A 72089-nucleotide genomic window follows, 5' to 3' on the forward strand; every position below is an offset into this window, starting at 1 on the left:
AAACAATTTTGCAGCCTCTAATCTAAAGTGTACACTACATATACTTTATAAACGTTTATAAATGACTTGTTACTCCCCAAAAGCTGGCCACATTTGTAATCAATACCTGACGTTCCAACAATGGCAAAAAAAAAAAAACATGCAATGGTAAAAGAAAAAGTACACAGAAGAAGGAAGTCTAATAAAACATTTGTTCAATTAAAAAGAGAGCATCTCCAGAATAAATTGTATCACATAAACTTCTTGATTGTGAGAATGCTGTACATCAACTACAGCTCAGCGTTCAACACCATAGTGCCCACGAAGCTCATCACTAAGCTAAGGACCCTGGGACTAAACCCCTCCCTCTGCAACTAGATCCTGGACTTCCTGACGGGCCGCCCCCAGGTGGTAAGGGTAGGCAACAACACGTCTGCCACGCTGATCCTCAACACTGGGGCCCCTCAGGGGTGTGTACTTAGTCCCCTCCTGTATTCCCTGTTCACCTACAACTACGTGGCCAAACACGACTCCAACACCATCATTAAGTTTGCTGATGGCACAACAGTGGTAGGCCTGATCACCGACAACGATGAGACAGCCTATAAGGAAGAGGTCAGAGAACTGGCAGTGTGGTGCCAGGACAACAACCTCTCCCTCAACGTGAGCAAGACAAAGGAGCTGATCGTGGACTACAGGAAAAGGCGGCCCGAACAGGCTATCGCACGGCAAGCAGTACCGGAGCGTCAAGTCTAGGACCAAAAGACTCCTTCTACCTCCAAGCCATAAGACTGCTGAACAATTAATCAAATGGCCACCGGACTATTTACATTGACACCCACCCTCCATTTGTTTTGTACACTGCTGCTACTCGCTGTTTAATATCTGTGCATAGTCACCTCACCCCTACCTACATGTACAAATTACCTCAACTAACCTGTACCCCCGCACACTGACTCGGTACCAGTACTCCTTGTATGTAGCCTCATTATTGTTATTTTATTGTGCTACTTTTTATGATTTTTTTACTTCAGTTTATTTGGGAAACATTTTCTTAACTCTTCTTGAACTGCGCTGTTGTTTAAGGACTTGTAAGTAAGCATTTCACGGTAATGTAACGGCTGTCTGAAGAGAGAGTAGACCAAGGTGCAGCGGAGTTAGTGTTCATCTTCAGGAATTTATTAAACAACGTGAACACTATACAAAAACAAGAAAACCGACAGCCAAACAGTACTGTCAGGTGAAAACACGAAACAGAAACAATCCCACACAAAACCCAAAGAAAAAACAGGCTCCTTATGTGTGACTCCCAATCAGCAACAACGAACTACAGCTGTGCCTGATTGGGAGCCACACACGGCCCAAAAGAAAGAAATACAAAAACATAGAAAAATGAACATAGAACGCCCACCCAATATAACACCCTGGCCTAACCAAAATAAAGAACAAAAACCCCTCTCTATGGCCAGGGCGTTACAGGTAAGGTCTACACTTGTTGTATTCCGTGCATGTGACAAATAAAGTTTGATTTGATTTGAACAATTTCAGTTACATATTTTATAAGCAGCCATTAACAAAAGCCTGAGAAATCACAAGTGATCATCAACTTCGGTAACTTGCACTTGAACCAAAAGTATATGTGCAGTGCTAAACTATATACAGTACCAGTTAAACGTTTGGACACACCTACTTATTCCAGGGTTTTTCTTTAGTTTTAGTACATTTTTACTATTTTATACATTGTAGAATAATAGTTAAGACATCAAAACTATGAAATATAGCATATGGAATCATGTAGTAATCAAAAAAGTGTTAAACAAATTCAAATATATTTTATATTTGAGATTCTTCAAAGTAGCCACCCTTTGCCTTGATGACAGCTTTGCACACTCTCGGCATTCTCAAATCAAATCAAATCAAATTGTATTGGTCACATACACATGGTTAGCAGATGTTAATGCGAGTGTAGCGAAATGCTTGTGCTTCTAGTTCCGACAGTGCAGTAATATCTAACAAGTAATCTAACAATTCCCCAACAGCTACCTAATACACACAAATCTAAAGGGAAGGAATACGAATATGTACATATAAATATATGGATGAGTGAGGGCCAAGCGGCATAGGCAAGATGCAATAGATGGTATAAGATACAGTATACTGTACACATATGAGATGAAATGTAAGATATGTAAACATTATTAAAGTGGCATTGTTTAAAGTGACTAGTGAGTCTCTATGTAGACAGCAGCCCCTCTGAGTTAGTGATTGCTGTTTAGCAGTCTGATGGCCTTGAGATAGAAGCTGTTTTTCAGTCTCTCGGTCCCAGCTTTGATGCACCTGTACTGACCTCGCCTTCTGGATGGTAATGGGGTGAACAGGCAGTGGCTCAGATGGTTGTTGTCCTTGATGATCTTTTTGGCATTCCTGTGACATTGGGTGCTGTAGGTGTCCTGGAGGGCAGGTAGTTTGCCCCCTGTGATGCGTTGTGCAGACTGCACCACTCTCTGGATAGCCTTGCGGGTGAGTACCAGGCGGTGATACAGCCTGACAATTGTGCAACTGTAAAGGTTTGTCAGGGTTTTAGGTGACAAGCCAAATTTCTTCAGCCTCCTGAGGTTGAAGAGGCGCTGTGGTGCCTTCTTCACCACACTTTCTGTGTGGGTGGACCACTTCAGTTTGTCTTATGATATGTACGCCGAGGAACTTAAAACTTTCCACCTTCTGTCCCTTCGATGTGGATAGGGTGGTGCTCCCTCTGATGTTCCCTGAAGTCTACGATCATCGATTTGTTTTGTTGACGTTGAGTGAGAGGTTATTTTCCTGACACCACACTCTGAGTGCCCTCACCTCCTCCCTGTAGGCTGTCTCATTGTTGTTGGTAATCAAGCCCACTACTGTTGTGTCGTCTGCAAACTTGATGATTGAGTTGGAGGAGTGCATGGCCACACAGTCGTGGGTGAACAGTTAGTACAGGAGGGGGCTGAGCACACACCCTTGTGGGGCCCCAGTGTTGAGGATCAGCGAAATGGAGATGTTGTTTGCTACCTTCACCAGGTGGGGGCGGCCCGTCAGAAAGTCCAGGACCCAATTGCACAGGGCAGGGTTGAAACCCAGGGCCTCCAGCTTAATGGTGAGCTTGGATGGAATCCCTAGTGAACTCACAGTTAAAAATCTTCTTAACTGAAAAGAACATACTGTGCGGGGTTCAGTCTGGCTTTAGATCGGGGCACAGCACCACAACTGCAGCTATGGCAGTGGCAAATTACATCATTAATGCACTTGATAAAAAGCAACTTTGTGCTGCTCTGTTTGTGGATTTATCAAAGGCCTTTGATTCTGTTGACCATGAATTGTTGCTAGCTAGACTCAGAAACATTGGTCTCAGTAAAGGGACAGTAAATTGGTTTAGGAATTATCTTTCTGACAGAACACAATGTGTATATACTAACAATCACAAGTCTAGCTTTCTTGAGATTAATATAGGTGTGCCCCAGGGTTCCATTTTAGCTCCAGTGTTTTTCTCAATTTGTATTAATGATTTTGGAAATGGGATGCAACCAGCAAAGTTACATCTATATGCTAATGATGCAGTCATATATTCATGTGCTCCTTCTCTGGTTCAGGCTGTTGAAGAGCTCCAGACTGCTTTTCAGTCACTGCGGGCCTCCCTTTATGCTCTCAAACTGGTCTTGAATGTACAAAATCTAAATTCATGACCTTTACCAGAGCTAGAACTCTAACAGAGAAGGTTAGTATTGTTACATCTGGTGGCTTATCCATTGAAAAAGTGTCGTCCTACAAATATCTAGGTATTTGGTTGGATGACAAGTTGTCCTTTAAAGTTCATGTGGATAATCTTGTGACAAAGCTTACATTGAAATTGGGTTTTTATTTTTGTAATAAGGTTTGCTTCCTGCTTATGGCTAGAAAGAAGCTTGTTCAGGCCACTTTTCTCTCTGTAATTGATTATGGTGACTTGTTGTATATGCATGCAGCCTCCTCTGTCTTACAGAGACTGGACTCTGTTTATCATGCATCCTTGCGCTTTATTACAAATGCCAAGTCACACACCCACCATTGCACCTTGTACCAAATGGTAGGTTGGACCTCACTTTATATGTGCAGAAAGATACATTTTAATGTGTTCATCTACAAAGCCCTTATGGGTAAACTCCCTCTTTACCTCTGTAGTCTGGTCTCCTTCACCACCAGCAGTTACCATACCCGGTCTGCTAGGTGGTTGCTACTTAAAGTCCCCAGGACATTCACAGTATTAGGCAAGACTGCCTTCTCTTCTTGTGCACCAGAGACATGGAATAGTCTACAATCCATGTTTCATCTATATATGTCAGTGCCACTGAATGAATTTAAAATATTGATTGGAGACTGATACGGAGGAGTGTAAATACTTTTTTTAGGCTGGATCATGTTGTGCTGTATTGTTGTATATTTTAATGATGTAATGTATTGATTGTTGCTGCCTTCTTGGCAAGGTCTCCCTTGAAAAAGAGTCTCTGGGTCTCAATGGGCTTTGGGGATCGAGGGTAACCTAATCCCACTGGCGGGATTGCTAGCAAGGCGGGAAATTCAAAACATCAAAAATCTAATAATTTCAATTTCTCAAACAATCAACTATTTTACACCATTTAAAAGATAAACATCTCCTTAATCGAACCACATTGTCCGATTTTCAAAGAGGCTTTACAGCGAAAGCATAAAGTTAGATTATGTTAGGAGAGTACATAGCCAAAAAAGTACACACATCCATTTTCAATTCAAGGACAGGCGTCACCAAAAGCAGAAAACAAGCTAAAATTATGCACTAACCTTTGACAATCTTCATCAGATGACACTCCTAGGACATTATGTTAGACAATACATGCATTTTTGTTCTATCAAGTTCATATTTATATCCAAAAACAGCATTTTACATCGGCGCGTGTCATTGAGAAAATGTGTCTCCCCCAAAAATGTCAGTGAATTTACAAAAAAATACTCATTATAAAACGTGATTAACCTGTTTAGGATAGGGGGCAGTATTGACACGGCTGGATAAAAAACATACCCGATTTAATCTGGTTACCACTCCTACCCAGTAACTAGAATATGCATATACTTATTACATATGGATAGAAAACACCCTAAATTTTCTAAAACTGTTTGAATGGTGTCTGTGAGTATAACAGAACTCAAATGGCAGGTCAAAACCTGAGAGATTCCTTTACAGGAAGTGGCCTGTCTGACCATTTCTTGAACTTCTTTTCCATCTCTATAATTTACTAAGGATCTCTGCTCTAACGTGACACTTCCCACGTCGTCCATAGGCGCTCAGAGCCCGGGAAAAACAGAATGTCGTCATTCCAGCCCCAGGCTGAAACACATTATCGCCTTTCTCAAGTGGCCGATCAAGGGACACTGGGCTTATGCTCGTGACCCCGACCGCCCCCGCCTTTGGGATTTTTTCCTCTGTTTGCCGAAAAGGAGATTCCCTGTCGGAATATTATCGCTTTTCTACGAGAAAAATGTCGTAAAAATTGATTTTAAACAGCGGTTGACATGCTTCGAAGTACGGTAATGGAATACTTAGAATTTTATTGTCACGAATTGCGCCATGCGCGTGACACTTCTTTACTATTTCGGATAGTGTCTGGAACGCATACGAACAAAACGCCGCTATTCGGATATAACGATGGATTATTTTGGACCAAACCAACATTTGTTATTGAAGTAGCAGTTCTGGGTGTGCATTCTGACGAAGACAACAAAAGGTAATCAAACTTTTATAATAGTAAATATGATTATGGTGAGTGCTAAACTTGCCGGGTGTCTAAATAAGCGAGCCCGTGATGCCTGGGCTATGTACTTAGAATATTGCAAAATGTGCTTTCACCAAAAAGCTATTTTAAAATCGGACATATCGAGTGCATAGAGGAGGTCTGTATCTATAATTCTTAAAATAATTGTTATGCTTTTTGTGAACGTTTATCGTGAGTAATTTAGTAAAATGTTAGCGAATTCCCCGGAAGTTTGCGGGTGGTATGCTAGTTCTGAACGTCACATGCTAATGTAAAAAGCTGGTTTTTGATATAAATATGAACTTGATTGAACAAAACATGCATGTATTGTATAACATAATGTCCTAGGGTTGTCATCTGATGAAGATCATCAAAGGTGAGTGCTGCATTTAGCTGTCTTCTGGGTTTTGGTGACATTATATGCTGGCTTGAAAAATGGGTGTCTGATTATTTCTGGCTTGGTACTCTGCTGACATAATCTAATGTTTTGCTTTCGTTGTAAAGCCTTTTTGAAATCGGACAGTGTGGTTAGATTAACGAGAGTCTTGTCTTTAAATGGCTGTAAAATAGTCATATGTTTGAGAAATTGAAGTAATAGGATTTTTAACGTTTTGAAAATCGCGCCACAGGCTTGCAGTGGCTGTTACGTAGGTGGGACGAATTCGTCCCGCCTAGCCTAGAGAGGTTAAAGTATTAAACTGTTATTCAAAGAATAACGGTTGCATTCTGAATGCAACCGCATTTACAGATTTCAAAATAACTTTACTGGGAAAGTATACTTTGCAATAATCTGAGTACTCTGGTCAGAAAAATACACTAGGCTATACAGCTAGCCGCTATGTTGGAATCATCTAAAACCATCAATAACATTAGCAATATTCCCTTACCTTTAATAATCTTCATCAGAAGGCACTTCCAGGAATCTCAGGTCCACAACAAATGTTGTTTTTTTCGATGAAGTTCATAATTTATGTCCAAATAACTCCATGCTGTTCCGTGTTGTTAGCGCATTCGGTAGGCTACTCAAAATGGGAGGGAAAAGACACTACGAAAAGTCAAAAAAATAATCTATTTACGTTCGTTCAAACATGTCAAACGTTGTTTAGCATCAATCTTTTGGTCCATTTTTAACGTGAACCATCAGTAATATTTCAACCCGACCTCTCCTGTGTCTTGAAACAAGTTTTGAAAAATGTCTCGCCTCACATGAACGCGCATGTGCGCGCAATAATGAAGTGACGACCTCCCAGGGACGTCAACTTCCCTTCCTTCTCATTCGCTCTCTGTTCATCATAGACGCTTCAAACAACTTTATAAACATCGTTGACATCTAGTGGAAGCCATAGGAAGTGCAAAATGAATCCTTTGTCACTGTGTGTTTTATTACCAATGACTTGAAAATAGTACAGCCTGGATAATACTTGCCAGCCTGCCAGTCTGCATATCGGACTGTTTTACTCCTCTACAGCACTGGATTCCTGCCGTAAGCCCTGGACCATTACTCCAGATCATCGCAGTTAGCTGGCTGCCACCGAGTGGCCCAGCCCCGAAGCTAGCCTTGAGCCAGGCCCATCTCCCGGCCTGCTCAGTGGCCCCTATGATCACTCGGCTACACAGCTGATGCGTCCCAGATTCTTCACTAACATGACTAGAATCCACTACACCACCAGATTCCTGCCATAAGCTCTGGACCTTTGCATCGGATCATCGCTGCTAGCTAGCTGCTACCGAGTGCCTATAGTGGATAACGGCCTTGTCCCGAAGCACCAGTTAGCCACGAGCCAGGCGCATCTCCCGGCTAGCAAACTAAATTACTCCAGCTACAATACCTCTTTTGCCAACTGGCCTGGACCCTTTGTCGACACGGAGCCCCGCCGTTCCATCACAACTGGTCTGCTGACGTAATTCCGTCCGTTGTGCCCTCAATCGGCCTTTGCCGGACATCGGAGCAGACGCTTCTACTAGCCCCGGCCTGCTAACTTTTTTTTTGAACGCCATGTCTCCCGCTTGCTAGCGTAGTAATGAGTACCTAGCGGCTTCCCTGTTTCATCTATTGCTGTTCACTGGACCCTATGATCACTTGGCTACATAGCTGTTGCCTGCTGGACTGTTCATTAATCACGGTACACTGTTTTGTTTATTTTGTTTACCTGTCGGCCCCAGCCTCGAACTCAGGCCCTGTGTGTAGTTAACTGATCCTCTCTGCCCATTCATCACCATTTTACCTGTTGTTGTCTTAGCTGATTAGCTGTTGTTGTCTTACCCATTGTTGTCTTAGCTAGCTCTCCCAATCAACACCTGTGATTGCTTTATGCCTCGCTTTATGTCTCTCTAATGTCAATATTCCTTGTATACTGTTGTTTAGGATAGTTATCATTGTTTTAGTTCACTGCAGAGCCCATAGTCCCGCTCAACATGTCTCAGATACCTCTTTTGTCCCACCTCCCACACATGTGGTGACCTCAACCAGCATATCGAGTGCGTCCAGAGATGCAACCTCTCTTAAACAGCGTTTGATATGCTTCGAAGTACGGTAATGGAATATTTTGAATTTTTTGTCACGATACGCACCGGCGCGTCACCCTTCGTTACCCTTCGGATTGTCTTGAACGCACGAACAAAACGCCGCTATTTGGATATAACTATGGATTTTTTGGAACCAAACCAACATTTGTTGTTGAAGTAGCAGTCCTGGGAGTGCATTCTGACGAAGAACAGCAAAGGTAATCCAATTTTTCTTATAGTAAATCTGAGTTTGGTGAGTACCAAACTTGGTGGGTGTCAAAATAGCTAGCCTGTGACGGCCGGGCTATCTACTCAGAATATTGCAAAATGTGCTTTCACCAAAAAGCTATTTTAAAATCGGACACCGCGATTGCATAAAGGAGTTCTGTATCTATAATTCTTAAAATAATTGTTATGTTTTTTGTGAACGTTTATCGTGAGTAATTTAGTAAATTCACCGGGAGTGTTCGGTGGGAATGCTAGTTCTGAACGTCACATGCTAATGTAAAAAGCTGGTTTTTGATATAAATATGAACTTGATTGAACAAAACATGCATGTATTGTATAACATAATGTCCTAGGAGTGTCATCTGATGAAGATCATCAAAGGTTAGTGCTGCATTTAGCTGTGGTTTTGGTTTTTGTGACATTATATGCTAGCTTGAGAAATGGGTGTCTGATTATTTCTGGCTGGGTACTCTGCTGACATAATCTAATGTTTTGCTTTCGTTGTAAAGCCTTTTTGAAATCGGACAGTGTGGTTAGATAAAGGAGAGTCTTGTCTTTAAAATGGTGTAAAATAGTCATATGTTTGAGAAATTGAAGTAATAGCATTTCTAAGGTATTTGAATATCGCGCCACGGGATTCCACTGGCTGTTGAGTAGGTGGGACGATTTCGTCCCACATACCCTAGAGAGGATAACTACAGGCAGATGTGAGATGCAGGAGGATGGCACTCTTCTCGTACTGAGTAGCCTACATTGTAGAATAATGCAACTGTTCTGCCTGCGGCTAGGGAACCCTGACCTGTTCACTGGACGTGCTACCTTGTCCCGGACCTGCTGTTTTCCTCTCTCTCTCTCTCTCTCTCTCTCTCTCTCTCTCTCTCTCTCTCTCTCTCTCTCTCTCTCTCTCTCTCTCTCTCTCTCTCTCTCTCTCTCTCTCTCTCTCTCTCTCTCTACCTCACTTGCTGGTACAACCTCTGAATGCTCGGCTATGAAAAGCCAACGGACATTTACTCCTGAACTACTGACCTGTTGCACCCTCTATAACCACTGTGATCATTATTGACCCTGCTGGTCATCTGTGAACGTTTGAAGATCTTGAAGAACAATCTGGCCTTAAATGGCCATGTACTCCTATAATCTCCACCCGGCACAGCCAGAAGAGGACTGGCCACCCCTCAGAGCCTGGTTCCTCTCTAGGTTTCTTCCTAGGTTCTAGGAAGAAACCTTCTACATCTCCATTGCTTCTACATCTGCATTGCTTGCTGTTTGGGGTTTTAGGCTGTGTTTCTGTATAGCACTTTGTGACATCTGCTGATGTAAAAATGGCTTTATAAATACATTTTATTGATTGAATTTGATTAAATTGCTGAACTTATGTAGATATTCTAAACTAAGTGTTTTGACAACTTTTAAGTGTAACAGTTCTATGTAGAATGAACCATCCTTCACATAATACTGTAGAAACAGTGTTCTGCTACTATAACAATGTGCAAATATTACACTTGTTTTTCATCTTTTATTGTCATTCACGGCCACAACAGATACTGTACCTATCAACATTTTGTCTGGTGGTGCCGGGGCTACCTTGTCAAACATGTCCGTCCTCATATCGTCCTGTATACCTTCCTGCGGTCATAGTGCCCAAGAACGCCAAGGTAACCTGTCTAAATGACTATCGTCCCGTAACACACACATCTGTAGCCATGAAATGCTTTGAAAGACATGGGTCACATCAACACCATCACCCCAGACACTCTGGACCCACTACAATTCGCATACTGCACCAACAGATCCACAGATGCCGCAATCTCAATTGCACTCAAGACTGCCCTTTCCCACCTGGACAAAATAAACACCTATATGAGAATGCTGTTCATTGACTACAGATCACCATTCAACACCATAGTGCACTCCAAGCTCATCACTAAGCTAAGGACCTTGGTATTAAACACTCCCCTTTGCAACTGGAAATTGGACTTCCTGACCGGCTGCGCCCAGGTGGCGAGGGTAGGCAACAACAGATCCGCCACGCTGACCCGCAACACGGGGGCCCCTCAGGGGTGCATGCTTAGTCCCCTCCTGTATTCCCTGTTCACCCATGACAAAAGACTCCTGAACAGCTTCTACCCAACAGCCATAAGACTGCTGAACGTTAATCAAATGGCTACCCGGACTATTTGCATTCACCCCCTTTTTATGCACTGAGATTCTTGCCCTGGCTCTATGCACACTCACTGGACTCTACCCACACACTCACACACACTACATATGCTCACACACACAAAACACACACACATGCATACTGACGCCACACACACACACTCTACTTTGTTGATTATTTATCCTGATTGCCTAGTCACTTTTACCCCTACCTACATGTATATATAGTGTTACCTCAATTACCTCAACTACCTCATACCCCTGCACATTGACTCGGTACTGGTACTCCTTGTACATAGCCTCATTATTGTTATTTTATTGTGTTACTTTTTCCTTTTTCCCCTTCTTATTTGCTAATGTCTTACTTTTTAACTCTGCATTGTTGGGAAAGGGATCTTGAGGAAGCATTTCACGGTAAAATCTAAACCTGTTGAATTTCGCACATTTGACAAATAAAATTGTATTTTATTTTATTTTATGGTGTGTGTCGTCCCACCCCCAATTGATAGTACCATTCAATTCAATAATAACAAAAGACACTAAAAAGTAATAGATCTGTCTTGTATAATTGTATTGCTGAGTACAAGGTCTCTCTCCATACAGAGACAGCATCAAGCACATTTCACCGGACGTGCTACCTGTCCCAGACCTGCTGTTTTTAACTCTCTAGAGACAGCAGGAGTGGTAGAGATACTCTGAATGATCGGCTATGAAAAGCCAACTGACATTTACTCCTGAGGTGCTGACCTGTTGCACCCTCGACAACCACTGTGATTATTATTATTTGACCCTGCTGGTCATCTGTGAACATTTGAACATCTTGGCCATGTACTCTTATAATCTCCACCTGGCACAGCCAGAAGAGGACTGGCCACCCCTCATAGCCTGGTGCCTCTCTAGGTTTCTTCCTAGGTTCTGGCCTTTCTAGGGAGTTTTTCCTAGCCACCGTGCTTCTACACCTGCATTGCTTGCTGTTTGGGGTTTTAGGCTGGGTTTCTGTGCAGCACTTTGTGACATCAGCTGATGTAAGAAGGGCTTTATAAATAAATTGGTTTGATTTGATCAGTCTGGAATCTATCACATCATCTTGCAAGTCTCCCAAGTACTGGCTCCATACAGGTATATGTGAACACATACACACATAGTCATTGGTCTATTACCAATGGCAGTTAGAATAGGTTATATCTGACACACACACAGATAATATGTTGAAGGTCAGACTAAACCTACCTTATTTTGTTCTCCCTGTCGACGACCGTTGGTGAGCAGGTAAGAGGTGAGTCTGGAGGTGAGGTCTTTGCCAGAGCCTACCCCGGCCAAATCCGGACGACGCTGGGCCAATTGTGCACCGCCCTATGGGACTGCCAATCACGGCCGGATGTGATACAGCCTGGATTGATTCAGATGATGTGCCTTAGACCGCTGCGCACTTCGCATATGCATCTACGAAGTAGAAAATAAGCAACAAAAAATGTCTCTTTACATAAATTATGTTTCCCAATTGGGTTTCAAATGTATCAAAGTAATGAAGTGGGTTACCTTCTGTATTTGTACAAATGATGAGCCTTTGAAAACTGTTGCCATTGAGAGGTGAAGGTTGCTGGCTAATTGCCAACATGTGGCTATCTGTTCCATTCATAGGAATGCTCACAGTGTGGGCATGTCTGCATGATGCTGATGAGGACCCCCTTGTTAGTCTTCTCTATGCTGCATGTTTGGCTGCAAACTGGACCATCTCTCGAACAATTGAGGCAGGAAATCTTATGAGGTGGTGTTGACTGATAAACTACCTCTCACAGTCTCACGTCAGAATTTGATGTTCATCTATTTTTCTCAAATGTGAAATGTCAAAGTTTTAGCAAATGTTAAATTTCGAAGTGTTTAAGGTTACGTTTAGACATTAACTCCACATTTCTAAGGTTAGGGTTAAGTTTAGACATTAACTCCTACATTTTAAGATGAAGCATTAACTCCAAATAGTTAAGGTTAGGGTTAAGGTTTGGGATATGTTTAAAACAGAAATCTCAAAAACAGCTTTCTCTTGCTGGTGTTAAACTTGCTTACGCCCATCTGCCATCCGCTGCCATCCACAACTCCCTATAGCAAAACCAAAACCTACTTCAAGGTAACAGCGCTCAAAGTTGCCCCTAGTGGCCGGTTTCCACGTCATCTCCCGACGTCCTCAGATATGCATGGACGTCGAATACTGACTTGTATCATGGGTGACCTGGCTGGACTGGGAGGGCCTGTGACAGGGTGATATAATAGACAGTTAAGTGGTGAATTGCATTTTGTTCTAAAGAAAGAATAAAGCGTTTTGATAATACACTTCACAACCAAAAGGACTCTACTAATTGTATTTGCTTGGCTGGGGAATTAGCCTACTAGTTTATCAAGCTTTTCACATTTCACATAACACACATTACCTGTCGTTGTTGACGAAGCCATCTGTGTCAACAGGGCAGTAACTCTGGTCACTATGATGGCTTGTCCTTTTCATAGGAGTCGAAGGAGACTCAGGCTACAACAAAGGAGGTGTCACAAGGGTACTTGTGTCGCATGATACACTTTTATTCTGAGGTCTTGACTGACAAGTCGTGAAAATAGCAAGTGAACAGCGAACCAAATTATTTTTGGAGGTCGCTAAACCATTGCAATCACATTGACACATTGACATGTCATGATACCCACCTTTGCTCCTTCTGGTAGGTCCCGGCATCCGTTCATGAGTCTGGCGCCCAACTGTGCACTTTGTCGAACAGAAAAACATGGTCATCGAAGGTCATCATCCCTCAGTTATAAACATTGCTCAAGAAATGACGAAATCTCATTTGGAAGCTTATTCAATGATTTACAGATGTAAATTGACTGTGCTTCAGATTGGATTCATGCCGGTGATGCAGTTACACTATGTAATCAACTGAGACATGTTTTGCTATGGATCTGGGTTGGTTTGGATTTGTTGGTGCTATTTAGTACACTGTTGTAGTTAGACAGGAGTTAGCTAGTACCACCATAATGTAGCTGCATCCAATATGTATTTGTGCTCCAGACATGAGTTGCAGCTTGTTGGCTAATGTGACTGTTTTGTCTAAATTACAATCATTTATAGTGGCAGCATGGAATTACAATGACATTGTTAAAGTAGGCAAATAATTAATAGGAAACAACTTTGCCATATTATGATATTGTCAAATTTACTTTAGAGAGATGGCAATGTTGCCATTACTATTACTAGCAAAGGGCTCAGCGGTCTAAGGTGCTGCATCTCAGTGCTAGAGGCTTCACTACAGACCCTGGTTCGATCCTGGGCTGTATCACAACTGGCCATGATTGGGAGTCCCATAGGGGAGCGCACAATTGGACCAGCATCGTCCGGGTTAGGGTTTGGCCGGTGTAGACCGTCATTGTAAATAAGAGTTAGTTCTTAACTGACTTGCCTAGTTAAATAAATACAATTAAAATAAATACATTTTTTGTGAAAAATAGCTAGCAATGCTTACGTTAGCTAGCTAAAATATGGTGGTCCCCTTAATCTTAGTTAGCTGGCTAAAGTCAATCTGGTGACATCACAACCATGGCAAAAGGTGATAATGATTATGAAAATATACATAACCAGATACATAACCAGCAGTCTATGGTCTAGATACAGGTATACTCACCACCATTGGGGATCAATGAACTCAAACCACCTATTCCGCAAGGTGGGGTCCTTCAGCAGGGCATGCAAACCATAGTTGGCTGTGCATCCTGTTGGAAGCATGTATTGTCAAACCGGAGCCGGATACATGATCAATCCCTACAGGGCTTTTCAGTCGCAAACGGAGACCCATTCAGTGAAGGGAAGTGGATGGAGGGGCGATTTGCACGTGGAGCTTGGCAAAAGGAGGCATGAATTGTTGACATAATTGTATCCAAAGCCAATCTTAATTTACTCCCTGTGATGCACTCAGATTCCAAATTCAATTTTGACACTGGAATAAATGTTTCTGACTCATATCGATCATAACGATAACCATCATCTCCACTCCCAGGAGGCCACAGCAGCAAACAGGGACAGAGATCACACACACACAATTGTTAATTTGATAATTTGTGTAAAAACTCAACAGCCTAATTGGACATACTATAATGAATAATAATTAATTTCTTAACACAACTTGGTTTTCCATGTCAACAGAGCTAAACTCTTGAAAGCAGGAAGCAAACTTATCCTAATTGTAGGTATAGTATGAAGCTCTCAAAAACATCTGGACTGGTTCTGGTTTTAATGTCATTACATATATGTAAAGAGCTGCATGTACATGGAGTGTTCCACTATCTTTACCTTCTCAACCGTTGAGAAAGAGCTGTGTATAAGTGTGTATATGTGTGTGTGAGTCGAGGCCATCTCCTCCCCAGACCGCTGTCTACCCAGCAGCTTCTCACTGTCACCTCATCACCTCCCTCCCTTTCTCTCCCTCTCCCAGACATAAACAGACTTGCTTTCACTTACAAACAAGAAGAAACAAACACAGAGGCCACTGTACACACACACACACACACATAAACATGCAAGTGCACACATACACACACACACACCTTACACACACTCCTCATACATGCACACATCTCACACACACCTCACACACCAAACACACATACGCATACACACACGTACACACACATACACACAGACACAAACACACACAAACAAACACACACACACTCTGCCACGACTGTAAACATCTCAATGCTGTGAACACATGGGGAAAGGGACAATGAGTGGAGCCAAGTTGAAGCACCATTCATTACGTTCTACCTTTCAGCCTACACAAAGCCACTCGGCGTGTCTCCATTCCCATACTCTCACCACACACAGCACCTCCCTCCTCTCCCTTCTATCCCTCTCTCTGTTCTCTTGTCTGCCTCCACTCTCCGTCTCTGTTTCCATTTCTCTCCTTCCTCTCTCGTTTCCTCTCCCTCTTTAGCCTATCCTTCCCATCTCATCTCCCTATTTTGCCTCAACAACTTTCTCTCTCTCCCCTCTCTCTTTTCCCACTCCTTCCTCTTCTCTCGCTTCTCTCTCTACTCTCTCCTCTCCTGTGGTGTAGAGAAAATGACCGTCTCCATGGAGTGACTCCTCATATGCTTTATCATGCAGGTGAAAAAGAGACTGGCTATTCATCATCGCTCTCAGGCAGCTCCAACAGACCAAGGCAAAAATAATAATGATGATGATATTGTTATTTTTTTGACAAAATACCAGAGAACCCATTCAGTATGAATCTGTTTTTAGCTTTGCAGACAAGCATAGGCTGGCGGTGGGTACATGCAGAGCCATGTGAGTTGAATATGGGAAGAATGTGTGGAGTTGAAAGGCTGGTCATGAATAAATATGACAGTACATTTTTCCTGCTCCTTATCGAGGTGGGTCAGGGAGAGGTAGAAAGGAAACCGACTGGCTGACAGCAGATGTCTTGTTGATGAGAACGCAGCCACATGAAACCAACATACAAATCACAGTGCGGAGAGCTAAAGCACATAACATTACAGCAAACTCACCATAAACCACCCATTTGCGCTCATAATGTACTCTCCTAGTCATCCCCAAGGGCTCATTGCAACCCAATATGTTTATCAAGAATTAACAGGTTTCCATCCAACCATTTCATGCGGATGAATTACCTGACGCATGAAAAAAGTCACGACCGGGCTGATGGAAACATGAAAAGCCAGTACAATTTTATAAATGCAGACAGACAATTTGTTCGTTCAACACGGTGGGATCTTTTTGTGTCGGTAAAATTAATTATGTGAGAAATGGCATTGGATACACCTTTAGGCGCCAATATTGATATAATAACCATAATATCAAAGTACATTTGGAGTCATGCGATGATATGTTGTGTGGTCCTCCCACTACGACTCGGGAAAGCATGCAGGTTATTAGGCTACAGATTAAAATAGTGATGATGTATTTAACAGGGTGGTAAATGTGCAAGGTGATGAGCGTGATGCGCCTTTCCAATAAATATCCAGGTTCATGGTGACATGATGATCGATGCTTGGCTGCCGTTTGACAAATACAAATAATAACGCTCTCATCCTTAAATAATCTCATAATGTAGGTAGCCTACACAAATTGTATTGTATGTTGGTTAAAGTGCAGGTGCCAAGACCAGAGTGGGCACATTTGCTATTTAACGCAAAATGTTTTGTGACAAATCATCAGTAGTTGAAAATGCGATTCAAACACATTTAACTACAGGAGGAATTTAAGAGAAAAAGTTATTTTGATGTGCACTATGTCACCACACACAACCTTTTATCTGCATGATGGAAACACGTCTCTGGTGGAAAATGCGCATATTGTTTGATGCAGATTGTTGAATGTTTGCATGACAATCTGTCGCAGATTCGATGGAAACCTAGCTATTGCTGTGGATTGCTGGATGACATATTTTCAGAGGTTTGTCCAAATAACTTGTATTCTAGGCTAGATGTTCATATACCTGTATGGTTACAGAAGCTGTTAATGGAGCTGCAAGTACTCATATGGTTAGAATAATTCATGGAATATAGCAGGATATACTCTCAATCCAATAGATCTTTATTGTTCCCAAAGGCCAATCCATTTGCAACAGTCACCATTGGCACAGCCCCCCCTCCCTCTTTTATTCTCCTGCTCGCTTTGTTTTTGTTGTAGATGACTTGTTCCCTCCCCGTTCTCTCCCAGGTAATTAAACAAAAGCTTACAAATCACTGTCTTTAGCCAGGAGCAGCGCAGGGAGGGATACACAGCAGTCACTATAGTGGGTGGGAGGGGAAGAGAGAGGGAGTAGGGAGGGGAGTGAAGGTTGTTGATGTGTTGTATGCAGTGATTTTGATCCAAGAGTGGGAAGGAATGAGTAATAGTAGAGAGTGAGCATGGGGGCAGAGACTTGATGGAAACATGCAAAGCGTTCAGAGACAAAAGTGTGGGCAATCCTGTGAGGATGATCTTTAAAGATGTGGAAGCCAGATACAGAGTCTGCTTTTGACTGTGGTCCCTAATGCAATGTGGTTAAGGGATGTGGGGAGGTAGTGTTTTTCTGTAACAGACAGACTTGAAGATGGGATCTGCAGTAGGGGGAAACAGCTCCACTGTCCACCCCACCACTGTTGTTATTGTTTTGTTGACGAGCTGAGGAGCTTTGCGCAGCATGGTAAAAAGTAATTTGAGTATATATTGTGATCTTCTGTCGCACATGCCATGATGTCCGAGGGGAAAAAAACAATGTTCGTTGTTATATCCCAGATGGACGTGGCAGTTTCAGTATTAAGGATTCCAACTTTAAGCATTTCAATTTCCCTTACAATCAAGCATTTGAATACCTTTGGGAGGTGAGGGCAGAATGAATGAGACATTATTATCATAATCATAAGTAAACAAAATCCCTGAGTTTTAAATAATTCAGAATTTACTAAGAACACATGGCCCAAGAGAACATGGCAGTGCAGGGAAAATGGTTTGTAACCATGAAGCCAAGATAGGGGTGTCGATCAGAGGGGTTACACAGGGGCCAACTAAGGCAACACAGAGAGGTGAAAGATCAAAGGGAAGGGTATTGTGTGAGGTTAGTCTATGAACCAATCAATTACTCAATTACACAGGCAATCAAATAAGATACTGGCTTTTCTAAGGCCAACCAACACCCCAGAGGACAGAGCAAAGGGAAGTGAAATATCAGGGAAGATGCACATATTTTCACATCAATTTCCAATAAGGAAACTGACCTATCACTACCCAATTGAATCATTCAAGCAAAGTATCATCTTTGACTGATGCTTTGAGAAGTCATATCATGAGAGGCATAAGAGCCAGAGCCCCACAAGCTTCTATGTATAAGTTAATACATTAAAATCAGTATTCATTTTCCTTATGCTAAATAACCTCTCTGGTGCCAGTCAGCAAGGACTAAAAGGTAAGCCCTTATCATTACAGCGCAGCTTAAATGGATAGTAATGTAGTGTATTACCGCGCCAAAACTCAAATGGGTAGTGAGAGGGCGCTTCCTGTAATGAAGCGATCGTCTAAGTGCACCTGTTATATCTGTTTTATCCGTTTTATCTGCGCTGAGGAGGAGAGATATTCTCCCTGCCTCCCTACTGTGAATATGTGAGGTGAGATTCATCGGGTATGCATCTGTCTCTGCCTCGTTAATGGCCTCACTCGCAATTAGAGAGCAGACAAGCTGGATCAGACTGGACAGATAGATAAGAGCTCCTATCTATCTTCCTCTCTTTCACTCTTTTGCTGTCTCTCTCTCACTGAAAGAGAGAAACTCAAGAATGAGAATCAGTATCAACATGCCCAGATACACTGTGTTCCTGCCTGGCCTAGGAGCTGTACTGGAGTAGGAGTGTACAAGTTTAAAGGTGTAAAGAAGAGACTGGCACACAACAGTGAAAGTAGAAAATGACAATGTTTATACTCCTAAATTCCATGTTGTGGTTTGAAGTGCAATCTCTTGGTCTAATCTAGAGGGTTTGAGCAGCAGTGGATGTATGTTATCAAGTGTGTGGTGCACACGAAGAGAACTGCCACTGTGTGGTCTTCCCTTCCCCGCTGGACTGCAGGAACACCCTTTCTATTCACAGTGACAGTCATGTCTCACACTGTAGCCCACAGGACAGAATACAATCAAAACCCCCTCTCTTCCCCATTCTCTCATCTGCAGCTCCCCAGACTCGCAGTCAGTTTGCTGATCAATCACCACCGGTGCATGGATCCATTTATGGATCCCACACCATTTGGCAGCCACTCCATAGCCCATGTCACCAAGGGAAACTGAGAGTACAGAGTAGATGTAACGGAAGCAAAGTCGCAGGGAACGCTGTCACCATCCCAGCAGTGTCTCCTATGACAGGCTCATCTCACCACAGGCGTGAAAGGCCAAGGAAGAGAGAGAGAGAGAGAGAGAGAGAGAGAGAGAGAGAGAGAGAGTCCTCTGACAGTGTCCCAAAAACTTCAGATAAGTCCAATGCAGCTGTTTTTATCTGGATTGCACATCATTTTTTGGGTAACAATTAAAAACCTTAGTGTGATTGCTTTCAAGTAAAATGTTACAAAATAAACAAAAACAGCTTCTTAGCAGAGAGAAATTTCTCATGCCATAATTTTGCTAGGGTACATGCTATGCGAGATCCTTGGGACATCCCTACCCCAATGAAGTTGATATTTAAAATGGTTAAGGTTAGGGTAAGAGTAGGATATTTTACTAGGACTGTCTGGGAGTGGTCTGAGTGGGGAGGGGAAAACTGAACACTAGCTGTTATTGGCAGAGAGGTTTAGACTATTAACTAACTTACCATCTGGTGATGTCACAACTCCATCCCACCAAAACAGGTTGACATTTCAGGCAGTCCTTTCAAACAGCTCATACAATAAAATGGCATTGTTATCATTTTTATAATTTCACAGTATTATTCCAACCTCATAGTGTGGAAATATATATAAAACACAGGTAAATCTTGTTTTTGACTGTACTGGGTCTTCAATCATTCATACACTTTTCCCCCCTCTATTTTTTGTTTTGCAGCAGTTCTCTTCAGTCTCGTCTCAGTGGAGCAGAAGTGGAGAGATGGAACGCGATGGAATGAGATATCCGTCGTCTCAGGGAGGATGGACTTTATTTGAACATAACAGAAGCGCTTGGCGTAGTCAGGGGAGGTGGATCAGATTACGCTGAGCTGTGTGACTTATAAAACTCTTGTCCAAAGGCTTCTTCAGACTGCTTTGTGTTGCTGTACAGGCCACCAGGGAGAAAAGGCAGAAGACCTTCACATTCTGTTATTTGTACAGAAGTACACTGTGCTGCTACCCACTGTGGTGCACTGAACTGCACACATATGAACAAAGAACTGAGAGGAAACTAGAGAGAGAAGCTTGAGTACAGTAGTGTCAGAGTAGAGGGTTACTAAACCAAAACTTTGGCTTTGTGAGCAAAATATAAAAGTTGGTCACTGAAAGGCTTACTTACAGTACAAGATGTCTTTCTGCCAGCAACTTTACTGCACTTAATCCAGTCATTTAATTTTTTGGTTTTTTGTTGCCATTCACAGTAAATCCAGGTCAGCTTTGTATATTGTACAAAAAAAAGGTGAAGCAGAAATAATGTTTAAAAGTTAAGGTTGAAGGCTAAAGTGAGATTCTGAACTTTTTGTGTCCAGGGCCATATGAAGCGACACCAAGCTTTTAATGAGGACAGGAGCATTGTGGCTGCACTTCCCTTTCATCGACATCCATACTGAGCTGTGTTCGGGGATCAATTGGATGAGACAGAATGTCTTTCTCCATCCCCACAATCACCTATAGCATCCAACTACAGAGGAAAGTCACTGACCAGTCATTGGTCTGCCTCTCTACAGAGCACACGGGATCACTCTAAATCAATTCCCATTGTAGCTGATGGGGAGGGTGTGTGTGTGTGTGTGTGTGTGTGTGTGTGTGTGTGTGTGTGTGTGTGTGTGTGTGTGTGTGTGTGTGTGTGTGTGTGTGTGTGTGTGTGTGTGTGTGTGTGTGTGTGTGTGTGTGTGTGTGTGTGTGTGTGTGTGTGTGTGCAGGTGCAGATGTGTTTGTGCACGTCTATCTCATACTTTGCAGAGGGATGTGGAAAACAGAGCTTGATAAAGGAACACCGAACAGTTGGATGAAATTGCACAAGAGAGATCTGAGAAAGATTGACAGAGAGAGAACAACAGAAAAACATTGAGTACTAACAGCTAACCTCAAACACTTCATCAAATCCTTTCACGAAGACATCCATCCGACACATTCTGGAGGAAAGGCATTGCCTTCATTGCCCAACATGATATCTTATATGTGAAACTGGCTAATTTCCAGCAGCAGCCAAAGAGGGGTCTTATCATGCCCTCATTCAGAGGGCTTATCAATATCCAGGCTTCAAAAGAGAGGGGGAACACAGCGGGCCAGAGAAATCTCCTCAAATCCCTGTGAGCCCACAGAGAAACCACTGTCTTAATGAGACTGCTTATCACAGGAGAGAGACATAATCAGGAAGTAGAATGAAACTCGCTTCAACAAATTTTTTCAACCAACAGAAGAAGTTCTCAACTGCGACCTGGCCAAGATAAAGCAAAGCAGTGCGACAAAAACAACAACACAGAGTTACACATGGGTTAAACAAACGTACAGTCAATAACACAATAGAAAAATCTATATTCAGTGTGTGCAAATGTAGTAAGATCAGGGAGGTAAGGCAATAAATAGGCCATAGTGGCGAAATAATTACAATTTAGCATTAACACTGGAGCGATAGATGTGCAGATGATGATATGCAAGTAGAGACACTGGGGTGCAAAATAGCAAAAATAAATAACAATATGGGGATGAGGTAGTTGGGTGGGCTATTTACAGATAGGCTGTGTACAGGTGCAGTGATCGGTAAGCTGCTCTGACAGCTGATGCTTAAACTGTGCTCTCGCTAAAATATGCTCTCCCTAGGAAAGTCTGCAATTGATAGGGGGGGACCCAAAATACCTTTCTCCCCTTACCTTTCCCCCTTCAAACTCACACACAGAAGTGTAACTATTATCAATGCTTTAGTATGCCCAACAGCACATAAATATAGAGAAATAGTTAACAAACACACTGTTTCTGACAATCAGGGAGAGATCTGAGTATGGCTTAATTGAGAGAATCATGTAACATTTAGGAATCACGAAAAAAGCAAGCGCACGTGAACCAACCATCAATGCATTCACTTCATTGTTCTGTCAGTTCCAATTGCTATTGAGTCTTCCTCATTGTCCCCTACAATTATACAGCAGAACTTTGATTTGTCTTCAATGAAGCATGGATTAATATTCATATGTAACTACCACATGAGCACTTTTTAGCCAGACTCTGTATCCAGAAGGCTGGTACGTAGTAATCATTTTTATTTCTCATTTGAGTGTAGTTCTTGAGATGAAAGGTAAAGTATCTGTTCTTTAGCAGGAATTTCAAGCAGGAGTCTGTCTAACAATCTGCCTAATTGTGATCAGGTGTTTCTGCTGGATTTGATTCATAACAGGAAACTATTAGCATTTACTGTACTTATATGTACAGTATACCAATACTGGATATATTAAACATATAACTTAAGGAGGACAAGGTTGTCTTTTATGATTGCAGTATGCCCCGAGGACAAAGTATTTTATAAGCAAAATATATTGGTATAAGTGGACAATTCATTTGTATTATTATGATTACAACTGATGGTGAAAAATCGAAGCTTTAAATTTGTAAAAGAGGGAGAGGCACTTATAAATCTTGAAAGGTATTACAAAAGGCACCTTAGTCCTCATGCTCCTTGTTGAGACTATTCTTTATCAGTAATGACTCTCCTTGAAAAACGTACACTACTCGTGAGACCCATCAGAAGTCATTTTTTGGAACACAAGTCCTAAGACCATCAGGGAGAGAGGCGTGTGAGGTCACAATGCACACAAAGAAACAGCTGTCTGATTGGATACTTATCACCGTGACATCAGGACATTCCGCTAAACAATGGCACTGTCACGTTGATTCCATCCGTTACGATGAAAAAGCTTCTGGAAATGAGACATTAGAGAGCAGGAACCCAATGTAATACCACTACTTAAAGTTGTTATTAATGATCAAATCATGGACCATCATGGGTCTCTTCAGATATTCCCTTAACACTTATTTATTTATGGCTTGTGGCAAACCAACTAACAGAGATGTTCCATCAGCCTGCCTCCTGGATCCGCCTGTCACATCTAGATATTTTTAATAGCTCATAACTCACGCGGTCTTCACTTGTCAACTCCCATCAAAAAGATGCAACGCTGCCTCTGACATTTATCAAGTTTCCCTTCAAACTCCATGGATTTGTGTCCCCGTAACCTTGTCCTCTTTTTCTTTAACTCATCCCCCTCTTTCAGACTGATGGACAGTGTCCCAAATGTCCTGATATCATCAACGGGTACCATACTATTTGAAGTGCTTCATAACCTCGAGTTAATTAAAAAAAAATATATTTTATAAAGATCATTCCTTGCAATAAAACAGACATCAAACAGAACAAGCCGCAGAAGAAGCACAGAGAAGAAGTAGAGATGAAGCAGAGATGAGGTAGAGATGAGGCACATAGATTAGGTAGAGATGAGGTAGAGATGAGGCACATAGATTAGGTAGAGATGAGATAGAGATAAGGTAGAAATGACGCATAGAGATGAGGTAGCGATGAGGTAGAGATGAGGTGGATATGAGGTAGAGATGAGGTGGATATGAGGTAGAGATGAGGAAACAGCTTGACAATAATATCTGTGAATGTCAGGTGTGTAAGTGTGTATGATATGATCCTCCCCCTCACAACAGACATATTCAAAGCTGTTTTCAATGTGCCATGTACTGTAATGGCAGAGAAATTACATCCCCCACCAAAATTATAACAACAATGACAACAACAAGAACAGGTTATTTGTTTCTAATGAAGCATTCCACTGGGTACTTCAATGCAAGGGGACAGAGGAAGGAAGAAATGTACATAGTTGAGGCAGAGAAATGGAGAGGAGAAATAAGGATGACAATAAATTGAGTGCGAGAGGGAGGAAGCATGAGTAAAAGAGACAAAATACAAAATGAAAACCTCAGTTGAGAATAAATTGTGTTGAGTTGCGGAGTGAGCATTGAGCCGTGAGTGATGGCTTATGTATGATATAATGTAGTCACTCTCTCTGTCTCCCTATCTCTCCATCCCTCTTGCTCTCTCTCAATACACCTTTGACTAATGTGTTCAGACTTTGAGATCAGAATGGAAACCTGTTGCCATGGAGAGACCTGGTAGACTGACTGTATGTGATGAATTGGTCCATGTTGGCGCACTATAAAAGCATTCAACATTCTTCTTAATAACCCCCAGTCACACAGCCCAGTTAAAACAACTATACTTTACATAGTCACTGACTGTCTGTGGGCGTATACTGTGTTTACCTGTTAGACTTGTCAAGCCACGTGGGAGGCAGGCTGTGTCCTGTCCATGCTAAAGTCTGTGTGATGGATGACACTCTATTCCTGCTACACTGTGATGATTAAACCACATATTAAGACCGGTGTCCTCTTCAGTGGACGCTATTCATTATTCTGATGAAGACACACACCCACACACACACACACACACACACACACACACACACACACACACACACACACACACACACACACACACACACACACACACACACACACACACATGCACACACACACAAACACACACCTCCCCATTTTCACCACACCCTATGTATAGGAGGTACCAGCAGATCGAAGCCCTAATGTGTGTGGAGTATGCAGACCTGCCTCACTCTCTCTCTGTCAGCCACCTTGGCTGACCTGTTGCCATTTATCCCCCACCTCCCCTCCAGCCCAGAGGCTAAAACACACTTTTAACAGCCAGATGAATCAGGGAGGGAATGGCTTCCTGCCAGTTTTGATGTCCGGTCAATATTTACGTCCTCCGACTGAGGCAAGAAAGAACGCCAGCTACTACAGCAAGGCTGCAGCATTATTAAAGGTACACTACAGGCTGCCTCTGAAACATTAGGGAAACAGAGAGCAGCTGAATATGCAGAAAGTCAACCTTTAAGTGTTGATTCATTAATTATGTAAGTCATCCTGTAAGTGTTCATTAATTACAAATGATATAAGTTAAACAGAGAAGTCCTTCAGGTCCTTTTCTCTTCACTTTATCACGAGCCACACGGGTGTTCCCTCGTTCCGAGTGTAGCTGTGTGTGTGTGTGTGTGTGTGTGTGTGTGTGTGTGTGTGTGTGTCTTCATCAGAATAATGAATAGCGTCCACTGAAGAGGACAACGGTCTTAATATGTGGTTTAATCATCACAGTGTAGCAGGAATAGAGTGTCATCCATCACACAGACTTTCGCATGGACAGGACACAGCCTGCCTCCCACGTGGCTTGACAAGTCTAACAGGTAAACACAGTATAAAGTTAGTGACCTTGTAGTTGCTACGATAACTTTGTGTAGTCATCAAGGCACTAACAATGCTTTCAGTTTTATATTGTTTATAAAGAAGTTTGAGTCGCTAGCATTCTCAAGGACATGAAATCAATAGTCCTGGAAAGGCAACAGAGTTTTACTCTGAAAAAGGGTTCATAGGCATCCAAACATGAAAGCACACTTTTGGGTTTATACTGCTTTATATGAGTGTTTTGTCGCCACTTAAAGCCTTTGATGTGGTATTTAACAACAAAATGTCCATAAAAAGCTATTTATGTGATGTAAAAACCAGTCACCCTGCAGGCAGTCAAAGATTCGAACAGCCAGAGACGCTCTGTGTGAATATCAAACCATCCCTTCACTCCAATCCTCTCTCAGCCAACGACTGCCTCCTTTATATTTTAATTCCAACAAAGACAGAACAAATAAGAGATTATATTCTCTTCAATGTGTTACAGCACCTCTGTCCACCAGCCGGGGATATAAATACCCAGACGCTATCTCTCGCCCTCCTTCCTTCCCTATGTGGCACCTTGCATTGTGCATTGATGGGAGATAGTGTAATCGCTCTATCTCTGCGGTGTGCTAGCTCCGCTCACTGAACCACCCTATTTGAGGCTTGACAGGAGTGAGTTATGAGATGCTTACCGTGGCTTTAATATATCAGAACCACACAAACATTGCTTGACCTTAATTTCTGCGGTTACAAAGCGTAATGCAGGGTATTTGTCAGGTAAGCTTTCTCTCTCTCTACCTCTCTCCCCCCTTTTCTCTCTTGCTCTCTCTCTCTGACGTTCTCAGGCTGACAGGCTCAGGTTGCCACAGTGCAGGGATGGTTGCCACAGTAACTGCCTGCTTGCTGTGGGCCATGGCCTGCGGTTGGTCTAGTAAAGAGCACTCGTTTATGGGTTAGACATGTAGTAGCTGGAGAAAAGACAGCAATTTGGTGTGTGTGTGTGTGTGTGATGTGTATGTGTGTGTGTGTGTGTGTGTGTGTGTGTGTGTGTGTGTGTGTGTGTGTGTGTGTGTGTGTGTGTGTGTGTGTGTGTGTGTGTGTGTGTGTGTGTGTGTGTGTGTGTGTGTGTGTGTGTGTGTCAGTTAAGCTTTCATATAGCTATGTTGAAAAGGAACTAAGCCTATGTTGAAAGGGATTTTACATCCTTAGCGTGCAGCGTAATAACTGTTTCAATATCATTCCTTTACTCAATGACATGGCACAACCAATGGCCTCCACATATGATGTGCAGATCTTTTGATTAAAATGCAATGGAAGAGATTAGTCTGAAATAAAACCTGGGATCCTTTGAAACTGCTTTTGATCTACACTATGAAAGGTATGTGAAACAAATAACAGATACCGCATTTCATCGGAATATGTCAATTCCTCTACAGTACCTACTGGTAGGATATTTCTCAAACGGCTCTATAATGTCTTGATAGACCTCAGCAAGATTACTGTCTAGACAGGAGAGGAAGGGAGAGTAAATTGACGGCAAACTACAGAAATAACGGGGATTTGAAACTAAAGCCTATTTGAGGGTGAAATTGCAGTAGGTAAATTGCAGTTACTCCAAAACCCAATAAACAGTCACACACCTGGTCTTTTACATGAAAGCTGTGCAATAAGGTGCGGTCAATGTCCCCCTCTATACACAAAAACCTCAAAGGACATTGTTTGGATCCCTGTTGTGCACCAACATGGAAAAAGTAGAAGGTTAATGGTTTTGATAATTGAGGAATATGTTGGTAGGAAATTGCCTACCAGGACAATCTGCCCCCACTGGTTATGTTGTTCTATTTTGAGAAAAACGCACAATTCTCTATGAAGCTAAGAATAAAGAAAACCAAAACTAAGGAAAAAGGAGAAGAAAAAATTGGAATGAACAGAGAGAGACCTTGCTGCGAAACAAAAGCAATTAAAATGTGCCACACAGTAAAACTAGCAAGCATGACCTGATGCTGATAAGGAAATAAACTAAAGCATAAACATGTCATACCAGATAAAACGGGATATACTTAGGGTGCATTGGAGGCTGTTGCTCCATAGTAAATATACTTGACTTTCACAATACACTATTTACTCCCGTTTAATTTGTCGCAGACGTCAGAAAGCGCTATTCCTGGCAGCTGATTACATCCTTTTTTCCCTCCTCCCTCTCTTTCTCCACCTCTACCTTGAACGCTAATAATTAGTGTATAGCCAGGACAGGCTTCAATACAGAAACATTAAACCCCCCTAGAGTCTAAGCCTGGGGGGGGGGTTCTACTAGCATTGAAGTCAACATGGCCCATCATCGCTGTGGAACGTTTCGACACCTTGTAGAGTCCATGGTCTGACAAATTGAGGCTGTTCTGAGGGCAAAAGGGGGTGGTGCAACTTAATATTAGGAAGGTGTTCCTAATGTTTGGTATACTCAATGTATACTTCCATTCATTTTGAAAACTGGTACTGGGCTACCTTCAAATGAGTCTTGGGAGGCGTGTGGGCAACAAAAACAACAGCATGTACGTGTTCGTGAGTCTCACCTTCCATAGAGGGGTCATATTAGTGTGAATGAGTTTCATTCTCTATTTCTTAGAGTCCCAATAGTTACGTTGTTTTTCACCACAATACCGACCTGTTTCAATACGCAGAGGCAATATCCCTGATCTATGGACGGTACCAAAACAAATGATCTAATGTTTCTGTCTCTTCGCAGCAAAATCTGCAGAGCTGGGATGGTTGTATCCCCCATATATATAACATTCTATTGGTTGCAAGAATTTTATATAATTTAAATTGAAAACTCGGTTTTGAATCCAGCGTTGCTTTATGTATCAGTTTTTAAACCATGTGCTATAGAATCGGTACATCAAAAATCTCATCCAAACTATTTTGCAATCTATATGGTACATCTGTACATTTTTGGGTCCTTAAATGAAACAGGTATACTTTTTTTATCACAATTTTCTTTAGCCAATTGTGGTCAATAATGCAGGGCCGACAGACAAGTTCCTAACTTTCTCCCACTTCCACTTGCCTCTTCCATTTTATCGGTAATACTGCAATTAGTTGGTTGTAATTTTGATTAGATCAGACATTTCCATCATGTGTGACATAACTCCACCAGTCCTATTTATGATATCAACTACAAAGATTAGACTTTTTTTATACATTATTTTCCAAAAATATAGTTTTTGTTAGTTTAACCATAATATTTGTTGTAATATATATATATTTTTTTCCTGGTGGATTTAACTGAAATTGCAACCAACTTTCTATGGTTCGTTTTTTAAAAATATATATTTTTGAGAGGATTTTTAAATAACCGAAAGTGCGAGGTTCTAATCTGAATAAAGGTAAAAAGGGGGTGAGACGTTCTTACTAATCTGCTAGAGAACCAGTTCGGATTTAAGTATAACTTTTGTATGACTGAAGCCTTTAGTGAGAGGTCCAATGCTTTAATATTTAATAATGTCTGCCCTCCGAATTTATATTCATTATATAAATAGGCCCGTTTAATTTTGTGTGGCTTGCCGTTCCAAATAAAATTTAATATTTTTTGCTCATATAATTAAAAAAAAACTAGTCCATAAGCAAATAGGTAAACTGGGAAATGACTAAAGAGTTCATCAGGGTGATTTTTCCACAAATAGACAGGTATTTTCCTTTCCACGCTAGCAAGATCTTATCTGTTTTCGCTAACTTTCTACTAAAATGTATTGTAATGAGATCATGTCGTTCTTTCGGGACGTCCAGTTGACCATCAGACCATTTAATTGGTAAACTGCACGGTAATGTAAAAGTTATATATTTTTTGTGATCCAATACGTAATGTGGTAGACTTGGTTGTAATCCAGAGAGGTTAGAAAATATATCTAGATCCTCTATGAGGCTGTGGAGGGATCCAAATTGTGGATTTAAAAGCCATAATAAATAGATATGCTGATTACAGTGACGCTTGTTTGTAGGCCAAACCATTCGAACACTACAGACATTTTTGTGAATATACCAATTTTCAGGATGTCTCCTGATCTGAAAAACTGCTGTAACTCTGCTACCTTTCAGCGAGAGGCGGAACGTTAATATGGGCGGATGCAGTGGATTGAGACGCAGCCCATGAAAAAAAACGGGATTTATGGGGATTTTTTTATTATGAAACCAGCTTTCTGCGCTGAGGTGGCGTACCGAGTGGCTGTCTTGGCATAATCAAGCCCGGACTTAACCCCTGGGCACAAACGTCAATTCAACGTCTATTCCACATTGGTGCAATATACTTTCATTGAAATGACGTAGAAACAACCTTAATTCAACCTATGTGTGCCAAGTGGGAAGTGAACAAAAATCAGCTTCCTCCATTCGTCAGGTCACCAGGATGTGGGCATTATTAGATTAGTCTCACTCAAGCATATTTTCTGCAGAGTCTTTATAAACCGATGGCCAGGTATGTCAAACACTGAGCCCCTGTCTGACTGTACCCTGTAACTGCGGAACTTCTCTACATGTACAATATCATCGAGATAAGCCACCAAACCAAAGTCCCTGTTGTACCTTTCCCTTATTGCTATCCAGTTCTGCTGTCTTTTCTCTTGAATGCGTTATATTTTGTTATTGTCTCCATAACTTTTTTCTTTCTGGTTAATGAAATGGATTGATTCACTCATTCACTCTCTCAGTCGCTCAGTCAGTCACTCACTCACTCTCTCCAGTACAAGCTATTGAGGCATATGGTTTGGCAACACTCTTATGCTCTCAGTCTTACCCCAAAAGTATTATAGCCTAGCTACTATGTGAGGGCAGCTTAGGCTGTTATTGATGGACTTTCCTCCATGGTTCATAATAAAGACAAATTTACGACATCTTGTCTTCATCCATCCATTCACAATCACCCCAATCTGCCTGAGATCTACTACTGTACCATGTGATAACTTTTACTATACATCAAATACAACAGCCCCTTACAGGCTAACTTCAAAGATATGGGCTCACCCTGCCCACTCACCCTCTCCAGAGGGTACATCATGAATAATCCCAACCCTCACTTCTTTGATTTTAGATCCAGTTGCCTGCCAGCTTATCGGCATCAATCAGGCAAACATTAACGGTGAGGAGCGAAGTTTGCGACCCACATGATCTATTGTGATTCCCTTGTTTCTACTCTCGTTCAGTGGAAGGGCCAACAACTCATTCTGTTCCTAGAGAAAGGAACAGTGACACAATGTTAATCATCGGAAGCCATTAATTCTCCTGACAAACCAGGAACCGAGAGACTGGAGGAATAATCGAGCACTGCTAGACCATTTCCGCAGCCTCATAATCGGAGTATTAATTGTCCGGCGATGTCCCTTTGATATCAATCTCTCCAGATCGCACTTTATTAAATAAAGACACAATTACCTCCTGGCAGTGGGCCTGCAATGGTCTCCATCATGATGTAACTGTATTGGTCTCCTCAGGGGACAGCTCTGCATAGCCTGCTGGATACACTGAGAAGAGGAGAGGCAGTGTAGATGTTATTATTGGAAGACACAAAGTAATTGATGGGTCTTTGAATATTCAGTGATATCCAACATTATTCTGTTTGATTGATGTGTTTCTAATTTTAAGTTTAGGCTTTCATGGGTTTGTTTTGGACAAAACATTTAGAGATGGCTGTGTATGTGTGTATATGTGGCTGTGTGTGTATATGTGGCTGTGTGTGTGGGGGGAGGGGGGGGGTGCATGTGTGTGAGTGTGTAAGCGTGATTTCAGTATGATTAAGAAAGCTGTAGCTACCTGTTACAGAGAAGAGACCAGACGAGGAATCAGAGGTTAAGGATTAACATACAGTGTCTTGCAAAAGTATTCATCCCCCTTGGCGTTTTTCCTATTTTGTTGCATTACAACCTGTAATTTAAATGTATTTTTATTTGGATTTTATTTTATTTGGATTTCATGTAATGGACAAAATAGTCCAAATTGGTGAAATGAAATGAAAATAAAATAAAATAAAAGAAAGTTAGGTGCATATGTATTCCCCTTTGCTATGAAGCCCCTAAATAAGATCTGTTGCAACCAATTACCTTCAGAAGTCACACAATTAGTTAAATAAAGTCCACCTGTGTGCAATCTAAGTGTCACATGATCTCAGAATATATACACCTTTTTTGAAAGGCCCCAGAGTCTGCAACACCACTTAGCAAGCGGCACCATGACGACCAAGGAGCTCTCCAAACAGGTCAGGGACAAAGTTGTGGACAGGTCAGGGACAAAGTTGTGGAGAAGTACAGATCAGGGTTGGGTTATAAAAAATATCAAAAGCTTTGAATATCCCACGGAGTACCATTCAATTTATCATAAAAAATGAAAAGAATATGGCACCACAACAAACCTGCCAAGACTGGGCCACCCATCAATATTCATGGACCATGCAAGGAGGGCATTAATCAGAGAGGCAACAAAGAGACAAAAGATAACCCTGAAGGAGCTGCACAGCTCAACAGCGGAGATTGGAGTATCTGTCCATAAGACCACTTTAAGCCATATACTCCACAGAGCTGGGCTTTACGGAAGAGTGGCCAGAAAAAGCCATTGCTTAAAGAAAAGACATGTGGGAGACTCCCCAAACATATGCAATAAGGTACTCTGGTCAGATGAGACTAAAATGTAGCTTTTTGGCCATCAAGGAAAACGCTAGGTCTGGTGCAAACCCAACACCTCACATCACCCTGAGAACACCATCCCCATAGTGAAGCATGGTGGTAGCAGCATCATGCTGTGGGGATGTTCTTCATCGGCAAGGACTGGAAAACTGGTCATAATTGAAGGAATAATGGATGGTGCTAAATGCAGGGAAATTCTTGAGGGAAACCTGTTTCAGTCTTACAGAGATTTGAGACTGGAAGACCAGCGGAACCCATCCAACTTGAAGGATCTGGAGCAGTTTTGCCTTGAAGAATGAGCAAAAATCCCAGTGGCTAGATGTGCCAAGCTTAAAGAGACATACCCCAAGAGACTTGCAGCTATAATTGGTGCAAAAGGTGGCTCTACAAAGTATTGACTTTGGGGGGTAAATAGTTATGCACGCTCAAGTTTTCAGTTTTTGTTGTCTTATTTCTTGTTTGTTTCACAATAAAAAAATATTTTGCATCTTCAAAGTGGTAGGCATGTTGTGTAAATCAAATGATACAAACCCCCAAACAATCTAATTTAATTCCAGGTTGTAATACTTTCGCAAGCCACTGTAAATACTTTACTGATAAACAGTAGCCGCAGGATAACAGTACACTGGAAAAAACAACAATCACTAAGTCTCGAAAACTCACTCGGGAAACAAACGCACACAGTAAACAATTCAAGCTTCTGCAAAGGAAACCAGAAAACACACTTCTTTGGACAAATCATAATGAGAAATAGGACACCTGAGTGTCATTAATGTCTCTAGGAAGGTCTCTGCCGCCCTCTGGTGACAAGTGGAACCATACTTTTAGGAGCAGCTCCAGCCGCAGAACCTGGGAGACCACCCCATAGTTGATTGAAGTCCCAAACATGTCCCGGATCCAGGATGTCCCAGGCAGGCACCCACGCCCGCTCCTCAGGACCGTAGCCCTCCCCTACGGACAGTGTAGGTTGGGGGGCCATCCACAAGTTGAGGGGGCGGAGGGGCAGGTGTGGGGGAGAGAGAAGGGACTGGACCTAACCTAACCGATGGGAGACATGGAAGGATGGACAGACCCTCATAGACCTGGGAACCTGGAGACAATAGGTGACCGGGTTGATGCGACTCAGGATCTTGAATGGTCCTATGTAGCATGGAGCGAGCTTCCGCAAGTCCACCTTTATTAAGGGAAGATCACGGGTGGAGAGCCACACCCGTTGACCCGGTCGGAGGAGCCGAAGAGGCCTTTGGTGCCTGTTTGCCTGGTGTTTGTGTCGGGCAGAGGAGCGGAGCAAGGATGATTGCTCTCTGATCCAGTTGAGGTGACATTATCGAATGAATGCCTCGGCTGATGGCACCCTCTCTTCGGCCTATTGTTCAGGAAACAGGGGAGGCGGACCCGAACTGACACTCGAACAGAGACAGTTCAGTGGACAGTTCAGTGGACGAGTTCGGCAGTGTGTTATGAGCATATTCCGCACAGACGAGAAACTTGCTCCAGTTGCTGGCCTGAATGGAGATGAACAGCGGAGAAACTTCTCCTGCTCCTGGTTGGCCCGCTCAGTCTTCCCATTTCGACTGTGGGTGGAACCCTGAGGAGAGACTCACCGATGCCCCCAACAGGGAGCAGAAAGCCTTCCAATACCATGCAACTAACTGGGGCCCACAATCTGAGACAATGTCCTGGGAAAGTCCGTGTATCTGAAAGACATGGGTAATCATGAGATCAGCGGTCTCCTTTGCTGAGGGCAACTTGGTAAGGTGATGAAATGGGCTGCCATGGAGAACCGATCGACGACCACCAGGATAATGGTAAGCCCATGGGATGGAGGTAACCCTGTGATAAAGTCTTCAGATAGGTGGGAACAGGGCAGGCTGGGGATGGGCAGAGGTTGGAGCAACCCAGCCAGTCGCTGTTGTGAGGACTTGCTTTGGGCACAGGTGGAACAGGCCGCAACAAAGGATCTCACATCCTCAATCATGTTGGGCCACCAGAATTTCCGCCTCAGGAACTCCAGTGTCCGATTAACCCCTGGATGCCAAGTTTAATTTAGAGGAGTGTCCCCATTGTACTACTCAGGATCAGGCTGATCTCGGGAGCATAAAGTCTGTTAGTGGTCTCGGAACATAAAGTATTTTAGTGGGACCTCCGCCGGGGTCAGGTTCTCGGGTCTGGGTTCGTCGTACCGTGGTCTCAATACTCCATTTCACAGGGGCCACAATGAGGGAGCTGGGGATGATGTGCTCGGAGTCCCTCTCCTCATTAGAGACATTGTGTTGGCAGGACAGGGCGTCTGCTTTCTGATTCTTGGATCCCGGGCGATAGGCTAGCGTGAAATCAAACCTGTTACAAAACAGATCCCGCCTAGCCTGGCAAGCGTTCAACCTTTTGGCTTCTTGAATGGAGACCAAGTTCTTATGGTCCGCCCAGATCACAAAAGGATGAGGTGCCCCCTCCAACCAGTATCTCCACCCCTCAAAGGCCCACTTAACTGCCAAGAGCTCCCGGTTGCCTACATCATAGTTGCGTTCCGCTGGTGAGAACCGCTTGGAGAGAAAAATGCATGGGTGCAGTTTCTTGTCCTCCTCGTTCCACTGTGAAAGGACCGCCTCTGCCCCTCTACCACAAAGGAATGAGTAGGATCAAGATGAACGAGGATGGGTCTGGAGGTGAAACGTCCCTTGAGCTCCATGAATGCCCTGGCAGCCTCGGGAGTCCAGCTAAAATGAGTCTGGGACTTGCAGGTTAGGACCATGAGAGGCGCTGCCATCGCAACAAAGTGCCGTATAAAACGCCTGTAGAAATTGGCAAACCCGAGGAACCGCTGGACCTGCTTGAGTGATGTGGGACGGGGCCAGTTGGCGACCACCTCAACCTTTATGGGGTCCATTTGGGTATGGTAGAGATAATGTGACCCAGGAAAGAAATTTGGCATACCTGGAACTCACACTTCTCTATCTTGACATATAGTTGACTCTGCAGGAGGCGTATCAGGACTTGGTGGATGTGCAGTATGTGTTCTGGAAGGGCTTTGAAGAAGATCAAGATATCGTCGAGGTAAACAAAGACGAATCGATTCGGGTGTCATTGGCCAATGCTTGAAAGACCTTTGGTGAGTTCGATAATCTGAAGGGCATGACTAAATACTTATAGTGACCACTAGGGGTGTTAACCTCTAGTAGGTGGCACTATTTTTCACCTCCGGATGAAAAGCGTGCCCAAAATAAACTGCCTGTTACTCAAGCCCAGAAGCTAGGATATGCATTTAATTGGTAGATTTGGATAGAGAACACTCTAAAGTTTCCAAAACTGTTAAAATAATGTCTGTGAGTATAACAGAACAGATATGGCAGGCGAAAACCTGAGAAAAATCCATCCAGGAAGTGGGATTTTTTTGTTTGTAGTTTTCCATTGACTGCCTATACAGATTCCATTGACTTAGGACTCAAATTGCACTTCCCATGGCTTCCACTAGATGTCAACAGTCTTTAGAAATTGTTTCAGGCTTGTATTCTGAAAAATGAGGGAGTAAGACCACTCTGAATGAGTGGACACTGCAGTGTCCCAGAGGTTTTTCATGCGCCTTTCTTGTTTTCCTTTTCTATTGACGAAGCTGTTGCCCGGTTGAAATATTATTGATTATTATGACTAAAAATAACCTGAGGGTTGATTATAAACATCGTTTGACATGTTTCTACGAACTTTACTGATACTTTTTGGATTTTTGTCTGCCTGTTGTGACTGCCTTTGAGCCTGTGGATTACTGAACAAAACACGCGAACAAAACTGAGGTTTTTGGATATAAAGAGGGACTTTATCGAACAAAACAAACATTTATTGAGTAAATGAGAGTCTTGTGAGTGCAACCATATGAAGATCATCAAAGGTAAATGATTCATTTTATTGCTATTTCTGACTTGTGTAACTCCTCTACTTGGCTGGTAACGGTTTGTAATGATTTGTCTGCTGGGCGCTGTTCTCAGATAATCACATAGTATGGTTTCGCCATAAAGCCTTTTTGAAATCTGACTCTGTGGTTGGATTAACAAGAAGTTCATCTTTAAACCGATGTACACTGCTCAAAAAAATAAAGGGAACACTTAAACAACACATCCTAGATCTGAATTAAAGAAATAATCTTATTAAATACTTTTTTCTTTACATAGTTGAATGTGCTGACAACAAAATCACACAAAAATAATCAATGGAAATCCAATTTATCAACCAATGGAGGTCTGGATTTGGAGTCACACTCAAAATGAAAGTGGAAAACCACACTACAGGCTGATCCAACTTTGATGTAATGTCCTTAAAACAAGACAACATGAGGCTCAGTAGTGTGTGTGGCCTCCACGTGCCTGTATGACCTCCCTACAATGCCTGGGCATGCTCCTGATGAGGTGGCGGATGGTCTCCTGAGGGATCTCCTCCCAGACCTGGACTAAAGCATCCGCCAACTCCTGGACGGTCTGTGGTGCAACGTGACGTTGGTGGATGGAGCGAGACATGATGTCCCAGATGTGCTCAATTGGATTCAGGTCTGGGGAACAGGCGGGCCAGTCCATAGCATCAATGCCTTCCTCTTGCAGGAACAGCTGACACACTCCAGCCACATGAGGTCTAGCATTGTCTTGCATTAGGAGGAACCCAGGGCCAACCGCACCAGCATATGGTCTCGCAAGGGGTCTGAGGATCTCATCTCGGTACCTAATGGCAGTCAGGTTACCTCTGGCGCGCACATGGAGGGCTGTGCGGCCCCCCAAAGAAATGCCACCCCACAACATGACTGACCCACCGCCAAACCGGTCATGCTGGAGGATGTTGCAGGCAGCTGAACGTTCTCCACGGCGTCTCCAGACACGTGCTCAGTGTGAACCTGCTTTCATCTGTGAAGAGCACAGGGCGCCAGTGGCGAATTTGCCAATCTTGGTGTTCTCTGGCAAATGCCAAACGTCCTGCACGGTGTTGCACTGTAAGCACAACCCCCACCTGTGGACGTCGGGACCTCATTCCACCCTCATGGAGTCTGTTTCTGACCGTTTGAGCAGACACATGCACAATTGTGGCCTGCTGGAGGTCATTTTGCAGGGCTCTGGCAGTGCTCCTCCTGCTCCTCCTTGCACAAAGGCGGAGGTAGCGGTCCTGCTGCTGGGTTGTTGCCCTCCTACGGCCTCCTCCACATCTCCCGATGTACTGGCCTGTCTCCTGGTAGCGCCTCCATGCTTTGGACACTACGCTGACAGACACAGCAAACCTTCTTGCCGCAGCTCGCATTGATGTGCCATCCTGGATGAGCTGCACTACCTGAGCCACTTGGGTGGGTTGTAGACTCCGTCTCATGCTACTACTAGAGTGAAAGCACCGCCAGCATTCAAAAGTGACCAAAACATCAGCCAGGAAGCATAGGAACTGAGAAGTGGTCTGTGGTCTCCACCTGCAGAACCACTCCTTTATTGGGGGTGTCTTGCTTATTGCCTACCTGTTGTCTGTTCCATTTCCACAACAGCATGTGAAATTTATTGTCAATCAGTGTTGCTTCCTAAGTGGACAATTTGATTTCACAGAAGTGTGATTGACTTGGAGTTACATTGTGTTGTTTAAGTGTTCCCTTTATTTTTTTGAGCAGTATATAACACTTGTATGTTTTATGAATTTTTATAATGAGTATTTCTGTTTTTGAATTTGGCGCTCTGCAATTTCACTGGATGTTGGCCAGGTGGGACACTACCGTCCCACACCCCCTAGAGAGGTTAAAGGCAGTTTTCCACTCATCTTCCTCCCTGATTCTCACCAGATTGCATTTACATTTACATTTACTTTTAAGTCATTTAGCAGACGCTCTTATCCAGAGCGACTTACAAATTGGTGCATTCACCTTATGATATCCAGTGGAACAACCACTTTACAATAGTGCATCTAAATCTTTTAAGGGGGGGGGTTAGAAGGATTACTTTATCATATCCCAGGTATTCCTCACGACGCCAGGACAGCGGAGTCAATCACCACCTTCCGGAGACACCTGAAACCCCAGTTTCAGGTGTCTCCGGAAGGTGGTGATTGACTCCGCTGTCCTGGCGTCGTGAGGGAGCTTGTTCCACCATTGGGGTGCCAGAGCAGCGAACAGTTTTGACTGGGCTGAGCGGGAACTGTGCTTCCTCAGAGGTAGGGAGGCGAGCAGGCCAGAGGTGGATGAACACAGTGCCCTTGTTTGGGTGTAGGGCCTGATCAGAGCCTGAAGGTACGGAGGTGCCGTTCCCCTCACAGCTCCGTAGGCAAGCACCATGGTCTTGTAGCGGATGCGAGCTTCAACTGGAAGCCAGTGGAGAGAGCGGAGGAGCGGGGTGACATGAGAGAACTTGGGAAGGTTGAACACCAGACGGGCTGCGGCGTTCTGGATGAGTTGTAGGGGTTTAATGGCACAGGTAGGGAGCCCAGCCAACAGCGAGTTGCAGTAATCCAGACGGGAGATGACAAGTGCCTGGATTAGGACCTGCGCCGCTTCCTGTGTGAGGCAGGGTCGTACTCTGCGAATGTTGTAGAGCATGAACCTACAGGATCGGGTCACCGCCTTGATGTTAGTGGAGAACGACAGGGTGTTGTCCAGGGTCACGCCAAGGTTCTTAGCACTCTGGGAGGAGGACACAAGGGAGTTGTCAACCGTGATGGCGAGATCATGGAACGGGCAGTCCTTTCCCGGGAGGAAGAGCAGCTCCGTCTTGCCGAGGTTCAGCTTGAGGTGGTGATCCGTCATCCACACTGATATGTCTGCCAGACATGCAGAGATGCGATTCGCCACCTGGTTATCAGAAGGGGGAAAGGAGAAGATAATTGTGTGTCGTCTGCATAGCAATGATAGGATAGACCATGTGAGGATATGACAGAGCCAAGTGACTTGGTGTATAGCGAGAATAGGAGAGGGCCTAGAACAGAGCCCTGTGGGACACCAGTGGTGAGAGCACGTGGTGCGGAGACAGATTCTCGCCACGCCACCTGGTAGGAGAGACCTGTCAGGTAGGACGCAATCCAAGCGTGGGCCGCGCCGGAGATGCCCAACTCGGAGAGGGTGGAGAGGAGGATCTGATGGTTCACAGTATCAAAGGCAGCAGATAGGTCTAGGAGGATGAGAGCAGAGGAGAGAGAGTTAGCTTTATCAGTGCGGAGAGCCTCCGTGACACAGAGAAGAGCAGTCTCAGTTGAATGACCAGTCTTGATAACCTGACTGATTTGGATCAAGAAGGTCATTCTGAGAGAGATAGCAGGAGAGCTGGCCAAGGACGGCACGTTCAAGAGTTTTGGAGAGAAAAGAAAGAAGGGATACGGGTCTGTAGTTGTTGACATCGGAGGGATCGAGTGTAGGTTTTTTCAGAAGGGGTGCAACTCTCGCTCTCTTGAAGACGGAAGGAACGTAGCCAGCGGTCAAGGATGAGTTGATGAGCGAGGTGAGGTAAGGGAGAAGGTCTCCGGAAATGGTCTGGAGAAGAGAGGAGGGGATAGGGTCAAGCGGGCAGGTTGTTGGGCGTCACAAGACGCGAGATTTCATCTGGAGAGAGAGGGGAGAAAGAGGTCAAAGCACAGGGTAGGGCAGTGTGAGCAGGACCAGCGGTGTCGTTTGACTTAGCAAACGAGGATCGGATGTCGTCGACCTTCTTTTCAAAATGGTTGACAAAGTCATCCGCAGAGAGGGAGGAGGGGGGGAGGGGGAGGAGGATTCAGGAGGGAGGAGAAGGTGGCAAAGAGCTTCCTAGGGTTAGAGGCAGATGCTTGGAATTTAGAGTGGTAGAAAGTGGCTTTAGCAACAGAGACAGAAGAGGAAAATGTAGAGAGGAGGGAGTGAAAGGATGCCAGGTCCGCAGTGAGGCGAGTTTTCCTCCATTTCCGCTCGGCTGCCCGGAGCCCTGTTCTGTGAGCTCGCAATGAGTCGTCGAGCCACGGAGCAGGAGGGGAGGACCGAGCCGGCCTGGAGGATAGGCGACATAGAGAATCAAAGGATGCAGAAAGGGAGGAGAGGAGGGTTGAGGAGGCAGAATCAGGGGATACATTGGAGAAGGTTTGAGTAGAGGGAAGAGATGATAGGATGGAAGAGGAGAGAGTAGCGGGAGAGAGAGAGTGAAGGTTGGGACGGCGCAATACCATCCGAGTAGGGGCAGAGTGAGAAGTGTAGGATGAGAGCGAGAGGGAAAAGGATACAAGGTAGTCGTCAGAGACTTGGAGGGGAGTTGCAATGAGATTAGTGGAAGAACAGCATCTAGTAAAGATGAGGTCAAGCGTATTGCCTGCCTTGTGAGTAGGGGGGGGGAAGGTGAGAGGGTGAGGTCAAAAGAGGAGAGGAGTGGAAAGAAGGAGGCAGAGAGGAATGAGTCAAAGGTAGACGTGGGGAGGTTAAAGTCACCCAGAACTGTGAGAGGTGAGCCATCCTCAGGAAAGGAACTTTTCAAGACGTCAAGCTCATTGATGAACTCTCCAAGGGAACCTGGAGGGCGATAAATGATAAGGATGTTAAGCTTGAAAGGGCTGGTAACTGTGACAGCATGGAATTCAAATGAGGAGATAGACAGATGGGTAAGGGGAGAAAGAGAGAATGTCCACTTGGGAGAGATGAGGATTCCAGTGCCACCACCCCGCTGGCCAGATGCTCTCGGGGTATGCGAGAACACGTGGGCAGACGAGGACAGAGCAGTAGGAGTAGCAGTGTTATCTGTGGTAATCCATGTTTCCGTCAGCGCCAAGAAGTCGAGGGACTGGAGGGCAGCATAGGCTGAGATGAACTCTGCCTTGTTGGCCGCAGACCGGCAGTTCCAGAGGCTGCCGGAGACCTGGAACTCCACGTGGGTTGTGCGCGCTGGGACCACCAGGTTAGATTGGCAGCGGCCACGTGGTGTGAAGCGTTTGTGTGGTCTGTGCAGAGGGGAGAGAACAGGGATAGACAGACACATAGTTGACAGGCTACAGAAGAGGCTACACTAATGCAAAGGAGGTTGGAATGACAAGTGGACTACACATCTCGAATGTTCAGAAAGTTAAGTTTACGTTGCAAAAATCTTATTGACTAAAATGACAAATGATACAGTACTGTTGGCTGGTGAAGTAGGCTAGCTAGCAGTGGCTGCGTTGTTGACTTTGTTTGAACGTGTAGCTGGCTAGGTAACCTCGATAGTTTCAGTACTACACCTTATCATGATACAAAAGCATCTATGTAGCTAGCTAACATAGCACTAATCAAGACGTTCCTTTGCAAGCGTTGCAGTCCAGTTTGGTGAAGAATTGGGCACCTTAGGCCAACTCCAAGGTGTCAGACATCAGGGGTGGGGGTAACAATTCTTCATCGTAATCCGGTTCAGCCCTCTGTAATCGATCAAGGACGCAGGCTTCCATCCTTCTTACCCACGAAGAAGAAGCCTGCACCAATTGGGGATGTAGAGGGGCGAATGAAACCTGCCTCCAACAACTCCCGGATGTAATTGTCCATGACTTCTGTTTCAGGGGTTGAGAGAGAGTACAGTCGGCCCTGGGGAGGTGTGGAGCCGGGTAGGAGTTCTATGGCACAGTCGTATGGACAATGGGGCGGAAGGGTGGCGGCTTGCCTCTTACCGAAAGCCTCTCGGAGGTCGAAGTATTTGGGAGGGAGAGTGGAGAAGTCTTGGTCTTCAATGGATGCAGGAGGACACCGCGAGGCTCTTGGTGGGGGTCTTAGACATTTAGTCTGGCAGTCCTTACCACAGTCTACTAGGTATCTCATGGACCAGGAGAATAGTGGGGTATGTAGCGCTAGCCAGGGGTACCCTAGGGTAAGTGGGTTCGTGTGAGCCGTGATCAAAAGAAAACTAAGAGTCTCTGAGAGATTCACCACAAACTGCAGTAGAATGGGCTTGGTCTGATATTCCACCTGGCCAGAACCAATGGGGCCTACATCGAGGGCTTGAATCTGCAGAGAGATGGGACATTTCACTCAAGGGATTTGTAATTCTCTGGCGAAGTCTTGATCAATGAAATTCTCTGCAGCCCCAGATTCCAAGAAGGCTTGAATCTGGTGCTGACCGTTCTCCCAGTGGAGGGTTGCAGCTGGGAGCAGACGGTGACTGGGTAGCCGGGGGGTAACTGCATAGCTCATCAGGGTCTCCCCTTGTCCTGGCGTTTCCCGTCAGCTCTGGGCATGTAGCTCGGAGATGGCCCGAGACTTCCAGAGTAGAGGCAGCAGCCTTCGCACATGTGCCTGTCACGCTCCTGTGGGCTCAGACATGTGCGTCCCAGCTGCATGGGCTCCTCAATGCTGGGTTCGGGGGGCTTGAGGTGCTCAGGAAACTAGGATACTGGGGTGATGTCAAAAAGGTGCTGTCTCACACGTTCTCTGAGGCAGTTGTCGATCCTGATTGCCAGCGTTATCAGGGACTCGAGGCCAGTTCATCCTTGATGGAGTTAGAGAAACCCTGGTGGAAAGTGATGACTAGGGCCTCAGTATTCCACCAACGCTCAGCGGCGAGGGTTCGGAACTCAATGGCGAAGTCAGCCACTGGTCTGGCCCCTTGGCGGATGTTGAACAGTTGGCTGGCCGCTTTTCGTCCGCCGACCGGGTGGTCGAAGACTCGTTGCAGCTCGGCAGTGAAGGATAATATGGAGCTGCAGGATGGTGGCTGCTGTTCCCATACCGCTGTTGCCCACGCCAGTGTCTTGCCAGAGAGTAGAGAGATGATGTAGGCGATCATGGCCCAATCAGTGTGGAACAAGGAGGACTGCAGCTCGAACACCAGAGAACACTGAGTGAGGAACTCCTTGCATCCTCCCAGGTGGCATTCAAGCAACTCTGGGGCTGGGATCTTATGTTCCTGGTGTAGGTTCCCTGGAGGACCTATGGCGATGCCTGTAGCACTGGGCGATGAGACTTGGGCATTGGCTCGTCCTGGGTTATGGTTGGACTGTGGTGTGCACCCCATGTGCGTTGTGGATGCAGCTGATTGATTCGTTCCCAAATAAACTTGTTGATATTTTCTGTCAACCAGACAACATTTAGGGAGTCCATGCAACTTAATATGTAACTTGTTAAGCACATTTTTACTCCTGTACTTATTTACGCTTGACATAACAAAGAGGTTGAAAACTTATTTACTCAAGGCATTTCAGCTTTTCATTTTGAAATCATTTGTAAAAGTTTCGAAAAAATATTCCACTTTGACTATATGGGGTATTGTGTGTAGGCCAGTGACAATTCATTTTCAATTCAGACTACCACAACAAAATGTGGAAAAAGTCAAGGGGTATAAATACTTTCTGAAAGCACTGTATATTAGGATGAGCTATGTCAAGAATACAGTACATACAGTGAGGGAAAAAAGTATTTGATCCCCTGCTGATTTTGTACGTTTGCCCACTGACAAAGTAATGATCAGTCTATAATTTTAATGGTAGGTTTATTTGAACAGTGAGACAGAATAATAAAAAAAAATCCAGAAAAACGCATGTCAAAAATGTTATAAAATGATTTGCATTTTAATGAGGGGAATACGTATTCGACCCCTCTGTAAAACATTACTTAGTACTTGGTGGCAAAACCCTTGTTGGCAATCACAGAGGTCAGACGTTTCTTGTAGTTGGCCACCAGGTTTGCACACAACTCAGGAGGGATTTTGTCCCACTCCTCTTTGCAGATCTTCTCCAAGTCATTAAGGTTTCGAGGTTGACGTTTGGCAACTCGAACCTTCAGCTCTCTCCACCGATTTTCTATGGGATTAAGGTCTGGAGACTGGCTTGGCCACTCCAGGACCTTAATGTGCTTCTTCTTGAGCCACTCCTTTGTTGCCTTGGCCGTGTGTTTTGGGTCATTGTCATGCTGGAATACCCATCCACGACCCATTTTCAATGCCCTGGCTGAGGGAAGGAGGTTCTCACCCAAGATTTGACAGTACATGGCCCCGTCCATCGTCCCTTTGATGTGGTGAAGTTGTCCTGTCCCCTTAGCAGAACAACACCCCCAAAGCATAATGTTTCCACCTCCATGTTTGATGGTGGGGATGGTGTTCTGGGGTCATAGGCAGCATTCCTTCTCCTCCAAACTCGGCGAGTTGAGTTGAGTTGATGCCAAAGAGCTCCATTTTGGTCTTATCTGACCACAACACTTTCACCCAGTTGTCCTCTGAATCATTCAGATGTTTACTGGCAAACTTCAGACGGGCATGTATATGTCCTTTCTCGAGCAGGGGGACCTTGCGGGCGCTGCAGGATTTCAGTCCTTCACAGCGAAGTGTGTTACCAATTGTTTTCTTGATGACTATGGTCCCAGCTGCCTTGAGATCATTGACATGAAGATCCTCCCGTGTAGTTCTGGGCTGATTCCTCACCATTCTCATGATCATTGCAACTCCACGAGGTGAGATCTTGCATGGAGCCCCAGGCCGAGGGGGATTGACAGTTCTTTTGTGTTTCTTCCATTTGCGAATAATCGCACCAACTGTTGTCACCTTCTCACCAAGCTGCTTGGCGATGGTCTTGTAGCCCATTCCAGCCTTGTGTAGGTCTACAATCTTGTCCCTGACATCCTTGGAGAGCGCTTTGGTCTTGGCCATGGTGGAGAGTTTGGAATCTGATTGATTGATCGCTTCTGTGGACAGGTGTCTTTTTTACAGGTAACAAGCTGCGGTTAGGAGCACTCACTTTAAGAGTGTGCTCCTAATCTCAGCTCATTACCTGTATAAAAGACACCTGGGAGCCAGAAATCTTTCTGATTGAGAGGGGGTCAAATACTTATTTCCCTCATTAAAATGCAAATCAATTTATAACATTTTTCACATGCGTTTTTCTGGATATTTTTGTTGTTATTCTGTCTCTCACTGTTCAAATAAACCTACCATTAAATTATAGACTGATCCTTTCTTTGTCAGTGGGCAAACGTACAAAATCAGCAGGGGATCAAATACTTTTTTCCCCCCCAGTTTTCAAAGACTCTGTATATACATGTGGCAGCATTAGTCTCAAGGTGCAGAGCTGAGTCACGGGCAGGTAGCCAGCTAGTGATGGCTGTTCAACAGTGTGATGGCCTGGTGATAGAAGCAGTTTTTCAGTCTCTCTGTCCCGGCTCTGATGCACCTGTACTGTCTCTGTCTGCTAGATGGTAGCAGAGTGAACAGACCGTGGATCGGGTGGCTGAGATCCTTAATGATCTTCTTGGCCTTCCTTTGACACTATGTGCTCTTAACACCAGGAATGATTTAAAAAAAGTTTGTATTTGAGTGTTTTTTTGAGATACTGAAACCTTTTTTAATTTCAGAGGGGCAGAGGAATGTGAGGTGATTTCAATTTACCAGGGATTTGAGATTCACTATGAATCCAGTTCAGTGGAGATTGGAAGATGTAGCATAGACTACATATTTGGGAAAACAGTTTGGAGAGGACAGGCAGATTGGCAGTTTCTTTGTGTCAACCCCCGATAAAACAGTTATCTTCTTTAAACTTATTTAACCTATCTGAATACTGTTACCTATATAGAATTAAGCACTCACACAGTCCAACACTTGAACATTGAAATGACCCCAGGTCTGTACACAGCCTGAAAGAAATACAACCGACTACAAAAGAAACCATTGAAAGATTAATTTATGCCTCTTATCTATCTCCTTAGGGCTCCAGAAACAGAAATGATACAGGGGAATCCTTGGAAGCAACTTCGCATCCAGATGGTTCCATTTGTCTCTCATCCCAGGCCTTGTTTTTCATGGAAAAATCTGAATGTAGAACACCCCTAACTTTGAAGCTTCAAGTTTCACCCCTAACTTTGAAGCTTAAAGTTTTGTTTTAGTTTGTCAACTCATTTGACTGTAGGCAATCTGAAAGTGGAACAGGAGCATATGGAGTAGATTTCATAAACAGGTGATGTTTACTGTTGTTCATTGCATTGTAATATCGCAATAATAATTTTAGATGGAGTGAATAAAAGGGGCACAAGCGTAGACCTCTTAGTCAGAGCCAAAAGAAATGGTAGTTTGAAGGGTCAATCACATTTGCGTTTGTTATCGTTCGCCCACTCAGGCCACTGTCGATCTTACATCAGGCTGGTTATCTAATGGCAACAGCACTCTGTGGTTTAACCTTACTGCAGCAACAAGCAGCAGCTCACTCCTTTCCACTCTGATAAAAGCCCATTTCCATGGCCTACAGTACATGCCTATTCCTCCCACGTCTAACTCCCCTCCGCATGCACTGCCATTAACATCATAGCATATTACCCAACATAGACCATTAACGCAGTAGAAAGTCAAGGAGCAGATTAGTTTACATTAGGCACGGCAGAGTTCATTTGTTGATTTTCCAACCCCTCCTACTCACCTTGTATCCGCGGATGTCAATCATTAGGCAGGTACATTAATATACCATGCAGCTAATCAGAGTACAACCTTTAAATCACCCCGAGCTTGCCCTGTCATTGAACCCACCAATAAAGTTTCTTGATATACGGCATACCCCCAAGTCATGAATAAATGAGATGACCTTATCCTTCCCTGTTCTGCCGACATTCTAGCATTCTGTGTTTGTGCTGAAATGTGGTCCTTCTTTCCGATTTCATTGCAACCGTAACCACAGGGTTGTCCTCGTCTATGCATGAAGGTTTGGGAATCCAGAGAATAAAGTACAATAAGACTTTAAAATAAGACCTTAATGCATTAAGGATATTCTTATTCTTTGAATGGTCTTGAAATACAACTCACACCTACATGGACCACAGATTCCTGGTGAATACAGAGGACAGAGAGAAGCTAAAGAACTGAGCCTGCCTCCCCTTGACGGGTCCTGACCACAGATTAGAGTTATTACTGTTATTTATCAGGGTTAAGTAGGGAGAGCCACACACACTACATCAACTCTCACCATACAGATCAAGGGTCATTTAGGACTGTTATCAATCTGAGCTGTGAGGTGGAGGGAGTGTGTACTCGCAGCCATAGACACCAAGGTCACTGATTACAGGTTATTCTGTGTGGTTTGAAGAAGAACGACTGAACACGTCTCTCTCTCTCTCTCTCTCTCTCTCTCTCTCTCTCTCTCTCTCTCTCTCTCTCTCTCTCTCTCTCTCTCTCTCTCTCTCTCTCTCTCTCTCTCTCTCTCTCTGCAGGTCAGGGCTGAGCTGTGTGTGTGTGTGCTTGCATGCCTGAGTGTCTGTGTATGTCTGTGTGTGCCTGCGTGTGCGCACGTGTGTGCACGACATCAATACGTGTCTGTCTGGGAACAAACTTACTTTTGTGTGACGTAAAGCCCTGTGCTGATTTTTCCCTTGTCTCGTACAGCTCTTCCAGACAATGGGACGTGAGGCAGTCTCCCCAGGTGTCATTGGTAGTCTAATGAGATGGCACCAGGCCTGTGTATGGCTCATTGGCCCAATGCACATTACTGTGTGTAAGTGTTTCTTCATCCCTCTATGGTCGGCCATGCAGCAGATCGTCTACCTGGAGCTGAACGTTGTGATGAATAACAACAATACCCAGCCTGATGGGATGCTGTGTGTGTCATTAAGGCAATCAAATGTTAACAGTTACCAACCATTCATCATAAAGCAATATCTAACAGTGTGGGAGGAAATGTTAGAAAATAACTGAACCATTTGTAGGTATTAGTCAGTGCATACTGTTAGATTAAATGGACTGGGCTAGACATTCTTTATTCCATATTTTTCTCTGGTAAGACAAATGTAGTAGCTACTGATTGTGTCAACTGTTTAATCGGGACCTTCGTACCCAACCGACTGCGTCTTGCTGCAGAATGGGGATTACCAGAGATACAGTGCCGCGAAAAAGTATTTGCCATCTTTCTGATTTACTCTATTTTTGAATATTTTTTTATACTGAATGTTATCACATCTTCAACCAAAAACGAATATTAGATAAAGGGAACCTGAGTTCACAAATCACAATATTTTTAACTCATTTTATTTTTTTAATTCAAGTTATGCAACACCTAATTTCACCCTTGTTAAAAAGTAATTGCCCCCTTACACTCAATAACTGGTTGTGCCACCTTTAGCTGCAATGACTCCAACCAAATGCCTCCTGTAGTTGTTGATCAGTCTCTCACATCGCTGTGGAGGACTTTTTGGCCCACTATTGCATGCAGGACTGCTTTAACTTAGTGGCGTTTGTGGGTTTTCAAGCGTGAACTGCTGGTTTCAAGTCCTGCCACAACATCTCAATTGGGATTAAGTCTGGACTTTGACTAGGCTGTTCCAAAACATCAAATGTATTACTTGTTAGCCATTTTCATGTTGACTTGACTGTGTGTTTTGGATCATTGTCTTGCTGCATGACCCAGCTACACTTCAGCTTCAGCTCACAGACGGATGACCTGACATTCTCCTGTAGAATTCTCTGATGCAGAGCAGAATTCAAGGTTCCTTCTATTAAGGCAAGTCGTCCAGGTCCTGAGGCAGCAAAGCATCCACAACCCATCACACTACCACCACCATGCTTCACCGTTGGTATCAAGTTCTTACTCTGGAATGCAGTGTTTGGTTTTCGCCAGGCATAATGGGATCCATGTCATCCAAAAAGTTGACTCAAGTTTGCCAAAATGCACCTGGAAGCACCTGGATGATCATCAATACTCTTGGAAGAATGCTCTATGGACAGATGATTCAAAAGTATAACTTTTTGGACAAAATGGGTCTCATTATGCCTGTGTATGTGTAGCCCATCTATGTGATGCGGTGTGGTCATAAATAGTTTAACATTGTTGCCCCCCGTAGCATTGAATGCAAGGAAAACCAGTGAGTATTTGGTCTTCCTTGATTTAAAAAAAGTATAAAACAATAGAAAATCAGTGTTGAGCTAAACTGAGTAAGCTCAACTATGAATGGTACTGGTGCACCAAAAAAAAGTGTCAAGGGAAGCCAGTTTGAATTTAGCTTCACTCCTATCACAGAGAAATACCTCATCAATAGAAACAACTTGTATTGTTGCATCTCAATGTGTTGTGGTCCTAAGGTGGCTAGCTAGCTAAAATTGGCCCTTTCCAAAATTAGCCATGGATGGCGATAGGGATTTGGACTTGTGGTTTTACTTAATTCTCCGTACTGGCCAATGATTATAACGATGATTTTGATCCAACCATAAAATACATTGTGCCCCTTGACTGAGAGGATGGAAGGTCAATGTGTAGCTAGATGTCGAAGGCTAATGTTAACTAACTAACTAACACTGCCCATGAAAGGAAGTTAGGCTAGCAAGCAAGCATTTTAGGCAGGTAGCCTAGGACAACAAAAAAATAGAAGCGTGTAGGCCTACTGTATGATAGTCATAAACCATTTCGTCGAGGAGGGTGGCATTGGCGTTTTTCTGCAAGTAGGGTGAGTCAACACGTCTTTTCTACTTGCATGAATGCACACACACACACATCTTTTAGTTGTCACTGTATATGATTATATATATATATTTTGGGGGAGGGTGGTGGCAGGTAGCCTAGTGGCTAGAGCGTTGGGCCAGTAACCGAAAGGTTGCTGGATCGAATCACCAAGATGACAAGGTAAAAATCTGTCGTTCTGCCCCTGAACAAGGCAGTTAACCCACTGTTCCCCGGTAGGCTGTCATCGTAAATAAGAATTTGTTCTCAACTGACTTGCCAAGTTAAATAAAGGTTCAATAAAAAAATATGTTGTTGAAATGGTGCTGGAATAGTGGAGGCAACTCCTGTTTTCTTTGCGACTTGCAGTAACTCTCTGTGGCTCTAAATCAATAGTTGTTTAGTAGTCCGAAAATGTTTGAAACATGAACTGTTTGTTATTTGCATCATGGATTTCACCAGACACCCAGCGCAGGACACCCAGTGAGGCTTCAGGGAGGTAATTAATTAACAACAACAAAAAGGTCCAGACACGGTCCTCCAGAGGCCCCCCATGCCTCCTCTCCGGTTTTGTCATGAAACAAAGGTGTGGTTGAATTTATTCTGCCACTGTGTCTTCTTATTGTCTCAGCCTTAAGCCTATATATCACGGTGGCAAGGCATGTGAAATAACAGGTTATAAGCAAACAATGCAATTGTCACAACACAGGTTGTTATATGGCTTTTTTTTCTGGATTGACTTCCCCAGTGATTTTACCCACGTACCACTGTTGTCATGGTGACCCAATTTCAATTTTTGGTCTTACTTCAAGCATCACAGAGTTTATAAATTTTTTATCATGAGAGTAGTGTAATAATGTAGTACAATAATTCAATATAAGTATGTGTGAGATGATTCATATCAATCCGACCAGTATATTCTCAGACTGGCTTCCAAAATAATCAAAATAACTTACATTCCCAGTACACTCCAACTACACATTCCTCTAAATTTAAAGTGGCACTTCTCTCTTAATACAGAACGGGAACTTGAAGCTGGATCCTTGGCCCAGCCGGCTGGGAAAGCAGGCCAGTGGGGGAGCGGCGAGAGCTAAAATCGGGAACACAGGAGCAGGCGGTGGTTCAGTGCAGCGCAGGACACCCAGCGAGGCTTCAGGGAGGTAATTAATTAACAACAACAAAAAGGTCCAGACATGGTCCTCCAGGGGCCCCCCATGCCTCCTCAGATCTCAGGCCAGGGGATGGAGGGCTGTTGTGGGCATAAGTGGGACGAGGACAGCCTCTCTGACTATCACCGCTCTGAATACTGCACTGCTGGAATCAAACATTTGATGAAGACCAATTGAGATACTGGCATTGTTTTAAAATGAGGCATAATAGCGTCTGGAAACATCTGTGTTAGATGCCTCAGTCTCATACCCTACACTCTTTAAAAAAAGTGCTATCTAGAGCCTAAAAGGGGTCTTTGGCTGTCCCCATCGGAGAACCCTTTGAAGAAGCCTTTTAGGTTTCAGGTAGAACCCTTTTGGTTCCAGGTAGAAGTCTCTGGAGTTCCATGTAGAACCCTTTCACACAGGGGGAACCCCAATAAAATTCTACCTGGAACCAAAAAGGGTTCTCCTATGGGGACAGCCAAAGAATCCTTTTGGAACCCTTTTTTTCTAAGAGTGTATGATATTAAACCACTGTCATCTCTCTATGTGGGTAACGTACAATGAGAAAGGACAACTAGAGCACAACACGACTATGATGTAATGTAGAGATTTATTGATCAAATCAATAAAACACATTACATATAGAGGCTGAATAACAGTAATGCGTGTGTTGTTACATCGTGACCCTGTATCAAACTGTATGTTATATACCAGTTGGTCTTATGGAGAAACACTAGCATGAATGCTTGATAGAAGATGTGATGTGCAATGCATAATGGTCCTGGGACAGGCTGAGTGGAAGCTCTTTCCTTCTCTGTGTCACAAGGTGTCAACGTTGACATCATACGTGTTTGACTGGTAATAGATCCTTGTTATGACCTCAGAGAGAAAAGAAGAGATAGAGAAATACAGAGAGAGAAAGAGAAAGGGTGAGGCCGATCTGACACAGCGACATGACACAGAATACTTGTTATTAATGTGGAGGAAGGATAATGTGTGTGAGAGAGACAGCATAGAACATCCACATACTCCAGCAGGCAGCCCTCTCCTATGCTGCTGTCACAGGGTCCTATGCTGCTGTCACAGGGTCCTATGCTGCTGTCACTGGGTTGTCTGGCAACTTTTCAAACTGAGAATGAACCAATACATTTCCCTGCTAAAGTTTTAGAGCCAGAGCACAGCTTATATCCCACTCACTGCAAAATAAACTATATACAGACAGAAGTTTACATACACTTAGGTTGGAGTCATTATGACTCATTTTTCAACCACTCCACACATTTCTTGATAAAAACTATAGTTTTGACAAGTCGGTTAGGACATCTACTTCGTGCATGACTCAAGTCATTTTTCCAACAATTGTTTACAGACAGATTATTTCACTTATAATTCACTGTATCACAATTCCAGTGGGTCAGAAGTTTACATACACTAAGTTGACTGTGCCTTTAAACAGCTTGGAAAATTCCAGAAAATGATGTCATGGCTTTAGAAGCTTCTGATAGGCTAACTGACATAATTTCAGTCAATTGGAGGTGTACCTGTGGATGTATTTCAAGGCCTACCTTCAAACTCAGTGCCTCTTTGCTTGACATCATGGGAAAATCAAAAGAAATCAGCCAAGACAAAAAACTGTAGATGTCCACAAGTCTGGTTCATCCTTGGGAGCAATTTCCAAATGCCTGAAGGTACCACGTTCATCTGTACAAACAATAGTACGCAAGTATAAACACCATGGGACCATGCAGCCGTCATACCGCTCAGGAAGGAGACGCGTTCTGTCTCCTAGAGATGAACGTACTTTGGTGCGAAAAGTGCAAATCAATCCCAGAACAACAGCAAAGGACCTTGTGAAGATGCTGGAGGAAACAGGTACAAAAGTATATATATCCAGAGTAAACAAGACCTATTTTGACATAACCTGAAAGGCCGCTCAACAAGGAAGAAGCCACTGCTCCAAAACCGCCATAAAAGCCAGACTACGATTTGCAACTGCACATGGGGACAAAGATCCTACTTTTTGGAGAAATAGAACTATTTGGCCATAATGACCATCGTTATGTTTGGAGGAAAAACGGGGAGGCTTGCAAGCCGAAGAACACCTCCCCAACCGTGAAGCACGGGGGTGGCAGCATCAAGTTGTGGGGGTGCTTTGCTGCAGGAGGGACTGGTGCACTTCACAAAGTAGATGGCATCATGAGGAAGTAAAATTATGTGGATATATTGAAGCAACATCTCAAGACATCAGTCAGGAAGTTAAAGCTTGGTCGCAAATGGGTCTTCCAAATGGACAATGACCCCAAGCATACTTCCAAAGTTGTGGCAAAATGGCTTGAGGACAACAAAGTCAAGGTATTGGAGTGGCCATCACAAAGCCCTGACCTCAATCATATAGAAAATGTGTGGGCAGAACTGAAAAAGTGTGTGCGAGCAAGGAGGCCTACAAACCTGACTCAGTTACACCAGCTCTGTCAGGAGGAATGGGCCAGAATACCCAACTTATTGTGGGAAGCTTGTGGAAAGCTACAATTTAAAGGCAATGCTACCAAATACTAATTGAGTGTATGTAAACTTCTGACCCACTGGGAATGTGATGAAAGAAATAAAAGCTGAAATAAATCATTCTCTCTACTATTATTCTGACATTTCACATTCTTAAAATAAAGTGGTGATCCTAACTGACCTAAGACAGGGAATCTTTGCTAGGATTAAATGTCAGAACTTGTGAAAAACTGAGTTTAAATGTATTTGGCTAAGGTGTATGTAAACTTCCGACTTCAACTGTATATACAGTGTATGCAATATAACGTTTGTGACACATTATATTACAGACACATAGCATTTCATGGACATATGAACAGCAATAGCTCACATAGTTTGGCAAAAAGAAACTATTCAGGGGTGAATACTTTGCCGCCAAGTATGTTGTAGAAACTTGGCTCATGGCTTACCTTTGCAAAATGTAAATAAATGCACCCCTCTCTGCCTACTGACCATCCCCACCACCTCCTGAAAACTAGAATAAACTACTTTTTAAACAACAATGTGAAGCCAAAACCCAGTCGGGTTGACCACAGGATGAGCCAGGCATAGCTTGCTGTCCATATTGGCCAAAAATGTATGCATTGTATGGAGAGAAGGACATGGCCCTGCACAAGAGGGCTGGAGCTGTTTTATTAGCTCCCTCAAACTCAATTTCCATTTAATTTGTGAGCTGGCTCCCTGAGGCAGCGTCTGGCAGCCAAAGGTGTAAATATGGCCTTATCTGGCCCCGACATGCACAGTTCATCTCCACACACACTGTGCCAACAACAAATCTGTAATTCACGGCCAAGCAACCACCACGTTATTGGCTGTATGTGTATTAGAAAAAACAATGCAAGGCGAAAGAATTTCAATGCAGCGTCATCCATGCGGTTTCGAGATGGGAAGAAAAGGGGAAGAGGTGATTTTTTCTCTCCGCAGAACAACCCTTGACACAACCCCTCTGCACGATGTCATTGCACGGACAAGACTGGAATATGATGTTACCTAGGATACATCTACGGAAAATGAGAGGGATTCATTTCATGATACTGGGAAGGCTTCACATCATCACGTGAGGGTAGACCCGGATTACCTGAGATGTGACCCTACAGGTGAGGGCAGAGGAGGCTTGTGGGAGGAGCTACAGGAAGATAGGCTAATTGTAATGGCTGGAATGGAATCAATGGAACGTAGTGAAACATATGGTGTGTTTGATACCGTTCCATTTATTCCATTCCAGCCATTACAATGAGCCTGTCTTCCTGTAACTCCTCCCACAGGCCTCCTCTGGGTGAGTGTGTGTGTTAATTAGGATTGCAAAGCTACTGGTAATTTACCAAAGTTGCCAGAAAATCTTCAGTAATTTTGGTTATTAACAGAAAATCTATGGCAATCTATCGTACCTTTGGTAATTTATACTTCAATAACTTAAATGTATTGATTTATACAGGGGTCACGTTAAAGTTCAGAAATCTACATTTTCAAAACGCAGACCTTCAAAAAAGGTGGGTTTTAAACCATTTTACCTGTTTTATATTGAAAGTCAACAGTGTTTTTTTTACTTTCGTAGAGTGATCAGGGCATGCAACTATAGTTTTCCTTTGCACAAAATACATTAGTCAATCAATCAAATGTATTTATATAGCCCATTTTACATCCGCAGATGTCACAAAGTACTTATATAGAAACTCAGCCTAAAACCGCAAGCAATGTAGATTTGGAAGCACGGTGGCTAGGAAAAACTCCCTAGAAAGGCAGGAACATAGGAAGAACCCTAGAGAGGAACCAGGCTCTGAAAGGTGTCCAGTCCTCTTCTGGCTGTGCCAGATGGAGATTATAAGAGTACATGGTCATTTAAGGCCATATCGTTCTTCAAGCTGTTCAAACATTCATAGATGACCAGCAGGGTCAAATAATAATCACAGTGGTCATAGAGGGTGCAACAGGTCAGCACCTCAGGAGTTGGCTTTTCATAGCTGAGCATTCAGAGGTCGAGACAGCAGGTGTGGCAGAGACAGGTCTGGGAGAAGGTAGCACGTCCGGTGGACAGGTCAGGGTTCCATAGCCACAGACAGAACAGTTGAAACTGGAGCAGCAACTCAGAAAAAAGCTTAATTTTCATAATTTGTTATATCTGTGTCCATATGGTCCATACCTTTCTAGTAGATAGTCTATATGGTTCAAGAAAAAATAGCCTAATTATTAAAAAAGCATCTAATGAACAATTTTCAATTAACTTTTAACATAACCTTTTTAACTTTTAAGTTGTAACTTTTTTTCACAACTGCCCCCAGTTTGATTCCAAAACTTTGAAAATATATAAATATTGACATAGTAAAAAAATTTGAAAAAATATATAAATTATATTTAATGCTGAAACCCTCATATTAAACACCAATGGTATTCACTAAGTTGAGCCTTTATATTTAGGATAATGTTTTACAGCTTTGTCATTCAATTTTTTTCACATCTTATTTTATTATTTCATATATTGTACATGTGATAAGGCCACACAGAGGGCCTGAGATAATTACAGACATCTGTGATATTCTGAAGTACCCAAAAGGGCCACTAGATATCTTGTGATAGATTACATAAAATCCTTGAAAGATACCAAAATGCTGGTAGTGTACTGGTAAACTTCAAAAGTTTCCAGTAATATACCCTCCCTTTGCAACCCTATTGTTGATGCTTGGCAGGCAGGGAACCATTCCTCCAATTACGCTAACTGAAGAAGACAGGTAACTGAACAGAAGCTGTTGAACACATTGGAATGAAAGAGGGCAGGATAGATGAGTAAAATGGCTGGATGAATATGCCTGGGAGGAAGGGGACGTACATTTCATGGTATTCATGTGTTATTCTTATTTAGACAGCCCATCATTATGTGATTCTAATGAATACGCTCTGAGAAATTGCAGCCAGAGAGTGTCTGGACTTGGGGAGCTGCTACGTGCTTTGATTGTGTTCTGGCAAGATCTGTTCCATTGCATCATTATCTAAGTTTCAAGTTGTAATGTCACATGCACAAGTACAGTGAAATGCCTTAATGTCTTTTAATGACAAGTCTGTCTGCTGGACTTTTATATCGCTACTATTAGTAACACAAAGTTCTCCCATCCAAAAAAAGGCTTGGCAAAGGATATATTTGAACATTTTTAAAAGAGCAAACAGTGTTCATGCCCAAACATTTTTTTCAGACTTCCATGGAAGTCAGCCTGGCCCAGGAATTTGTCACAAAGGAAATTGAAATCTTAAAAATGAATGCTCTGTGAAACCGACAGACACACAGATCATTTTTGTAACGAAACAAAAAAACTTCACGGTTCGTGTCATCACCCCGTCAGGATGTAAGGTCATTCGTGGGGCAGCAGCTCACACTCCCACAGAGTGCAGCAGCGGGTCATGAGAGGGATGTGTCCCACCGAGGAGAAATAAGGGTGTGTGTATGTGTATGAAGGATGGGGAGGTTTTTTTCGCAGGTTGTGTCCAGCACTCTGTCAGGCTGTGTGAAAGCAAGAGGGGAAATGTAGGCCAGTGGATGAGGTTTGAGGGATAGTCCCTCCTGTGTCCTTCTTAGTGAGGCTCACTGAGCCAAGAAAGGGTGTGGAGTATGGATACGCCACAGCATAGCCACACAGCACCCGGGCCTAGCTACCGCTCCCCGCTCAGATAAACCCTCTTCAGACCATCAAGGGGACGGCAAAAGAGGCTGGGGAACACACCCTGAGTTGAGAGGAACATCAGACAAGTCAGGTAATTAGGACTTCTCCTCTCCAGAAGAGAGGTACTGTAGGAGAAGGGAGGAGAGCACAGCTAAACTTCTCCTCTCCTCCTTTCTCTCTTCCTCCTCTCCTCTCCTTTTCTCCCTCCAGTTCTTGGGGGTCATGCTTGTTTTTGCCTCGATATTTGTGTTAATAACGGAGCTCCGTGTCTATCGCCCAGAGGGGACTGCGGTGTGTGTCTGAGGGGAGGCAGCTAGCGTTGAGGACGATGCAGCGGTTTGTTTAGATTTTCCCCAGCAGCTGGAAGCGAAGACAGGGAACACAGTAATAATGGTTATGCTCCGTGTGAATACACAAGCACTCACTCATCTCTAAATCGCAGAGTCACACAAAAATTAAGCCTAGACACCTGCTGTAATGCGTAGCATATGAAACACCACATCTTTACTGGGAATGGTAAGTCTCTCTTATTTTACTGACTATACACATGATGTTGTACAACAATGGACTGGTTAATAACCACCAGTCAATATAAACTCAGCAAAAAAAGAAACATCCCTTTTTCAGGACCCTGTCTTTCAAAGATCATTCGTAAAAATCCAAATAACTTCACAGATCTTCATTGTAAAGGGTTTAAACACTGTTTCCCATGCTTGTTCAATGGACCATAAACAATTAATGAACATGCACCTGTGGAACAGTCGTTAAGACACTAACAGCTTACAGACGGGAGGCAATTAAGGTCACAGTTCTGAAAACATAGGACACTAAAGAGGCCTTTCTACTGACTCTGAAAAACACCAAAAGAAAGATTCCCAGGGTCCCTGCTCATCTGCGTGAACGTGCCTGAGGCATGCTTCAAGGAGGCATGAGGACTGCAGATGCGGCCAGGGCAATAACTTGCAATGTCCGTACTGTGAGATGCCTGAGACAGCGCTACAGGGAGACAGGACGGACAGCTGATCGTCCTCGCAGTGGCAGACCACATGTAACAACAACTGCACAGGATCGGTACATCCGAACACCACACCTGTGGGACAGGTACAGGATGGCAACAACAACTGCCTGAGTTACACCAGGAACGCACAATCCCTCCATCAGTGCTCAGACTGTCCGCAATAGGCTGAGAGAGGCTGGACTGAGGGCTTGTAGGCCTGTTGTAAGGCAGGTCCTCACCAGAAACCACTGGCAACAATGTCGCCTATGGGCACAAACCCACCGTCGCTGGACCAGACAGGACTGGCAAAAAGTGTCTTCACTAACGAGTCGCGGTTTTGTCTCACCAGGGGTGATGGTCGGATTTGCATTTATTGTCGAAGGAATGAGGGTCCGTCATGGTCTGGGGCGGTGTGTCACAGCATCATTGGACTGAGCTTGTTGTCATTGCAGGCAATCTGAATGCTGTGTGTTACAGGGAAGACATTCTCCTCCTTCATGTGTTACCCTTCCTGCAGGCCCATCCTGAGATGACCCTCCAGCATGACAATGCCACCAGCCATACTGCTCGTTCTGTGCGTGATTTCCTGCAAGACAGGAATGTCAGTGTTCTGCCATGGCCAGCGAAGAGCCCGGATCTCAATCCCATTGAACACGTCTGGGACCTATTGGATCGGAGGGTGAGGGCTAGGGCTATTCCCCCCAGAAATGTCCGGGAACTTACAGGTGCCTTGGTGGAAGAGTGGGGTAACATCTCACAACAAGAACTGGCAAATCTGGTGCAGTCCATGAGGAGGAGATGCACTGCAGTACCTAATGCAGCTGGTGGCCACACCAGGTACTGACTATTATTTTTGATTTTGCCCCCCCCTTGTTCAGGGACGCATTATTCAATTTCTGTTAGTCACATGTCTGTGGAACTTGTTCAGTTTATGTCTCAGTTGTTGAATCTTGTTATGTTCATACAAATATTTACAAATATTTACAGTGAGAGGACGTTCATGAACATGAGCCACTTCTGAACATAAACAAAATATTTCTGCTGTAATATCAAACACGCCTGTCTACAACGACTCTTTCTCTCCTGATCACTCCCATTCATTTGACAATGGCGCCCCGTACAAAGAATCCCCTCCCCTATTTCTCAACACCCCCTCAACTCTACCTCCACTCTCCTCTCATTCTGTATACCCCCCACCCCACCGCTCTATCCACCTCCCATTCCCTGCAACACCCCCTCACCCTAACCCTATCCCTGATCCCCCATTCATCCCCAGTCCAGATGCTTCATGTATTAATGTACCTACTGAAATATTTACACCTGTGTGCCTTTTGGAGCCTCTCAGTCCCCTCGGCAGATGTGGCCTGTCAATCCGCATAAAGAGAAACATGGCAAGCTAATCAGAATGGCGCCGTGCTACTCTAGCCTTACTCCTTGATAGTCTTGCTCTGCTAGTCTTGCTCTGGGCCTTCCTCTTGAACGTTATGGCAAAATGTAGATTTCAGCCTAAATATTTTTCATGAGCTGGCCATAAACAACAGCTAGTAATGCTGCATAGTTCAAGCTCAAGTACATAGTACAAATATTATGAAAATATAAAAATCATATGTGATTTATTTCCTATTCAAGAAAAGTAGGGGAATAGGGCTTGAAAAACCTGAAATGCTTTTTTAAATATAGTAAAAATAAAAGAATAAACGACTTCCAATTCACTCATTCATTGCCTCTCCTCCTCCTGTAACTATTCCCCAGGTCGTTGCTGTAAGTGAGAATGTGTCTCAGTCAACTTACCTGGTAAAATAATGTGATTTGTACCGCATACAAGGCAATGTATTCTGTTCTTCCCAGGCCTCACTAAGACATTACCCCATTCCATTACCTTTTCAAGCTTTTTTATTATTACATGAAAGCAAGCTTTACTTTTATACTTAAAACACCATCAGGTTAGATTGAGTGAGCTGTTTTGTTTTGTAGTAATGTGGTGCCTGCCTGTACTTCCTTAAACCTTTATTTTAACAATGCATTCATTGAAAAATACATACAGTTGAAGTCGTAAGTTTACATACACCTTAGCCAAAAACATTTAAAATCAGTTTTTCACAATTCTTGACATTTAATCCTAGTAAAAATTCCCTGTTTTAGGTCAGTTAGGATCACCACTTTATTTTAAGAATGTGAAATGCCAGAATAATAGTAGAGAGATTGATTTATTTCAGCTTTTATTTCTTTCATCACATTCCCTGTGGGTGACAAGTTTACGTACACTCAATTAGTATTTGGTAGCATTGCCTTTAAATTGTTTAACTTGGGTCAAATGTTCCGGGAAGCCTTCCACAAGCTTCCCACAATAAGTTGGGTGAATTTTGACCCATTCCTCCTGACAGAGCTGGTGTAACTGAGTCATGTTTGTAGGCCTCCTTGCTCGCACACGCTTTGTCAGTTCTGCCCACACATTTTCTATAGGATTGAGGTCAGGGCTTGTGATAGCCACTCCAATACCTTGACTTTGTTGTCCTTAAGCCCCTTTGCCACAACTTTGGAAGTATGCTTGGGGTCATTGTCCATTTGGAAGACCCATTTGCGACCAAGCTTAAACTTCCTGACTGATGTCTTGAGATGTTGCTTCATCTTCACAAGGTCCTTTGCTGTTGTTCTGGGATTAATTTGAACTTTTTGCACCAAGGTACGTTCATCTCTAGGAGATACCGCTCCTTCCTGAGCGGTATGACAGCTGCGTGGTCCCATGGTGTTTATTCGTGCGTACTATTGTTTGTTCAGATGAACGTGGTACCTTCAGGAGTTTGGAAATTGCTCCCTGTAACGATTCCCACCGACGGTGGCGCCCCCTCCTGCTCGGGTGGCGGTCGTCGTCACCGGCCTATTAGCTGCCACTGATTCCCTTTTTTGTTTTCCCCCTGTTTGTGATTGTGTGCACCTGTTCTTAGTGGGGATGATTAGCGGGGCTATTACTATTAGCTGGTCCGCCTTCTCATTGTGCGGGATTATTTCCTGTTGTGCTTGTGCGTTTGTTTTGCACCGCATGTTGTTTCCCCTGTGTTTGGGACACTTTATTTTGTGTGCGCATTATTTCACTGTTTGGGGTGGCTTGTGTGTGCTCGCCTGTTTGAACCATTAAATAGCCACTTCCCTGTGCTCGCTGCTTCCTGCGTTTGATTCCTCACTCACGACGCCCGAGCCTTACACACCCAAGGATGAACCAGACTTGTGGAGGTCTACAATTTTCTTTCTGAGGTCTTGGCTGTTTTCTTTTGATTTTCCCATGATGTCAAGCAAAGACACACTGAGTTTGAAGGTAGGCCTTGAAATACATCCACAGGTACACCTTCAATTGACTCAAATGATGTCAATTAGCCTATCAGAAGCTTCTAAAGCCATGACATCATTTTCTGGAATATTCTAAGCTGTTTAAAGGCACAATCAACTTAGTGTATGTAAACTTCTGACCCACTGGAATTGTGATACGGTGAATTATAAGTGAAATAATCTGCCTGAAACATTTGTTGGAAAAATTACTTGTGTCATGCACAAAGTAGATGTCCTAACCGACTTGCCAAAACTATTGTTTATTTACAAGAAATTTGTGGAGTGCCAGGCACTTGGACCTGACTTCACCAGTAAAAAAAGAAAATCCCTGTTGCTTCCCCTTGGTGAGGCGTTATTCTGTAACGTGTATGCAAGGAGTTGGCAAGCAAGGACAGGGACTGAATTTAATAATAAATGAAACATGGAACAAAACAAGAAACACAAGTAGCATACAGACATATACTACAGGAACAGAATCAATAAAGCCTTGGTAAAAAAATGAAGGGAGTGACAGATGTCAAATCAAATCAAATGTTGTTAGTCACATGCGCCGAATACAACAGTGAAATGCCTACTTACAAGCCCCTAACCAACAGTGCAGTTTCAAAAAATACGGATAAGAATAAGAGATAAAAGTAACAAGTAATTAAAGAGGAGCAGTAAAAAATAACAATATATACAGGGGGGTGCTGGTACAGAGTCAATGTGCTGGGGCACCGGTTAGGTGAAGTAGTATGTACATGTAGGTAGAGTTAATTAAAGTGACTATGTATAGATGACAACAGAGAGTGGCAGTGGTGTGGAGAGGGGAGGGGGGGCAATGTGAATAGTCTGGGTAGCCATTTGACTAGATGTTCAGGAGTCTTATGGCTTGGGTTAGAAACTGTTTAGAAGCCTCTTGGACCTAGACTTGGCGCTCCGGTACCACTTGCTGTGTGGTAGCAGAGAGAACACTCTATGACTGGGGTGGCTGGAGTCTTTGTCAATTTTCAGGGCCTTCCTCTGACACCGCCTGGTCTAGAGGTCCTGGATGGCAGGAAGCTTGGCCCCAGTGATGTACTGGACCGTTCGCACTACCCTCTGTAATGCCTTGCAGTCAGAGGCCGAGCAGTTGACATACCAGGCAGTGATGCAACCAGTCAGGATGCTCACGATGGTGCAGCTGTAGAACCTTTTGAGGATCTGAGGACCCATGCCAAATCTTTTCAGTTTCCTGATTGGGAATATGTTTTGTTGTGCCCTCTTCATGACTGTCTTGGTATGCTTGGACACATGGGGTGGCAGGTAGCCTAGTGGTTAGAGCATTGGACTAGTAACCAAAAGATCTGCAAGATTGAATCCCTGAGCTGACAAGGTAAAAACTGTCGCTCTGCCCCTGAACAAGGCAGTTAACCCACTGTTCCTAGGCCGTCATTGAATATAAGAATTTGTTCTTAACTGACTTGCCTAGTTAAATAAAGGTAAAATAAAAAAATGTGAGTTTGTTGGTGATGTGGACACCAAGGAACTTGAAGCTCTCATCCTGCTCCACTGCAACCCCGTCGATGAGAATGGGGGCGTGCTCAGTCCTCTTTTTCCTTTAGTCCACAATCTTCTCCTTTGTCTTGATCACGTTGAGGGAGAGGTTGTTGTTCTGGCACCACACGGCCAGGTTTCTGACCTCCTCTCTATAGGCTGTCTCGTCGTTGTCGGTGATCAGGCCTATCACTGTTGTGTCAACGGCAAACTTAATGATGGTGTTGGAGTCGTGCCTTGCCATGCAGTCATGAGTGAACAGGGAGTACAGGAGAGGGCTGAAGACGCACCCCTGAGGGGCCCCTGTGTTGAGGATCAGAGTGGCGGATGTGTTGTTACCTACCCTTACCACCTGGGGGCTGCCCATCAGGAAGTCCAGGATCCAGTTGCAGAGGGAGGTGTTTAGTCCCAGGGTCCTTAGCTTGGTGATGAGCTTTGAGGGCACTATGGTGTTGAACGCTGAGCTGTAGTCAATGACTAGCATTCTCACGTAGTTGTTCCTTTTGTCCAGGTGGGAAAGGGCAGTGTGGAGTGCAATACAAATTGTGTCATCTGTGGATCTGTTGGGGCGGTATGCAAATTGGAGTGGGTCTAGGGTTTCTGAGATAATGGTGTTGATGTGAGCCATGACCAGCCTTTCAAAGCATTTCATGGCTACAGACGTGAGTGCTACGGATCGGTAGTCATTTAGGCAGGTTACCTTAGTGTTCTTGGGCACAGGCACTATAGCGGCCTGCTTAAAACATGTTGGTATTACAGACACGGACAGGAAGAGGTTGAAAATGTCAGTGAAGACACTTGCAGTTGGTCAGAGCATGCTCGCAGTACACGTCCTGGTAATCCATCTGGCCCTCCATCTGGCCCTACAATCATAATCCAGATATATAAAATCCCAAATCGAAATTGTGTTATAGTATAATTAGTTTGGTCCTAAAAGATGTTGACATATTTATTGTAAAACCCTTTACCAGGTTTTAGTGTAGCTGATGGGACATACGGAAGTACACAATACATAGGCCTATTAGTGTGGTCAAATGATGTTGTATTTATTTTAAAGGATTTTAATGGTGATATCTTTACAGATCAATTTTTTTGATAAGCTCTGTTTACATATGAATTTTAATGTTAATATATTATAACATGAATGAAAATGACATATATGGATGTTGCCCAAAAAATTATTGGTAAATGTTGAATTAATATGGAAATGACTAAAAGTAACTCCACTACATGTAATTGCAATACTTAAAAGCAAAATTGTGTTTACTTGATAGCTACCTACACAAATAGCTAGCTAGAACAAAGTGTTAACCTCTATGGGCTAGGTGGGACGCCACCTACGTAACAGCCACTGGCAGCCTGTGGCGCGATTTTCAAAACGTTAAAAATCCTATTACTTCAATTTCTCAAACATATGACTATTTTACAGCTATTTAAAGACAAGACTCTCGTTAATCTAACCACACTGTCCGATTTCAAAAAGGCTTTACAACGAAAGCAAAACATTAGATTATGTCAGCAGAGTACCAAGCCAGAAATAATCAGACACCCATTTTTCAAGCCAGCATATAATGTCACCAAAACCCAGAAGACAGCTAAATGCAGCACTCACCTTTGATGATCTTCATCAGATGACAACCCTAGGACATTATGTTATACAATACATGCATGTTTTGTTCAATCAAGTTCATATTTATATCAAAAACCAGCTTTTTACATTAGCATGTGACGTTCAGAACTAGCATACCCCCCGCAAACTTCCGGGAATTCGCTAACATTTTACTAAATTACTCACGATAAACGTTCACAAAAAGCATAACAATTATTTTAAGAATTATAGATACAGACCTCCTCTATGCACTCTATATGTCCGATTTTAAAATAGCTTTTTGGTGAAAGCACATTTTGCAATATTCTAAGTACATAGCCCAGGCATCACGGGCTCGCTATTTAGACACCCGGCAAGTTTAGCACTCACCATAATCATATTTACTATTATAAAAGTTTGATTACCTTTTGTTGTCTTCGTCAGAATGCACACCCAGGACTGCTACTTCAATAACAAATGTTGGTTTGGTCCAAAATAATCCATCGTTATATCCGAATAGCGGCGTTTTGTTCGTGCGTTCCAGACACTATCCGAAATAGTAAAGAAGTGTCGCGCGCATGGCGCAATTCGTGACAATAAAATTCTAAATATTCCATTACCGTACTTCGAAGCATGTCAACCGCTGTTTAAAATCCATTTTTACGACATTTTTCTCATAGAAAAGCGATAATATTCCGACAGGGAATCTCCTTTTCGGCAAACAGAGGAAAAAATCCCAAAGGCGGGGGCGGTCGGGTCACGCGCCTAAGCCCAGTGTCCCTTGATCGGCCACTTGAGAAAGGCGATAATGTGTTTCAGCCTGGGGCTGGAATGACGGCATTCTGTTTTTTCCCGGGCTCTGAGCGCCTATGGACGACGTGGGAAGTGTCACGTTAGAGCAGAGATCCTTAGTAAATGATAGAGATGGAAAAGAAGTTCAAGAAATGGTCAGACAGGCCACTTCCTGTAAAGGAATCTCTCAGGTTTGAGTTCTGTTTTAAACTCACAGACACCATACCAAACAGTTTTAGAAAATTTAGGGTGTTTTCTATCCATATGTAATAAGTATATGCATATTCTAGTTACTGGGTAGGAGTGGTAACCAGATTAAATCGGGTATGTTTTTTATCCAGCCGTGTCAATACTGCCCCCTAGCCCTAACAGGTTAATAAGATAAAACATTTATTAAAAAGATTTAAAAGCAAAACTGATAGCAATCTGATACAGTGAATTGACTTGACTTGATACATCTGTCATCTAACAACAACCACACAAACTGATAGCAATCTGATACAGTGAATTGACTTGATACATCTGTCATCTAACCACAACCACACAATGCTACCTAATTATTATCAGAAGTTTTGGTATAAACTGATATTCTTTGTCACATCTACCATCTGTTTTCAATAGTCTTGATTTCAAAATCAAATCTAAATTACTCCAAAACATCAGTTTAACACAGCAGACAATACAAAATTGACCTGTTTAAAGGTCTTACTCACATTGGCTTCGGAGAGCGTGATCACACAGTCTTCCGGAACAGCTGGTGCTCTCATGCATGTTTCAGTGTTATTTGCTTCAAAGTGAGCATAGAAGTAGTTTAGCTCGTCTGGTAGGCTCGTGTCACTGGGCAGCTCTCGGCTGTGCTTCCCTATGTAGTCTGTAATGGTTTGCAAGCCCTGCCACATCTGACAAGCATTGACGCTTTGCCTGTTTGATGGTTCGTCAGAGGGCATAGCGGGATTTCTTATAAACTTCCAGGTTAGAGTCCCGCTCCTTGAAAGCGGCAATTCTAGCCCTTAGCTCAGTGCGAATGTTGCCTGTAATCCATGGCTTCTGGTTGGGGTATGTACTTACGGTGTTACAATGTCTGCTAGTAGGAGGGGGGGGTGTAGGAATCAGGAGCAGGAGAGCAAAGAAGTTCCAGTGGCACAAAACGTTTAATAAGGTGGTCCCGAACTCACAGTACAACAAGAGGGAAAAACACTCACAAACGAAGTCGCCACCCACAGGGAAACTAATTACACATGGAGGAGAAACCTCGACTCCTAAACAAAGTCTCGAAAAACACGGTAACACTACCGAAACAAATCGAAAACCCTGTGGTGCAGGCACGCACCCCTAACATGAAATACATACAAACAATACCGCACAAAGCCTAGCATGCAGCGGGTTGTAGATAAACCCACCGAAATCAACTAACTGAACACAGGTGTGAAAAAACAGACAGACACAAACGAAAAGTAAATTGGGATCGGTGGCAGCTAGTAGGCTGGCGACGACGACCGCCGATCACCACCCGAACAGGGAGAGGAGCCACCTTCGGTGGAAGTCGTGACATACGGTCACTGTGGGTATCCGACATCTGAAATTTGAGCTAGGTTTGGGCAAAAAATTGTCTGAAGATCCTAATGCCAAACACCTTGTTAAATATCAGTTATCGTGGTTCTCGGTAACGGCCTGACGAATCATGACGAGAGTCGGGGACTGTTTTCATCGACATTGGTGTAATATTGACTTAGATATGATGGTAGGGAGAGTTGAATTTAACATTGAGCTTGCATACCAATGCATACTATAGTCGAGCCAACAAGTGCAACTATAATAGTCCAAACACATCTTTATTGCATTAACCTGTATGTGGTTTATGAGAATATCTAGTCTGACGCAACATGTAAGATATATAGATGGGTGGAAATCAGTCACTTGGAGAATCATGGGAGGTCACTTAGAACAATCATGTAACATTTTATTACGTAAATGATAGGTCTGTTTTTTACGGAATATTGGTTATACTGTATATGGCTTTATTGATGGGGCCAGGAGATGTAGGAGGCAGCATTGGAATTCGATGCACTAAGAAAACAAATGCTAAAACCCTGAACAAAGGTTTGTGCCACGCCTGCTCCCGCTCTCCCTCTCTGGCACGCTGTTCCTGTTCTGTTTCATGTCAGTGTTTCATTAAATGTTCGGTCCCTGTACCTACTTCTCGTCTCCAGTGTCGATCCTTACAGTTTGATTAATTCACTTCATCTCCCCCCACTGTCTGAGCTTTGCTGAATGGAGAGAGGGATAGTGGATATATCTAAAGTCAGATAAAGAAATAGTGGAGACCTTTAAAGGTGAGTTTCACCCGTTGTTCTTCCTCCCTGAGTCCTCAGTCAGACCCTGCACTTTAAGAATCACCTCTAAGGAGCTATCATAGGGCTCAGCCTCACCTCAACCTGGTGAGAAATGGCAGGAAGGGCACTGAATCATTCACAACTGAAGACACTCTATAGTACCTATTGACACCCACATTAGCTCTGTCTGTGAAAGAAAAGGACTGATAGCTAAAAGCTAAACTCTCTAACACTATGAGGAGGCAACGGAAAATGGACAATATGTTGAGCTTGCCACAGCCATAGGGAGATCGACTGGTGAATATTTTATTAGAGCTGAGCTAAATTCTCTCCAAATCAACACATACATATCTTCCTAAAAGTATGTTGGCGCCATGTGTGCGTGTTTATTCATACATGTTGTCTGAGAGAATGATGGATATAGGTAATTATTTTACTCTGATCCCGTTTACCCAGCACGCCAGCAAAGCTCATAATTGCGGGCGAACACAGAGAGCAAATCGAGTTAATCTGGAGTAAATTGATAAAAACGAGAAACAATGTGCCCTGCATACGAAGTGTGCTGGCGTTGGGGGTTCACGGTGGCAGGTGTTGAAGCACTTGATGACGCTTGATGACACTGTATGTCGGAGCGGGACAGTTTTATTGGAGGTTTTGACACAGTGAGATATATTGAGGTGTAATTAATACTTTGTAATGTTTGTCTGCTCCAGCAAGAACAACAGGAGGAGCAGCAGGAGGAGCGGAGACCAATACTATTCAGTCAGTCTCAATCTCTATTCCTCTATCTCTCATCTTTCTAACTGTCTCTATGGGCACTATGTCTTCCTCAACTTTTATCTATCCCTGTCTGTCTCTCAGTTATATCTCCCTCTTCTTTCTCCACCTGTCCTACCTTTCATGGGTCCTCAGATCCTCAAAAAGTTCTACAGCTGCACCATTAAGAGCATCTTGACTTGCTGCATCACCGCTTGGTATGGCAACTGCTTGGCATCCGACCACAAGCCACTACAAATTAGACATTGAATATCTCTTTAAGCATGGTCAAGCTAATAGTTATGCTGTGGATTATGTATTAAACCACTCAGTCACATCAAAGATAGTCATCCTTCTGACCTGAGCTGCAGGACAGGAAAGAAACTGCTCAGGGATGTTACCAAAATTGTGGATTTTGAAACAGCTACAGAGTTCAGCTACAGAAAACTAAGGAGTGATCAACAACATTGTTGTGACTCCACAATAATGGCCAAAATGACAGATTGAATAGAAGAATTCAAATATATAGAATACATGCATCTTGTATGCAGCAAGGTACTAAAGTAATACTGCAAAACACAGCAAAGGAATACACTTTTTTTGGCCTAAATGCAAAGCCTTATGTTTGGGGCAAATCTATGAAGATAAATTAATGTCATAAGTGTACAAGCATGTAAAATATGACTTGCACATGTAAAATATGATTTGCACATGTAAAATATGAGTTCTGCCTGTATAATCAGTTTTGTGGTTGCAAAAAATATTAGCAAACATGTCACTTCTTTTGCTAATAAATGCAAAAACACGGCAGGCTTTTTCTTCTGACCAATCAGGTGAGGTGTTATCATTCTGGAACATACTTTCAAACGGGGCCAGGGCTTGTCTTGGAAGCACGCTTTCCACTGTGGGTGGAACATCTTTGTTGAAATGACTAAATGATATTGACAGAATTTGAAAGCTACAGCAAGGCGTTGGTGAGGAAGATGAATGAAATGATTAAAAAGTGTTTCCACAAAGCATAACCGCTACAAAGCTGATGCTAGTTAACATTAGAGACTTCTCAGCTTCTCAGGATCAGCTTGTCTTATCTGGACCCAGTGTCAAACCCTGATCAGTTTCACCTGTCCTCGTTATTGTCTCCACCCCCTCCAGGTGTCGCTTGTTTTCCCCAGTGTATTTATCCCTGTGTTTCCTGTCTCTCTGTGCCAGTTCGTCTTGTATGTTTCCAAGTCAACCAGCGGTTTTCCCGTTCTCCTGCTTTTTCCATTCTCCTTTTTCTAGTCCTCTCGGTTGTGACCCTTGCCTGTTTCTGGATTTTGTACCCGCCTGCCTGACCATTCTGCCTGCCTTGACCACGAGCCTGTCTGCCACTCTGTACATCCTGAACTCTGATCTGGTTTTGACCTTTTTGCCTGTCCATGACCATTCTCTTGCCTACCCGTTAGGATAAAAAAACATTGTAAGACTCCAACCTTCTGCCTCTTGTGTCTGCATTTGGGTCTCGCCTCGTGCCTTGATTCCCAGTGCAGATCTAGGATCAGTTTTGCATTTTAGATCATAATAAATCAAATTATATGGACTGGTGGGACCTGATCCTAGATCAGCACTCCTACTCTTGGATGCTTTGTGAATTTGGGCCCTGGTGTAATGTGATTTTAGCCATATCCCCCCCTCATCGTGCGTGCTACCTTGTCCCGTACCCCTGCTAATCCTGGAACCCTGCTAATCAAGCTCTGCCAGGTAGTCACTGTGCTTCTGCCTCTGCATTGCTTGCTCTTTGGGGTTTTAGGCTGAGTATCTGTAAATTACTTTGTTACTGTTGATCACGGCTGTCCTGATTGTGAGACAATAAACATGCATTTATAACAAGAACAGTGAGTGTTGTGTTGGAGTTATACATCGTTATTTTGCAAATGTGAATGTTTAGTTGATTTGGAGTGGACAAAATGTCAATAAAAAAACTAAGAACTATCATCATACATTATCCCATGACTACCTTCCACATGCAATCCACCACCACTTTTCAAATTAATACTCCTCAATCTACTGTACATTGAACAACGTTTTCTATGTTTTTATGATTAATATTCACTTTTGTCAATAGCAGCTTCTACACATCATGGCAACATGCTTGACTGAAAATCTTTAAACATGTCTAGACTACGAGGGTGATGCGGTTGCCCATTTTTCCATACTAACTATCCCATCCCTTCCCAACCATTTTCACTCCCTCTCAGGATCTTGTTTGCAGACATTCTGGTTAAACTGATCCTGTGGGTGGAAGGCTTCTTGGCTGCCATCTTCTTCGGCACACTGGTGGCCATCTTGGCTTTGTGGGTTGGCATCTCCGTGCCCCTTACCTTCGTGGGCGCCTAGCCTACTTCGGCCTCGAGGCCTGTGAGTTTCACCTATCACACTGTCTGAATGAATAACTCTGTCAGGTCATCTTACATTATGTGCATTTTCTATGCTACTCTCTGTGCTCCAGGTGATTGAGCTGCCAGTGCGAACCAACTATATCACTCGGCAGATCTATGAAAATTGATTAATCACCAAGCCCGTGCCTGGAATCGGCTTGGGGGGGCATCCTGACCTTCGGCTGCATCTGCATCCAGCACTTCTTCATCCTCAACAGCATCTGATAAGAACAAGGGTCAAGTCTGCTACTCAACCATGAGCCTGAATTTGCCTAGTGGTGCTCGTATAATGATTCCTAAAGAAACAAACAAGTAATTGATTGTTAATGTATAATTAGCATTTACAATTAACTGATAAGTAAATACCTAATCCTTTCTTTGAACTAAGGTCAACTCAGCCTCTATGCAAGGAGACTGAATTTGATGGAATACTTTTGAAAGGCACTGTATATGTACATATATACCTCAATTACCTCGTACCCCTACACATCGACTCGGTACTTACCCTGTGTATATAGCCAAGTTAGTTTTACTCATTGTGTATTTATTACTTGTGTTATAAATGTCTTTTTCTCTATTTTTCTCTCTGCATTGTTGGGAAGGGCCAGTAAATAAGCATTTCACTGTTGTTTACAACGCAAGTGACAAATAAAATTTGATTTGATTTGATTTCCTGACTCTCTATACCACAGGAGGCTGCCGAGGGGAGGACGGCTTACAATAATATCCGGAACGGAGTGAATGGAATGTCATCAAACACATGGAAACTATGGATATGTCCGAATACCCGTACTTGGGTTCTAAATAGTAGCCATTTGGGGTATGCAAATTGTTTTATTTATTATTGTACGTGAAATTTAACAAATGTAGTATGATTTAAACGCCAAGATGTCATACTCATTTATGCTTTTATGTAGTAGAATTTTCTGCACACTATTGAGGAACAGAATTATCTTTCCTGACACCTGTGTCTGACAACAGCTGATAATCAGCTGAGGGGACACGCTGTAGAAAAATGTGTGAATCTGTGTAAATCAACGCAATTGCGCATTGTATGATGTATACTCAGTAGGATGAGCCTAGTATGCTGATATTTGTTTCTTACTGCATTTGTTTTTACTAAACAGTACATTCTAAATAGTGTGTAGTATGATTAGTACACAGTATGTAGTTTAAGTAAGTAGTAGGCAAAACAGATTTCGGACACAGCCCATGTGTTTGATGTATTTGATACAATTCCACTCTTTCCGCTCCAGCCATTACCACGAGCCCTTCCTCCCTAATTAAAATCATCATGAGTCTATTGACGCACGCATGCAGTCTGTTTAAGCTAGAGATATCTGTTTTTTGGCATGGGCTGCATCTCAATCCTCCGCATCCGCCTATTTCAGCCTGACGCATCTGCGGGGACAGGTGGCAGA

The sequence above is a fragment of the Salmo salar genome, chromosome ssa13 (assembly GCF_905237065.1).
Source record: "Salmo salar chromosome ssa13, Ssal_v3.1, whole genome shotgun sequence".
In the NCBI taxonomy this organism is placed as follows: domain Eukaryota; kingdom Metazoa; phylum Chordata; class Actinopteri; order Salmoniformes; family Salmonidae; genus Salmo; species Salmo salar.